The sequence below is a fragment of the Sciurus carolinensis genome, chromosome 6 (genome assembly GCF_902686445.1).
Source record: "Sciurus carolinensis chromosome 6, mSciCar1.2, whole genome shotgun sequence".
In the NCBI taxonomy this organism is placed as follows: Eukaryota; Metazoa; Chordata; class Mammalia; order Rodentia; family Sciuridae; genus Sciurus; species Sciurus carolinensis.
This window is the reverse complement of record NC_062218.1, coordinates 37,106,621-37,178,709: the sequence shown is the minus strand read 5'-3', so window position 1 is coordinate 37,178,709 and position 72,089 is coordinate 37,106,621. Positions and strand designations below refer to the sequence as shown.

The window sequence follows — 72,089 nt, the reverse complement described above, 5'->3', positions numbered from 1 at the left end:
CACAGGGTTGACCTATCCAGGAGGCAGGCAGCTGCCCTGAGAAGTTAGCCTGGGAAATACTCCTGTTGGGTCTCCCTGGCACTTCTTCCCTCTGAGTCTGTCCCATGGGGCCTTGTGTGAGCCTCAAGTTGCTCTAAAGCCTCCAGCATCTCTCCTCCAACCATTGGCTTCTGGAGACCAGCAGCCTCTGGCTCCCTTGGGTGCAGACAGATTCCCTCAACAAAAATTTCCTTTCTATCCACAGTCCCCTGTCTGGGATTCCTGCTCTACCAATCCAGCTCACCTGTGGGAACGGGTCTGGGGTGGATATTTATGGCAGTCTGGCCTGGTTTTGGTCAATTTTTTCACGGCTGTGACCAAAAGGCCTGAGAAGAACAATTAGAGGAGAAAAAGTTTATTTGAGGGCTCACGGTTTCAGATATTTCAGTCAGAAGATGGCCACCTCTCTTGTTCTGTTGCTCCGGGCCCGAGGTGGTGCAGAACATCATGGGGGAAGAGTGTGGTGGAAGGAAAGCAGCTCAGGACATGGAACCAGGAAGGAGGGAGGGAAAGAGTCAGAGACAGAGAGAGAGAGAGAGAGAGAGAGAGAGAGAGAGAGAGAGAGAGAAGCTGGGGTGGGGGGGAGGCAGAGCACAAAGTAGCTCCACTTAACAAGGACAAATTATATACCAAAGGCATCTCCCCGGGACCAGCCTCCTCTGTCCACATCCTACATGCCTGTAGTTAGCACCCAGTCAATACCTACCAGGGGATTCATGTACTGATAAGATTAAGATCTGCATAATCCTATCATTTTGCCTGCAGACGTTCTGGCATCAGTTCACACGTCAGCTTTTGGGGACACCTAATATCTTAAGCTATAACAAGCCTGAAAGCAGGAGAGGAGTGCACCAGCGAGCCAGGGTCACATAGGCTCTCTTGCAAGGAAGAATTTGGAGTACAGTTCAATGACTGTTTATTAGCAATTTCATAAACCCAAAACATTTTTACCTAATGTTTGGAGCATATGTTTGACTGTGAAGCTCATTTGACTGCAAAATCTGAGGGGGTTAAGTTGAGGCTGTTGTTTTTCAAATTCCAGCTTACATGTGTATGCACAGGGATGACTGGCTACTGGACACTGTCCCATTTCATTCAGAAGAAATACACATATACACGTACAGACCCTTCATGATTTGCATCCCATGGAGCTGGAGTGAATCGGCCACTTAAAGCTGAGCAATTATCTATTACTGCCCCATCGCTCTCAACACAGGGACTGTGAAGAAGCTGTGCTAGAGTTCTGGTGGGGGATGTTGTTGAGCTGGAAGGCTGCAGGTTAGTGGTGACAGTCTTGGTGAGGACAGTGGGGTATGGGCCCCTGGGGAGTTGAGCCTGTACTCTCTAAGCCCGGAGTAGTTGAGTCCAAAACTTGGGATTCCCCTGATCTGCTACAACATCCCTAATGGCTGGCTCCTCTCTGTTTGTTAGGGAAACAAAAGAGACTGTCCAAAGAGAAGGAAGACCCATACCAACACATGCTCTGACCCTTGTTCACACAAGACCCAGGAGCCTGAGGTGGCACCCTCAGGTGCTTTGGTCCTCAGGGATGAGTGGGACTCCTGAGACTAGAACTGGCAGTCCCAAGCAAGGCAGGAGGAGGGCTCAGTGACACCCAGCTGGCTACTGTTGTCCCAGCTGTCTGGGAACACCCCTTCACCAGGAAGCTGGAGGCCACTGATTCAAATTCATTATAGTGCAAAATTTTCCACCCAGGAGGGGTTCCCTCTGCCACCCGTGAACAAACATATGAAGAAGTATGATCTGGAACTGAGCATGCCCAGGAGTGTGCCAGCTTGTGCCCCTGTTTTTACATGGGATGACAAGTCTTTCACCCTGAAAAGTACAACTAATGAAACCTCCTGGGCCATCTTGCACCCCGCACAAAGGTATAGAATTCTTGGGGAAATTAGTGCGCCTTAACAAACTTCCTTTAGGTTACATTCCAGTCAAGCAAGAAGGATATTTTTCTGTTGCATTAATATTAACACTTGTGAAATCCAAAAGCACCTTGAAAAATTTCAAAACGGGCATCGAGGCTTCAAACAAATATCCCCGGAAGCACTCGGGAAGAAACGGCTGATTCACCAGATTATTCTTGGCTCCATTAGGGCATTACGTCTTTATTCTCTGGGCTACTTACATGAGGAATGTCCATTTTACTGATCCGATTTGTGATTTATGCCATAATGAAAAGTACTTCAAACTGCTGCAAAGAAACAGTTGCAAAAGGAGTTCAAGTTACGGTGTCCTAGCTTACAGACCGCGATGATCCAAAAACCTACCTTGTTTTAGCACCCACACAAGTCTCACTCGATTTCACACGGTTTCAGGAGAGGAGGGTTCCCTGCGCGTTATCCCCGCCATCTTTGAACCCGCCACGTAGAAAGAACGCGGCATCTCAATTGAGCACGCGCAGAAAGGTGCCCCCCAACACCACCACTTGTCGCAAGTGTTTCCCGCGCGAATAGGCGTGAGGTCTCCCGGTAAGTCTGCCCCCTGCCTTCGCTGTCTGGGGGACACCGGTTTGGGATCATGCCCAGTGCTCCCCTGGCTTACTATTAGTGCTAAACTTTTCCTCAGTCTTGTGCTCGTGCTCAGTGGCTTTGCAGTCACCGAGGGGCGATCTCGTGGGGTTCGGTTGCCTTTCCTCCGAGAAAACTCACCCTCGGCGGTAATCCTACCGGTCACGGAGAACCGAGGCCCGCCCTCTCCGCGAACTCCTACCTCCTCGATGAGAAACAGCTCTGGGAAAATAGCGGTGCTGGGACCCACAAAGTGCCCGCGCCGGGAACCACCGGGTCTGGCGAGGGAGACACACGGTCGGGGGCGCGGGGGACGCTCGGCGTGGAGCGGCGCGGCGACCTGGAAATCCGCTGGGCGCTGCCGCCCTAAGTGCTGGTGGGAAACCCCCGCTCCGCGTAGGGCGTAGGAGCCCGGCGGGCAGCCAGAACCCGCCCCGCGCGCCGCTTCCGGGCTGCTGAAGTCGGCTTTCTCCGAAGCTGTGACTAAAAGAACCCCACCAGCGCAATCGCGGAGGAGGAAGAGTTGATTTAAGGACTCACGGCTTCAGAGGGCTTAGTCCATGTAAGGCAGGCTCCATTCCTTGGGGCTCGAGGTGAGGCAGAACATCAGGGTGGCAGAGGGAAGCAGCTCCCTTTGTGCTCAGGAAGGAGGGAGAGGGAGAGGGAGAGGCAGAGGGACGGGGAGAGGGACAGGGAGAGGGAGATAGCAGGGGCGGGGGCAGAGCAGGGAGTGGGAGGGGGGAAAGGGAGAGGGGGAGAGAGGTGGAGACCACTCTCCCCACACAGATATATGCCCCATAGCCACGGCCCCAGTGAATCACTTCCTCCAGTCACTCCCCACCCGCCTCCAGTCACCACTCAGTAATCCAGTCAGGGATTAATTCACCGGTTAAGTTAAGGCTCTAGCCCAAAAATTTCTCCTCCAACCTGCATTGTCTGACACGTGAGCTTTTGTGGGGACACCACGTCTAAACCTTATCACCAGCTCCCGGAGGAACCAGTCAGGAGGCAGGAAGCTCTGGGGGGGGGGGCGACAGGGGGGGGTCTCCCTAAGAAAATCATAACAAGTAAGTCCAAATAAGTAATAAAATGATTAAAAGCCAACGCGAAAACAGTACAAAACACAGCGCAAAATATACCGAAAGAAAGATTTCTTAAAGAAAACACAGCCCTACAAGGAAAGTGCAAACCATGTTGCACGGTGCGATCTAGGATTGTGATACTCCTGTGGGAGGTAAACGGAGACCCTGTCCGCCTAAATCCAGTTTCCCACGATTAAAAGGAAACGGGTACTGGCGGCGCCTACAAGTCCCAGGCGCCGGTGTTCCCGAGTCCTACGAGAGTGGGACATCCCAGGCGGCCGCACGCCGGGGTTGGCTACGGAGATAACGGAACCCGCGCGACCGAGAGATGGCCTTGGCGGCCACTTCCCTCTTCTCCCGGAGGTGCGAGTTCCGAACGTAGTCAGAGCGGGACTCTCCACGGCGAAACCAACTGGATAGGAAGAAGAAACCGCGGCCAGTGCTAACGTGGCCATTACTGAACTGGTCTTTCAGAAAAACGGCGTTCGCCAGCACCCCGATTTGTACCCGACGTAACTAGCAGCCGCCGAGCTAAACTGGGGTTCGCGCTCAGGAATCCGGAACCCACTTCCACACGGTGGCGGGCGCAGCTAAGCCCGAGTCCTTAGGAGTAAACATCCGACTGAAAACCCGAGGCTGGAATAAACGCTAAGTCATCGCCAAGCCCGTTCGTGCTCCCACGAAGCCATCACCCTCCGGGGTTCCGTTCTAACCGGCCACGGCCAAACAGAGACTCCATGGACCGGCAAACCGGTACGCGATCGGGCTTCTTGGACTCTTCCGGTACTTGGGCGGACAAGGAATGGGACTCATAGGCGCCTCTAAATCCAAGCCTGCTAAAGCCACGAAACGCGCGACGCAGCGAGGCAGGGCATCGGGCGACAGAGGCGCGGCCGCAGCCTCGGGAGACGAAGGACGGGAAGGCGCCTGGAGGACGGCGCTGGGAAAGAGAAAGCACCCGCGCCGCCCTAACCAAAAGGCTCGAGAACAGAGGCGGCGTGGCCCTGCTGGCTCGTCTGCCCCTGAGGAACTCCGGTTCCGCGCAACCGCGGAAGCTGCACGTCAGAACCCGGCAGAAAGGCGGTGCGGCCACCGAGAAAACCCGCGCACGGAACGACGAGCTGAGCTGCAACCAATCGAGAGTGCGTGAGAGAAAATGGTGCGGCTGGGATCGTGCAAAGGACCGCAACTAGCCTAGATGTCCCCGACAAATTTCCGCTATGGCGCCATACACGGTGCTGTCACCGAGAATCTGGAGACACAAAGACAGGAGCGGTACTGCGCCCCAGGCTTGGTGCAAATGTGTGCTGTGACAGAAAAACCGTCGGGGGCGCGCTGCTGGTCAGAGAGCAATTGGGAACGCCGGGAACTTCGACCCGGGAACAGCGGCGCCAGTGGGCCTGGGACAGAGAAAGGGACCGCCGAGAGTGCGGAGAAAGGTCTCCCCGCGCAGCTGACGGAAACGCTAAGAAGAAACAGCAGGCTTCTTCCCTTTTGGGGGCAGCGCTGGACAACCGCGATTCCACCTGCTGGCGGCGCTGGACCCCGCTTCGGTCCCCGCACACAGCGGACGGCTTTGCGGAGGCCAAAGGCAACTATGACCTCTGTCTCCATCAGCGGGGCAGCGGGTAAAACTAGGCCAGCGCTGAGAAGGGAGCGGTTGGTGAGTCATGGTGGCTAGTGAGATTTCCACTCCCACTGACTGTCCCTAACCCCGCCCTTCCGACATAAGAAAACTTTTGGGGTTTTTTTGGCGAAGTCCAGGCCTCCAATATGGGAAGTCGCCAGGAACTGACCCAGAGACCTGGGCGTGGTGAGAGCAGGCTGAGTAGCACCCGAGGCCGGCACGGATTCGTCTGGTCTTGAGGAAAAAGTAAGGCTCCCTGGACACCAACAGCCCCGGTGCCAGGAAGCAGTTCTTCCAGCGGGGCGGTCCTTGCGGGGTCCTCCTTGCATGCCATTCCTCGATCTGGGTCTGGGATCCTTCTCCCTTTTCAGATACCTCAGCGCTCTGATTTAGAGGCTGACGAATGCATCCCTCTGGGGCGGGAATCTGCACTGGAGGGCGAGGGCGCAGTGGAGAATAAAGGCACTGCGCAGCCTGACCTTGGCTCCTTGGCTTTGTGGCTTTGGTTGACCAGGACTGCAGACCTCACGTCCTGCACCCCACCTCCTGCTGGTTGGAGCTCTGTGAGAGCTAGTCCTTTTTACTGATGCTTAACTAAGTCAGGTAAAGCGGGCGAGATGGCGCATGCCAGTAATCCTTGCAAGGCCACTGGCTCAGGCAGGAGGATCTCTAGTTGGAGGCTAGCTTGGGCAACACAGTGAGACCCCCTCATAAACCAACCAAACAGCCAAACAAACCAAAAACTATGTCTGATGTCTTTGATTTCTGAGGGTAATAGTGGAAGTGGGCAGTGGGGTAATGGACTGGGTGACTCCACCATGGGTGATGGTATTGATGGTGGGTTGCCTGCCCCTCTGTGAGCCCATTGTAATCGTCAGATTGAGCCGGCCATGGTTGCCCATGCCCGCAATGCCTGCAACAGGAGAGAAGGACCGCAAATTCCTGGCCCCCCTCAGCTTACCGAGTTCCTAAGCAACTGAGCCAGATCTGGTCTCAAAATCAATAATGATTATTTTAAAAAGGGAATAGAAATGTAAATGTATTTTTTTGTGGTAAAAAGTACCACTGGTGTTCGATCCTCAGTAGTACACCTGCTCCCAAGTCATCAAACTGGGGTTCCCTAATTGCTTTACTGGCCTTCTGCCAAACTAACATTTTAAATGAGTCACTGAAGGCTTCTCTGTCTTGGGGTGTTGCAATGGTGGCAGAATTTCCAGCACTTGAATCCTCCCCTTCCACTCACTTTTCAAGATGCCTCTGAAATACATTCTTCTGGAAAGTATGGAGGTACCACGGCGCAGGAGGGAATTGCGCTGTCCAGTGACTTTCTTGCTCTCCCTCAAAGATCTGCACTGCTGGAAGGGATGCCCCACAGAGACTCCAGACTCCACCACGTGCATCTCCAGCAGCTGTCAACATCTCCCATACCTCTGTGGCTGGTCCAGTCAATCAGTTCCATTTTTTTTTTCCCAGATGAATCTGGGCTGGTTTCAGAATGGGACAGGTGGTCCAGAGAGGTAAGGAGACCCTTTTGGGACTCTTACCTCACTTACTCTCAAACTTGCTACCACAGTCTTCCCCCTCTGTGCTACCATTTCCTCCCCTAACCAAAACCCTCCTTGGTACCTGAAGTGTCTCCACTTGCCTCCTTCTCTGTGGGTCTGGACAATGGAGGAAAAGTGCCTTGTCCCCACAGGAAACCTTACAGTCACTTTACAGAGACCAAGAGGCCAGGGCAGAGAGCTCTTTAAAACAAAATTGGGGACCCATCAGGCTTATCTCCACGCACCAACACACCTTCCCATTGCTTAGTCCATTCATTCATTCATTCATTCATTCATTCATTCATTCATTCATTCGTTTATTCACTTTGTAGTACTGCAGATTGAACCCAGGGCCTTGAGGCATGCTGGGCAAGTGCTACACTACTGAGCTCAACCCCAACCCTTCCCCTCCACCCTAGTCTTGCATTTGAGCAGAAATGTTGGAATTAGCACTCCTGGTGCTAAGGGTGACCAACTCCAGATTGGGATTCTAAAGAGGAGTTTGGTAGGTATTACTCCCCCAAAGGTGTGTGCATCAGAGCTACTTCAAGCCTTCAAATTCAGTGTGCTTCCAGGGTAGTGTGTGCCTGTGAGAATGGCCAGAGACTGGTCTTGGGAGGAGCACATTGCCTAAGAGGAGACCCTAAGCCTTTTGCAGTCTCAAATTGGCCAGAGTCTGAGGAGGCTGGCAATATCAGGTATATGCAGGTGCCAGGTCATGGTATCAACCCCCAGGGTTGAACTGGAGGGCACACAATACACAAAAAAACATGTCATGTGGATTCTTTCATAGTTTCTGACCTTGTTTTTCATTGGAAAGAGGAAACAGTGTTAAAAAAGACATATATGTTTATACAGTTTCATTAAGGGAAGCTTCACCAAACCAAGATGGGCAACACAATAACAAGACTTGTTAGGATACCACTGACCCAAAAAAGGTGACACAAAACAGATGTTTTTCAGACATTTGAACAAAATGCAGAAAGGAAGTCGAGGTACCCCAGCCATGTGCACAGGTGAACCTTCTGGGAAGTGTGGACATGGCACAAAAGCTACGCAGTTATGTCTTAGAGAGATGGTCATAATACATGTCCGTGCTTTCCAGCGAAATGAAGAAAAGCTTTTCCTCTGTCTCTGTGGGTCCCGTGGCTATGGGAGGAACCATGAGTTAATTTGGAAATGGCCAAACAGGATCAAAGGCATACAGATGTATGAATTTTAAATTGTATGTATATGGAAGCATCACAGAAAGAACTGATTACTCCAAAGGAGTGGTGAAATTGGAGAACGTACAAACAACCACCGCAAGAGGGACTGGCAAGGGACAGGGTTATACATATGGAAGGAGAAATGACTTTTGGGGGAGACGAGTGGTTTTCTAGGTGAGTACTGGGCAATTAAGAAGGTTTTGAAAGAATGTCTGATTGAGTGTGGTGGTGAATTTTCTTATCAGAGAGGGGTGATAAGAGAATTGGGGTGAGTATTAATGATGATCACATTACTTGGAGAAGCTCTGCTTTTAGGTGTACATATAGAATTCAGAAACTCAAGTGTCCTCACTTCAAAATAATCCTTTTGCCAAAGTGCCATGTATTGAGCATGGCATAGCCTGATCTCCTTTCACAATCCCCTTCATTAGGAAAATTCCTAATTCTGACAATTTTTTCAGCCCGTTTTCTGTTGCTATCACAGGATCTCAGGAAACAGGCAATTTATGAAGAAAATAAACTTATTTAACTATGGGTTCTGGAGTTGGGGAGGTCAAAGAACATGGCTGAGGCAACTGATGAGTTGGCAAGTTGTGCTCCCTTGTCCAATGGTGGGAAGGCTCGGGAACATGGAACCTACGGGAGAGAGCCCACTACTGCCAGCCCTTTTGTAAGACATTGAATCCTCTCATGGAGGCAGAGCCCTCATGGCCTAATCAGTTTTTAAGGCCCCACTTTCCAATACTGTTGCCTGCGGGATTCAGATTCCGGTGCGTAAACTTTGGGGGATACACTGAAATCAGAGCAAGGATCTCCAGCTCGTTTTTTCAAATGTGGATTTGAGCCTCAATACTGATGGTAACAGTGATCACCCCTGGGCCTGGTAGACCAGGAGAAAACAAAGACCATGGAGATAAATGGGCAGCATGTAAAAGGGAACATACCCCAGGGGTAGTTACACTGAGCTAGCACGTGCACAGTCCTTCCTGTTGCCTCTTGTCTCAACAGAGAACTCCACATTGTCACCCTGTTCACCAGCAAGGAAGAGCATTTTCCAATGGTCTCCTGGATTGAAAATCCACCCCTTCCCCTTTGCCATTTAGTGACAGTTTTGCATCCTTGTTGCAGCTCAAAGGAGTTTGCCTTGAGATGCTCTCTAGGAGAGGTCCATGGATTTTTTTGAGTACACTGATTCTCTCGTCCCGCAGGGTGAAGAGAAGCTCCTGCACACCACTCCCAATGCACTTCATGGAAGAGTTCTTCCTGATCTTTCCCCATAGTGTCCACCCCCTGGTGCTTTTATTTTGGGGACAGTTGTTTCTAATAATCTAGGAGTGTATTCAGTTACTGGTTCCAACAGCTCACCCAGATATGGCTCCTGAAACAACAGTGGGTTAAAACCATGTGTGTGTCTCTCCTGTGAAAGGAAAGCAGTAGTGTGTGGGGACAGCATGAACCTGGACCTAGTTGAGGTCACATTACACAAGGTATCTTGAGTCCCTGCATGTTATGGCGTTAATGTGAACCCTAAGAAACCTACTGAGAGTTTCTTCTTTCCCTAAATGGTGGAGTGAGTCTTAGTGAACTTCCTGAGGACCATGCACTGAGGACAGTGAATGCAGGCATCATTTCCCCTAGAAAGGGGAATGCTTGTATAGAGGGAGATGTTAAGCAATCCTCTTGAAACTGAGGGTTCTCAGAAATCCCTGTTCTCTTTGAGCCATTTGAGATGCTAGCCAGAAAAGGAGTAGGTCCTGAGATAAGTTCCACAACTACCAGCAGCAAGGCTAGTGTGTGGCTGGAAATATGTTCATCAGACCTAAGAGTCAGAAGTTTTCTTGTAATGAAAATATGGGGAAGAAAAGCATATATCATCTTACATTTAGCTTACCTTGACTGTAAATAGGAGAGGCATTACAGTACACAATGGGGAGCTTTGGGGACAAAAGGGACAGGTCACTTGTTGCTTCTACATTGGTGAGTGTTCACAGTCAAGAAAGTTCACACATAAGCTAGATGTGGTAGCCCTGGTAGGCTACCAGATGGGTCTGGAAGTGAAACTTTGAACATATATTCAGGAACGTGGGACAGAGTTCCTAGTTTGGCCCCAAGCAGTAAAATCACTGAAACCCTTTATCTCTCTTCCCCTCCATACTCTAGCCCTTGTGGAATTCAGAATATCTCAGAGTTTTCTTTTCCCAGTGATAAGTAATAATGCATGAAGGGTTCAGTCTCTGGATAGAATTAGAGTTAGGATTGCAGTTAAGGAGGTAGGCAGGTTCAAAGGGAGAGTAGTAAAAAGGATGCCAAAAAAGAGAAAATTTATCTTGGATTTCTAACTTATGTTAACACTCCTGGATGTCTTCAAGGAGAGTAGGCTTCCTTTTGCATTGTGTGAGTACATCCAGTGCTGGTGTTCAGTACAGAAAAAGGAATCCACTTCGGAGTTCAGAGCCTGAGTTGGGGGAATAGATTCGTGTGTTTACTCTCCTGCTTGTTATTTCAGGACAAGGAACTGGATAGGCCCTCAGAAGTGAGTGAATGGCATGAGAAGGATGCAGGTGCATGTCCCCAGTGAACTCAGATTGTTAAAAGCTAAATGTGTTGCTGGATCCAAGTCCATGTAGTCACCCCTGGTAAGCAAACACTCAGGAGTCAAGAGTTTGGAAGCAATCATGTTCACTCAAAGTTGGCACCCTGAGAAGTTGGTGTGCAGCCATCGTTCCCAGAAAGACCACCACAAGGAACTCAGGTGCATGAAAGGGGTTGTCGAGGGAGGGAAATGAGGTGTAGCAGGCAAAGGGTGGGAAGACTGAGTGATGCGGATGATCTTCATCCAGGGCATGTGTCTACTTCATAGTCTTCCCTTGTCAGAACGTTCCAACCAACCTGAACCTCCATGGAAGAATTCCTGTATTTCTTGAGACAAACTGATTACTTTTCTGCGAGTTAGCTCTCACAGCAATTTACATGCTTTTTGTTAACTAATGCAGAGAAGTGAAGACTTAGCAGGTACATTCCACATCCTCATGTAACCTGAAGGTCACCTGATGTTCCAGATTCTGCAACTCTAAAGAAAGAAGACTTAGCAGTGAACATAGTCATAAGTTAGGTGCAGCCTTTCTTTAGAATTTAGAATGTTTGGCAAAGGGAAGGGAAGGAACCTTACCAAGGAACAACTCATATGACAGAGGCTATGTTTATGGACATTGAGAAAAACTGTACTCATATTACTTTATATTTAACTAAGTAGTCCTTTCCTCAGGAAGAATTTTACAGTTTGAGAGAGACAGAATCATACCTATGAAATCTACTGAAAAAATTTCAAACCAAGAAAAGTTTTAGAATATATTCTTGTTTGTTATAACGATTCATTCTCACTTAGTAGGGCAATGTACGCTTTGGTTATATAAGTTGGATGGCAGTTGGTGTAGTGTTTTAAAGGGAAATGTAAGGATGTGACCAAAGTTTGGAATACATATGTACTTCAAACCCAAATGTTAACTTTTACTCAGTGTATATCTGTCTGTCTGGTGTCTGACATGCCGCCCTCCCCAACCCCAGCACACAATAGTACAAGCTGAAGATGGTCCCAATCCAAACATTTAAATTGGGAAATATCTGACAGTAAGACATTAGAAATAAAATACTATGAATCCAAATCACAATATATGAAATTGGTGAACAAAATCTCATTACATGGTTACAATGTATTAAGTGGTGGAATGGTAGTTAAACAATGTTAAGTATCTCATAGTTCCACTTGTTTTATATATGTGCATGTTTTGAAAATATACAGGTCCTCAGTAGCTTCTCTGAATGTGTGGAGAGCAGATGTGAGTTGAAATCAGGTTACAGAAAATGATAAAGTGATAGCAGGTGGCTGTCCTGGTGTATGGTAACCCTGCTTTTATGATGGGGGACAGCGCCCAGTAACCCTTCATATGAATTTGGTGCTACCTTGGGTGGTATCCACTCTAGCTTTCATTCAAGTCTAGCTTTCATTCAAGTCAGATTTTGCTGCCAAGAACATTTGGCACTGAATTTTCACCAAAAGTGCAGGCTTGCAGAAAATGTTGAATTGTAGAGAGGAGAGCACCAAGGGCTAGCTCCTTGCCACACATTTGAGCCTAGTTGACTGGCACCCAGCCCATGGGACTGAGGACTACTTTTCTCCTTCCAAGGTAGTTTGCCATTATGTTTCTTAAGGTGAACCTGAGTGTACACATCAGAGAATGAATTCATTTTGTGTCTGAAATAGCAAAAATAACTTGCTGTATTCAGTGGGATAAAAGAAATGACTTTTCAGTGCACTATGAACGTGTGAGAGCTTTCATACTGAAGATAGGCCCACAACCTCATGGGTAGGGTAGAAAACTGTGAAGTAGAATTGTGAGGCCATGGGAGTGGAGCAGAACTCAAGGCTTCATGTCCCTACAATCAAAATTTGGCAAAATTTTGCTCCAGTGAAATAATTGAAAAATAATATAGTTATTATGTAACCATAAAGTAATTCTAATGACTACATGGCAAATAATTACACTATTCTGGAATGTGCTAAGTTCTTATAATATATAACTCTGGTAAGAAAGTGGTTACAGTTGTAGGATAATTATAGAATTCATTTGACTTACAAGGAAAGTGAGGGAGAACATCAATTTACATTAAAAACATTACATCCTGTGGAGTATAAGAGAATGAAGGTGGTTGGTTTTGAGTCCACACACGAGAGATGGTATTTTCCTGGGCTTTTAATACCAGTTGTAAAAGTTCAGTCGCTTGGATTAACATTTACATTTGTATCTGTACTTGCTATTGGTCTCCTGGTTTGATATTTCACCCTAACCTCTTTCCATGAAGTATCAATTGGGCATTCTTCCTTCATATCAGAGGCCTTTTATTTTTATTTTTTTTCAGACATTGTGCACAGAACTTTAACAGATCAGAAGCTCCAGGGTACCAGTCCTGCAGCATGCAGGGGACCTCAGGTTATGATGCAGCTGAGACTGAAACTTGGGATCTCCTGGGGAGGAATATTTGGAGAGAAGGTAGAGATTAATTCTGCAGTCTTGACTTGGATTCTCAGCTACCTGTTTTGTTTCTCTACAAATGTTTTCTTTCTCTGAATGCCTAAGTAAGAAGGACTAAGTAGAAGAGAGAGAGAGAGAGAGAGAGAGAGAGAGAGAGAGAGAGAGAGAGAGAGAGAGAGAGGAGGCTTTAAACATTAAATATCAAATAACCAAATATGGTTCAGAATCAAATTCTTATCTCAACCTTTAATAGACTTAAGTGTCATTTAAATTTTCTAAGCCACAGGTGGTGGTCATTGTTCAATCTGTGAAGTGAGGAACAAAATTGTTCAAATTTCAAAAAGTAGCTTTTAGGATTTTAAGAAATCATACAGGTGAGTCAGGCATGGTGGCATATGCCTGTAACCCCAGCTGCTGGGAGGCTGAGGTAGAAGGAGTGAATGTTTGGAGCCAGGCTGAGCAACTGAGAGAGACCCTGTCTCCAAAGAATAAAAACCCAGGAGGTGTAGCTTTAGTATAAGTGCTCTGTCTTCCATACCCAGTACTGGAGAAGAAAAAAGGAAGTGAAAGTAAAGGGACAGTTCCTGAGACATAAATACAACTAGTAACCTTTGAAAAGATAGAATCATCCTTATGTGGTCAAACTGTTAACACCAGAAGCAAAACCCCAATGAAGGACCAATGCATGCCTGTGACCCTTTAAAGATCTCCCTAAATGTAAGAGGATTTTTTACATCCTTCTACCAGATCCGCTTTATTTTTCTTTTCTCTTTGAAAAAGGGTGTCCCTAAATTTTCCTGCTCTTCTAGAACTTGAAATTCTCCCACCTCAGCCTCCTGAATAACTGGGATCACAGGCATGGCCCACTGCTGCTTGGCTATCAGGTTCACTTAAAAATTGACAGAAACATACATTATTTAGCATCTCATAGGTCCACAGTCTTCTCTGTTTAATGATCCTCTTACCTTCAATGTCATAAACCTTCCATAAATATTCACTTAAGCATATATAGACTGCTTACTTTTGCCAGGTGTTCTGAAAATAGCTGCAAATTTGGCGTGTTCTCTTTCAAATGTGGAAATTAAAAAAAAAAGTTACTTGGAATGTGGAGTAGTGCTTATTAGTGAGTGGGAAGCGGGTGAGGAGAAGATGGAAGAAGAGTAGATGGAAACGACAATGCACTCTGTATGTATGTGTGGAAATATAACATGAATCCCTTCAATGTGTACGGTTCTTATGTGTCAATAAACAAATTTTAAAATCACCACATACAGAAATGTGAATAAGACCTATTTTTCTCTCCTGTGGTAGCAGGTGCAGAATTCTGCAGTCCAAGAGTTCCACCTGGAAAGGGACCAGGATTGGGGGTAAATTCCCCGCTTTGGGAAACCCTTGAGCAGGCAAGAACCCAATCCATTTACCTTAGGGCTCCTGAGCAGGATTCTTAAAGGCACAGTAATGACCTCTATATTGGTAGTATTGGAGACCTCTGTCTAAGCACCTGTCTGGTCTTGGCAGCACCAAGCTGCTGCAGAGGAGGTCCTAGTCCCAGTGGATCAGTGAACACAAAAGTACAAAGGGAAGAAGAGCCTGCTGGAGGCCATATGTGCTCCCCAATGGCATTCCCTCAGTTTCCTTCTGCATTCTTCTTGCTCTGAAACCCTTTCTTTTTCAGATCTGCTGCCCTGTGCTGTCAGACCCACAGGGGAGCTCTGCAGACTTACACATTTCTTCCTTGGGTTGGAGAGGCAGAGTGTGGAGTGGTGCCCAGATTGTGAAACTGGAATATGCAGTCGTACAGGGCACTTTCCTTTCTGTTCCTTTCATTTTTTAGACCTTTGAGCAGTTTTGCAAATTAAATCAGCCTCAATGATATATAAAAATATAGTGAAATTTGAATTAAGTGGGTATGTACTGTGAGGAAATTTTTCTCAGTGACGTTTTATCCTCTCTTCTAATAAAGAAAAAAAGTAAGTACTCATTTCATTAATTTATTGAGTTAGTTTTAAAGCAGGAGAGCCAAACACTCAATGAATGGCAAAGCAAAAGACCACTTTTGTCCATTTGCCTTAGGTTAGGGTCTGACTTGTCTGTTGCCATTCTCAACTTAATCTGTTACCAGCATCAGCTTCTAACTGGGGTTCTGACTATAACCCTACCCTTATCTCTGAGGATCCCATAAATGAGTTATCATCACACCTGTCATTGAAAGTACATAATTAGTGATGGAAACTTGAGATTTCCCCCTTTACCTATTTCATTTAGAGTGAGAAAACTAGAGGTCAATATGAAATGCTGAGGGTGGAACATGATAATTCTCTCAAGAATGCAGAAACATACTTTAGATTAGTGATTGAAAGTGTTTGGATAAATGAGCTCTACTCTGTCTTGTAAAAAAAAATTAGATGTTGATAAACCTCTATTTTATAAATCTACTTATAAGTGGTACTGAGAATGGAACCAAGTACCTCACACATGCTAGGCAAGTACTCTGCCACTGAGTGACAATCTCAGCCCATGATGTCTACCCTCTTACTGCCATCAGATGTAAAAAGTCAAAGGCTCTTGATCTTCCATTGCTTATTATTGTTGCAAAGTTCATGAAAAGGTGTTTCAGAGAATGCAGAAGAAGATATCTAAAGCCATATCTAAGGTCAGAGATAATGATAACTGAGAAAGTGTACTTATTAATCACTAAAACCACTGAAATTAAAATGATGGTACTGAGATGTAAAAGTAGTTTCACTGCCTAAAATAAAACTCTATTTCCCAACTGCAAGCATCAAAACCCAAGAGTATATTCAAACATTTGAACAGGTGGATGTTGGAGCACCCCTGTGCTAAAGAAAAGTGTTTCTGACAGATCCAAAGCAGAAACCAAGAGCTCAGGTTTCTTTCATACTTCCCTGTCTAAAAGGCACATTCCAATCAGACCTCTTCACACCCCACCAAGCAAAGATCTGCCCTTTCCTTCTTTATACTGGCGGTTGGTGTGCTGCAGCCGCCAACAGCAGGGTGTGGTTTGTCAAGGGAAAACGGAAAATGCTCTTTTCCTTCCCACTTTCTTCCCCATGAGTCCAATGTGGTGTTGCCTGTGGTTTGTAGTCCACAGACTAGTGCTCAGAGTGGTCCCTGCTGAGCGGGCTTCACCTGAGGGCTGGGTACACCTGCACTCTCAGGCCCCACACACACCTACTGAATCACAATCTCCTGTGGAAGCGTGATCAGGGGATTGCTCCTCAGAGTTTGAGGAGCACCCTGTAAATCGAGTCCTGGGACTTAGGGAAGAATTTTACAAGGGTGAGAGTCCTGAGGACCCTTGCTCTCTACCTCACAAGCAGGTGGCATCCTTGCTGCTCAGCTCAGAATGATGATTCTGCAAGCCTAAGTGCAGCCCCCTGCTCAGCAGCTGCCCAACTGCACTGAGGATTGGAGCCAGCTGAAGCCATGGAGGCCTCGTGCAGATACTGTCCTCTCAGGTGACAGTGCCTGAGGTTACAGGAGATGACCACGTTCGCAGTTCACAGGGCAGTGGGAGACCAGGACCATGTCTAAGACCCAGGGAAGCTGTGCTCCTTATGCCCAAGCCCAAAGGCAGTCAGGGAAATCTGGGTCTCACCTCAGGAATGATCATGAGGTTTATTGCAGAGTTGCAACCATTCAGCACACTGCCTGCCTGCCTTCCTTTGACCTGGGGGCTCTGCAGCCCACCTGAGGTTTCCCGTGGGACCCTCTTCCTTCTCTGTCTCTCTGCCTTGTATCTCCTTTCTCAGCATCAGGGCAGTTACCTTTTTCTTACCGGGAATGATTATGGGACCACTTGTCCCTTACATATATATGTTTGTAGTACTGGGAATTGGACCCAGTGGTGCTATACCACTGAGTCACCCATCCAGCCCCTGCCCCATTCAATTTTGAGACAAGTCCTAAGTTTCCCAGATCAGTCTGGAACTGCCATGCTTCTGTCTCTTCCTTTCCAGCAGCTGGAATTGCAGGCCTGTGTGCCACTGAGCCCATCCATAGAATTTTCTTTTACATAATATACCTCTTGTATATTTTCACTCCAGACTAAGCAATACTTCCAACTCTCCTCTTTATTTGTATCTGCAAACTTGTGACACAAACAAGTCAAAACCAAAATGTTCAGCATGGCCTGTCTACCACGTGCTTTTCAAATAGCTGAGGGTCAGAAATGAGACTGTCCGTTCTCTTATCAGGATCATCTCACTCTTCATTCACACACACTAACAAGTCCTATAACGACACTGAGCTAACTACTAGGAAAAAATGGAGAACACCACACAGAGTTCTGCTCTCAGGCTGCTTACTCCTTCACCCTCCATCATCCCTGGGAATTCATTTAACTCTTGGAAGGGATCAGGATGCTTTTTCAGTCTTTTTTTCTTGTAGCTCCATTGGGATCAGAGGATGATGTTCCAAGGCTTCTTGTTATATATTCCAGTACCTGGCTCCCCATTCATTATCTCACTTCTAGCACCAAATCAAGGCTTGGAAGGGAGCTGGGAGTGAGGTGAGGCACTGGAGTTAAATGACATCATTAAGCCTGTGGTTCTAGGGATGGGAACTCAGCTGCAGCAGCTTTGCCAAGGAGCAGGGAGGGGAGTGAGCTGAGATGCAAGAGCAAGTTGGGAGGTGGGATCAGCCCTGCCCTCCCAGTCCTTGGTCATCCTGACAGGTGTGTGTGGAGTGGGAGGGACCTACTTAAGGCCACGGAGGATGGGTGGGGCTGGGGTGGGGGAGGCAGTCAGGGACTGGTATTGTCTTGGCTTCAGGTCCCTCTCCCACCTGGATGTTTTGAGAACACAGGGAGAAGCTCACCTTGTAGGAGAATTGCAGGAGCTTCTAGGAAAAGGAACATACGAAACAATGAAAGAAAAAGAGAAACTTGGTAAGCATGGTGGGAGTAAGGACACTCCCTAATCTCTACATTTTCCTGGAGTGGTGTTCTCAGCCCTTCCTGGCATGAGAATCATTTGGGGAGCTTCAAACGAAAGTCCAGAAACCACATCAACAATTAAGACATTGTTTGGGGTGAGTGTTGTAGTATTTGGAGTTAATTTTAACTAACTCCTGTGAACACATTTTCTGAGTTGATACACTAGGATAAAGAATTCTTCCCAATGAGGATTAAATGACAGCACAGGCAAGGACGTCCTCACATTCAGTTGTGATTCCGTTTTTCCCATGCTAGCGCAGCAGCCTGCGTCCAACTCTTACTACAGGAATTTGTTATATAGGGTTAACACTCGCTCATACACTAAGGATTACCTTCTGCTCCGTTGCGCTCTGCCACATTCCTGCACAAGCTTGAGAGAAGCAGGCCCTGTACCCAGGCATCTGCTTCCTGCCAGCAGTGGCGATGGTGCTGTCACCTTGTTTTAGTCATGGGATGCCTTTTCGCCCCTGGCTTCAGATGACTTAGTACAATAATTCCGCAGACTGCATGAGTTCTGCGCGGATTCCGAGGAGAGACTGTGATTTGCATCTGAGAACCGGGTGAAGCACTCCACTCCCCTGGACCCGCTTGAGGCAAGTGGGCTGGCAAGGCTGCACCCTTGACCGGAAATGCAGGTGTTGGGTACACAGGTGGGCGGCCCTAGCAGGGCAGCTGGAAGCCTTGTGGGTGTGTGGGGTGTCGGAAAACACCAACAGGAGTACCTACCGTTCAAGAGTAGCTGGAATCCGCTTTTCGGATGCAGCGAGCCCAGGAGGGGCTTGGAGTATGCTCAGGTTGGGCGCCTGAGCTCAAGGCCTGTGGATCTTCAGCTGTAAGCCTGCGCAGAAGCGTGGTCTTTGCCATGCCACCCGCCTCTGCTGCCTGACCCAAGCGCAGCTCTTTCAGCTGCGTTCTGCAGCTTCTCTTGCCTCCGTTTACCGGTAGTCCACTCCGACGCCTGGTGCAGCCGGCTTTTTCCCCCACCCGGGCCCAATTCGGTTTTGGCAGCGTCTTGGAGTCGCTAAAGGAAGAGAGTGAGCATTCCTTTAAGGAGTGGTGGGGTGCCTTTTGCAGTCCGGAGGCTTTCGACCTTCTGATGCCACCTAGTGGGCGGCGAGCGTCAGAGCACAAAGAGGCCAGAGGCAGCGTGAAGAGTGGGAAGCCTGCGGGGGACAAGGCTTCAGGAAGCAGGGAGCGGGGTCCATCTCGCTCTGGCTTAAGGCAGTTTCCAACTGAAACGAAGTTCTGGGCGATCCTAAAAGATTTGCGGTCTTCGCCTCCATCCTTTCCTTTATCCCCCCACACAAACCTGTTTCTCAGATCCCTCAGCTGTGCCTTGTCTGCCACCCCCCACCTCCCGCCCCAGTGCCACCGCGAACTCGGGCCTTTAAAAAGGCAAGGGCTCTAACCATACCTGAGTAATGAGCATTCACATGGTTTAACATTCACAGGAAGGAGTGGGAGGAAGTTTCACCATAAAATCAAGGAATCTAATAAAGCTAATGAGCCCTGGAGCTTCTGAGAAGACCCCTAGCCTTGGGTCTTGTAAGTTGCATACTTAAGGTTTTTCAGTCTTAGAGTCCTTTCCGCAGCCCCCAATTAAATAAGCCTCCTCTTCCACAAAATCTGAATCTGCCCTAGTGGACTGGTGAGTGTCAGAAGTGTACCTGGGAATTTCAAAGGATATGCTGCCAAAGAGATGCTAGGGAGATGGCGAGGAGAAAGAAGACACTAGAAGGAACTGATGGGGAAGGGAGGGAGTGGAACTGGATTGTCTTTGTGCTAAAACTCCCTGCTGAGGAGAACCTGAGAAACTGCCCTGTGACTCCAGCCTTCCTGTCTCTTCTGCTTCCTGACCTGCCCACTTGATCTCTGTGTGCCCATCCAGGGTCACCCAAGATGGTCCTGCAGGGGAATGTTGAGTCCCAAGAGGTTTGACTGGTGGCCCTGAGTGGTAAGGCTGGTGATGAGGTGAAGAGGCGCCTTTTCCTGACACTCTCAAGCTTCTCTTTCTACTGCCCCGGGTATAGAAATGGTACTATTTTACTTTCTCACATTCCAAGGGGTAGTTCTGATTATATTTTTCTAGTTGCATTAAATCATGGAATGAATAGTTACAGTCCTTGGGAAATTTAAGAAGTTGTCATATAATAAATGTTTATCAAAATGTTGTTTACAAATTTCTTGTTTATTTATTTACTAAATTTCTTATTTTTTTTTTACTAAAAATGTTTTAAATATTTATTAACCTTTAATAAATTAATCATGACAAAGCCAAATCTTTTTCCTTATATTTAGCAACTTTAAAACTTAAAAATATACATGTTTCTTTTATTCTGTATCCTCTATATTTTTCCTCTTTTATACACACTTAGTATATTTTCTCCAAGTTGGATGTCAGTTTTTTTTTTGTGTGTGTGTGTGTGTGTTTTCTTTTTTTTTTAATTGTAAACAAATGGGATACATGTTGTTTCTGTTTGTACATAGAGTAAAGGCATACCATTTGTGTAATCATAAATTTACATAGGGTAATGTTGGTTGATTCATTCTGTTATTTTTGCCCTTCCCCCCACCCCTGCCATCCCTCTTTTCCCTCTATACAGTCCTTCCTTCCCCCATTCTTGCCCCCCCAACCCTAACTCTAACCCTAAAACTAACCCCTCCCATGCCCCATTACGTATCATCATCCACTTATCAGCGAGATCATTCTTCCTTTGGTTTTTTGAGATTGCCTTTCTCACATAGCATGATATTCTCCAATTTCACCCATTTGCCTGCAAATGCCATAATTTTATCATTCTTTATGGCTGAGTAATATTCCATTGTATATATATGTGACAGTTTCTTTATCCATTCATCAACTGAAGGGCATCTAGGTTGGTTCCACAATCTGGCTATGGTGAATTGAGCAGCAGTGAACATTGATGTGGTTGTATCTCTGTAGTATGCTGATTGTAAGTCCTTTGGGTATAGGCCAAGGAGTGGGATAACTGGGTCAAATGGTAGTTCCATTCCAAGCTTTCTGAGGAATCTCCATACTGCTTTCCAGAGTGGCTGCACTAATTTGCAACCCCACCAGCAATGTATGAGTGTACCTTTTTCCCCACATCCTCGCCAACACCTGTTGTTGCTTGTATTCTTGATAATCGCCATTCTGATTGGGGTGAGATGGAATCTTAGGGTGGTTTTGATTTGCATTTCTCTTATTACTAGAGATGTTGAACATTTTTCCATATGTTTGTTGATTGCTTGTAGGTCTTCTTCTGTGAAGTGTCTGTTCATTTCCTTAGACCATTTGTCGATTGGGTTATTTGTAGTCTTGGTGTTGAGTTTTTTGAGTTCTTTATAGATTCTGGAGATTAGTGCTCTATCTGAAGTATGATTGGCAAAGATATTCTCCCACTCTGTAGGCTCTTTCTTCGCATTGCTGATAGTTTCCTTTGCTGAGAGAAAGCTTTTTAGTTTGAATCTATCCCAGTTGTTGATTCTTGCTTTTATTTCTTGTGCTATGGGAGTCCTGTTGAGGAAGTCTGGTCCTAAGCCAACATGTTGAAGATCTGGACCTACTTTTTCTTCTATAATCTGCAGGGTCTCTGGTCTGATTCCGAGGCCCTTAATCCATTTTGAGTTTAGTTTCGTGGACGGTGAGAGATATGGGTTTAGTTTCATTCTGTTGCATATGGATTTCCAATTCTCCCAGCACCATTTGTTGAAGAGGCTATCTTTTCTCCATTGCATATTTTTGGCCCCTTTGTCTAGTATGAGAAAATTGTATTTATTTGGGTTTGTGTCCGTGTCCTCTATTCTGTACCATTGATCTACCTGTCTATTTTGGTACCAATACCATGCCGTTTTTGTTACTATTGCTTTGTAGTATAGTTGAAGTTCTGGTATTGCAATACCCCCTGCTTCATTTTTCCTGTGAAGGATTGCTTTAGCTATTCTGGGTTTCTTATTCTTCCAGATTTCTTATTCTTCATGATTGCTTGTTCTATTTCTGTAAGGTACGTCGTTGGGATTTTAATTGGAATTGCATTGAATCTGTATAGCACTTTTGGTAGTATGGCCATTTTGACAATATTAATTCTGCCTATCCAGGAACATGGGAGATCTTTCCATCTTCTAAGGTGTTCTTTAATTTCTTTCTTTAGTGTTCTGTAGTTCTCATTGTAGAGGTCTTTCACCTCTTTTGTGAGATTGATTCCCAAGTATTTTATTTTTTTTGAGGCTATTGTGAATGGGGTAGTTTTCCTAACTTCTCTTTCTGAAGATTCATCACTTATGTATAAAAATGCATTAGATTTATGAGCATTGATCTTATATCCCACTACTTTACTAAATTCACTTATGAGTTCTAAGAGTTTTCTGGTGGAATTTCCTGGTTCCTCTAAGTATATAATCATATCATCAGCAAATAGGGATAGTTTGAGTTCTTCTTTTCCTATTCGTATCCCTTTAATTTCTTTGGTCTGTCTAATTGCTCTGGCAAGAGTTTCAAGGATGATATTGAATAGGAGTGGTGAAAGAGAGCATCCCTGCCTTGTTCCAGATTTTAGGGGGAATGCTTTCAGTTTTTCACCATTTAGAATGATATTAGCCATGGGCTTAGCGTAGATGGCCTTTACAATGTTAAGGAACGTTCCCACTATCCCTATTTTTTCTAGTGTTTTGAGCATGAAGGGGTGCTGTATTTTATCAAATGCTTTTTCTGCATCTATTGAAATAATCATGTGATTCTTGACTTTAAGTCTGTTGATATGGGGAATTACATTTATTGATTTCCTGATGTTGAACCAACCTTGCATCCCTGGGATGAAACCCACTTGATCATGGTGCACTATCTTTTTAATGTGTTTTTGTATGCGATTTGCTAAAATTTTGTTGAGAATTTTTGCGTCGATGTTCATTAAGGATATTGGTCTAAAATTTTCTTTCCTCGATGTGTCTCTGTCTGGTTTAGGTATCAGGGTGATATTGGCTTCATAGAATGAGTTTGGGAGAGTTCCCTCCTCTTCTATTTCATGGAATACTTTGAAAAGTATTGGAATGAGCTCTTCTTTAAAGGTTTTGTAGAACTCGGCTGAGAACCCATCAGGTCCTGGACTTTTCTTTGTTGGTAGGCTTTTGATGACTTCTTCTATTTCATTACTTGAAATTGGTCTATTTAAATTGTGTATGTCCTCCTCGTTTAGTTTAGGCAATTCATATGTCTCTAGAAACCTGTTGATATCTTCGAAATTTTCTATTTTGTTGGAGTATAGATTTTCAAAATAGCTTTTAATTATGTTTTGTATTTCAATCGTGTCTGTTTTGATATTTCCTTGTTCATTCCGAATTTTGGTGATTTGGGTTTTCTCTCGTCTTCTCTTTGTTAGTGTGGCTAAAGGTTTATCAATTTTGTTTATTTTTTCAAAGAACTAACTATTTATTTTGTCAATTTTTTGTATTGTTTCTTTTGTTTCAATTTCATTGATTTGAGCTCTGAGTTTAACTATTTCCTGTCTTCTACTACTTTTGGTTTTGGTCTGTTCTTCTTTTTCTAGGGCTTTGAGCTGTAGTGTTAGGTCATTTATTTTTTGAGTTTTACTTCTTTTATTAAATGCGCTCCATGAAATAAATTTTCCTCTAAGTACTGCTTTCATAGTGTCCCAGAGATTTTGATATGATGTTTCTTTCTTCTCATTTACCTCTAAGAATTTTTTAATTTCCTTCCTAATATCTTCTGTTATCCATTTATCATATAATAGCATATTGTTTAATCTCCAGGTGTTGGAGTAATTTCTGTTTTTTACTCTTTCATTTATTTCTAATTTCAGTCCATTATGATCTGATAGAATACAAGGAAGTGTCTCTATCTTCTTGTATTTGCTAACATTAGCTTTGTGGCATAATATATGGTCTATTTTAGAGAAGGATCCATGTGCTGCTGAGAAGAAAGTGTATTCACTCTTCGTTGGATGGTATATTCTATAAATGTCTGTTAAGTCTAAATTATTGATTGTGTCATTGAGTTCTGTGGTTTCTTTGTTTAATTTTTCTTTGGAAGATCTGTCCAGTGGTGAGAGAGGCATGTTAAAATCACCTAGTATTATTGTATTATGGTCTATTTGGTTTCTGAGATTGAGAAGGATTTGTTTGACATACATGAGTGAGCCACTGTTTGGTGCATAGATATTTATGATTGTAATGTCTTGCTGATTTATGGTTCCCTTAAGCAGTATGAAATATCCTTCTTTATCCCTTCTGACTAACTTTGGCTTGAAGTCCACATTATCTGAAATGAGGATGGATACCCCAGCTTTTTTGCTGGGTCCATGTGCATGGTATGTTTTTTCCCATCCTTTCACCTTTAGTCTATGGGTATCTCTTTCTATGAGGTGAGTCTCTTGCAGGCAACATATTGTTGGATCTTTCTTTTTTATCCAATCTGCCCAGTCTATGTCTTTTGATTGATGAATTCAGGCCATTAATATTCAAGGTTATTATTGAGATATGATTCGTATTCCCAGTCATTTGACTCATTTTATTCATTTATTTGTTTATTTTTGACATGACTTGGTTCCTCTTTATTTGAGAGGTCCTTTAGGATAGCTCCTCCCTTTGCTGATTTGCTTCTTTGTTTTTCATCTCTTCCTCATGGAATATTTTGCTGAGAATGTTCTGTAATGCTGGCTTCCTTTTTGTATATTCTTTTAGCTTTTGTTTATCATGGAAGGATTTTATTTCATCGTCAAATCTGAAGGTAAGTTTTGCTGGGTATAAGATTCTTGGTTGGCATCCATTTTCTTTTAGGACTTGAAAAATGTTATTCCAGGCCCTTCTAGCTTTTAAGGTCTGGATTGAAAAATCTGCTGATATCCGTATTCGTTTCCCCCTGAATGTAATTTGGTTCTTTTCTCTCACAGCCTTTAAAATTCTGTCTTTATTTTGTATGTTAGGTATTTTCATTATAATGTGCCTTGGTGTGGGTCTGTTGTAATTTTGTGTATTTGGAATCGTATAAGCCTCTTGAACTTGATTCTCCATTTCATTCTTCAGATTTGGGAAATTTTCTGATATTATTTCTTCAAATAGATTGTTCATTCCTTTGGTTTGTTTCTCTACGCCTTCCTTAATCCCAATAATTCTCAAATTTGGCCTTTTCATGATATCCCATAGTTCTTGGAGATTCTGTTCATGATTTCTTACCATCTTCTCTGTTTGTTCGACTTTGTTTTCAAGGTTACATATTTTTTCTTCAATATCTGAGGTTCTGTCTTCCAGGTGTTCTATCCTATTGGTTGTGCTTTCTATGGAGTTCTTAATTTGATTTATTGTTTCCGTCATTTCAAGGATTTCTGTTTGTTTTTTTTTCAATATCTCTAACTCTTTATTGAAATGGTCTTTTACTTCCTGTATTTGCTCTTTTAACTGTTGATTGGTGCGTTCATTCAATGCCTGCATTTGCTCTTTCATTTCATCGTTTGCTTCCCTTATCATGTTAATTATGTACATTCTGAACTCCCTTTCTGACATTTCTTCTGCCACGCTGTCATTGGATTTTATTGATGTAACATCCAGATTTGTTTGAGGCATTTTCTTCCCTTGTTTTCTTATGTCGTTCAGGTAGCAGTGGACTGCTGAGATGTTGCAGATTTCCTCTATTGACTTATAATGTCCCTGAAGATTGCTAGTGTATCCCCTCTTATCCTTCAGTAACCTGAAGTCTTGGAGGAAGTTGATAATGCGGTGCTCCCCAAGGAAGCTGCCTCTCCAGGGGTGGTGGTCTTCAGGTGGAGTATATTCCCTGCTAGTGGGCAGAGGTGCCTCCACTTGTTGACCAATGGTCATCCAATGGGGAACTAGGCTGCAGGCTGAGGCAATGCCTGTTTGTGCCTGTGTCTCTGGTTTTACCATCCTTGTGGGAAAACCTCACCCAGCAGGGAAGACTCACCCGGTGGGGAGGTCTCGCTGGTCAGTTCCCCTCCTAGAGGTTCCCCTCAGTCCACAACTACCGCCTGGGCAGGGCAGCCTTCCCAGGCAACGTTCCCAGGGTCCCAGACCTACCTCCTGGGCCTGGGAGCCTCACCCTTCGCAGACGAGTCTCCTTAGGTTGCCCCTCCTCAGAGAAGCTGCCCACAGTCCTGGAACCTTCGCTCCGCCCCTCAGCTTGTCTCTGTGTAGCTCTTTCACCAAAAGGCGCCTAGGTCCCCGGACCGTGCTTTGCACCTAATCGCCTGGCTATGCGACCCTTCCTCTGAGCAGCCACCTGGAGCCTCGTAAATATGCTCCGAGTCCCAGTGACCCGCCAGTTGCCTCTTCCTCCAGGCAGCCACCCGGTGTTCTGTGTGGGCGCTCGGAGACCAAACAACTCACTGCGCACCTCTTCCTCCTCAGGACAGCCGCCGCCCCCCCCCCACCCCCGTTGTTCAGGAGGTTGCTCTGAGTCCAAACAGCTCGCCGCCCAGCTCTTCCTCTGGCAGCCACCGGAGCCCCGGCGGGTTGCTCCTAAACCAAACATTGTGCTGCGTGGCCTCCTCTGCAAAGTTCCCCGCTGTCCATGTTCACTGCTCCAGCGGGGAGAAGGGTATCTTGCTGCCTGGGCAGGGCAGCCTTCCCAGGCAACATTCCCAGGGGCCCGGACCTACCTCCCGGGCCTGGGAGCCTCACCCTTTGCAGACAAGTCTCCTTAGGCTGCCTCTCCTCAGAGAATCTGCCCGCAGTCCTGGAACCTTCGCTCCGCCCCTCAGCTTGACTCTGCAGCTCTTCCACCGAAAAGCCGCATAGGACCTGGGACCCTGTTCTGCAACTAATCGCCTGCCCATGCAGGCTGTCCTCTGGGCAGCTGCCGAAGCCCGGAGGTTTACTCTGAAACCAAGCGCTGTGCTGAGCAGCTTCCTCTGCAAAGTTCCCAGTGGTCTGTGTTTACTGCTCCAGGGTGGGGAGTGGTGTCTCGCCGGGCAACTCTACTTCACAAAGTTCCCTGCGTTCCGGGGCTACCGCCCCATCCGGGACGCCTCCCCAACGGGAGAGACTCACCCGGCGGCTTTGAGTTGGTCCCAAGTCACTCACTATCTCCTCTTTTGAATCCTGCATCCTGGAGCAACATGAAATGCAGCCACCCTCTAGTCCACCATCTTGAAAAAACCCCCTGGATGTTGGTTTTAACTTATGTCTTCTACTTCATAAACAGATGTAGGCAGTTCAGTATATCAATAAATCATTTTCCATTGACATTCACTTCATGATATCTAATTTGTATATTTTGTTTATGAAATTATATCTGATTGTAATGTCATAGACATTCTAAATTTTTGTATAGTTATAACTTTATGGCATATATTTCTATTGAATTTGAGGTAGATATGTTCACAGTTTTATCTCTATATGAAAATCAAAATCCCAATAACTTTTTATTTATTGACATGAAATATCTCCATTTTACATAAAACTAATATCTATTCTCATGTCTGTTTCAGCCCATATAATATACATTTTAATTAATTGTCTCTCCAGAAGGAATTGAAATACTAAGGAAAGGGGAATGGATTTCAGGTGGCCGTATTTACTACTCATTCTCCTAAAGTGGGCACATCATGTGTCAGGTGTCACTTATGATGTCATAGTTTGTCTCTACACCTGCCACCCTGACCTGACAAAAGGACAGTGATATCTTTCTTCACCTCCACATTGCCAGCCTCTCACAAAATGCCTGGCACTTCAGCATCGTGCACAGTTTGTTGAAGAACAGAGCAGTTGACATGGTGACAATGGAGATGACTCCTAAGCTGGTGTCTACTGATCATCAATAGAGCTGGACACCGACTCCCACTGTACTCTCCTCCTGTGCCTCCCACAACCAGCCTTTGTGTTTTTAAAGTCTTAACTCTGAGACCTTCCCTGCCTCAGCTGCAAGTCTAGAGCCAAACCCAGTCCTGAGGTCTTAACTGTAGCTTAAATATCCTGATTCCTGTTTCAGCCCTTCTTTGGTGAATTGGCTCAATATCACTTTCATAACCTGTTTCTTGTAAACAACATTGGATCGGCTAACAGGAAAAGTCAGAGTTCTCATTTTGAAGAAGGTCTCTTTTGTGTAGGTTCCTCCGTGCCTCCTGAGGGGCACATTAACACATATCTAAGACCTTATTATAGTAACAAATGTATACAGTGATTGCTTACATAGGATGGTGACTCAGTGACCCAAGATGGGCCTCCTTTGCTCTGGAGAAAAGAATTCTCAGGAAGAGCTTGCTAGGACCCCAGATGAACTAGTGTAATTCTTGGATCTAGTGAACAAGGGGTGCAGTATGTCCTCTCTGCCTATCATTCTGGGCAGCAGAGAGGCCTCACCCATCTCAAAGCTGCAGATTCCTTTCAAAATAGGAAAATACAGGAACTGGAAGGGGAGGGAGTGAGAATGGAAAGACAGGATGTTCTCAGCTCACAACTTCCTCCTTGTTGTGTTTTTCCATAATGGAAAGTGGATACTGGTCCTTTTTTGCCATCTTCTTCGTAAAACTCGATGTGCCAACCTTTCACTCTTTCCCAGCACCTAGACATTTGGGGCCATAGGTCTCTGTGCACATCCCTCCTTCCTTTCTTATCCTCCTATGAATGACTGAAGACATTTCAGTGAGATGTAACTCTTCATTCAATCAATCTGATTCTGTTCTTTCTGATCTACTTAGAATTGTGATTTCCTCTTATTTAAATTGTGCAACATGATTAAAGCTTTTCCCCTTATTCTCCACCTTTGGAATGAATTTTGTGTGGTCCAAGTCCAGAGAGGAAACAATAGAGGTTGACCTGTGGCCTGAAGAATAGCACAGGCCATGTGTGAGATCATTAAAATCATAGAAATTCAAACTTGAAGTGAGATGTCATGTTCATTAGTGTCATGGCACATATTAAACATCTGCCTGCTGTCTAATGCTGGCGGGTAGGTAGGCAGCTGTATCTTAGTAATTCTTAAACACTGTTGGCATTAGTGAATCAGATAAGATCATTTGAAAGCAGATATGGGAGCTGAGGGTGTGGCTCAGTGGTTGAGCATTTGCCTGGTGGTTTGTGGGCTCTGGTTTTGATCCCCAGAGCCCACAAAATAGAAGATGTTGATGTGAAGGGCTGATAGATCTGGCTCCATGAGAATGTTACAGGTCAGATTATGAAGGAATTGACTAAACAGACTCCATTTTGCTCTGAGACTCCATGTTATGTAGGAAATAAGTTTCTCCCATGGGAACACCCCACCTGTACCCATCATCAGTTACTTGGTATGACATGTTTAACAATATAAAATGAGAATTCTTATGTAATGAAAAATGCTCTGTTTTGATCTCTATTGCTCCTAACCAATGTACCATGTAAATGTAATTGTGTGGTTATTAGTAATCATTCTTTAGTTTGTACCTAGGTGACCTACTCCCCACTCCCCTCTCTGTTGATGATCTTATGATGTTAATGTGTAATTCTGAATCATAGCAACAGACATTTATGATTAATGTGGTTTGTGGTATATGAACCCCTACAACCCTGTGGTCAGGGCTGTTCTCCCAATAGCCATTTTTGAGGCCTTGTGAGAGACAGTCATCCAGCTGGCTTAATAAAGACTCTCAAATTTGAACTTCTCAGTGGCGATCGGTCTGTTCTTAAGTTGTGCCCCAGAATATTTGGAGGCCCCAGCCAGATCCTCGCTGCCTGGTGGGCAATCACCGCTCACTACTGACCTGGAAACTCCTGTGTAGGGGAGAGGCCACAACGTTGCTCCTAGGGGAATGCCTCTGAGAGACTTTCTCAACCCCAGGCTGCATAGTCTGTGGAGCCGTGTCCCAGGACTGAACTAAATTCTCGAGAGTGACCTGTTTCTGCAAGGGGGGGGGGGGGGCGGGGACAGGTCAGTCTGTTTCTGGCGGATCCCGTATCTGGGGACTCTGAGGAAGGCTGGATGCAGCATTACTTCCCTAGTCCAGGATGGAAAGACGTTGCCCAGGCCTTCAGGTCAGGAATCAGGAGTGGCCATTTGTCAGTGTCTTTGGTGTCTTACCTGTTCTGTTTGCTCGTCCTTTTCTGTTGTTTGTCGCCCTTAAGCGTAAGGATGGGTCAGTCTCCCTCACATCAGTCAAGTACTCCCCTCCAGTGCATGTTAACTAATTTCCAGGAATTCCAGAAGACAGCCAGTGACTAGGGAACCATTTGGATGTCTTCTCTCTCTCTAAATTCTGTGAGAGAGAATGACCAACTTTCGAGGTCGGATGACCTCCTCAGGGGACCACTGACCTCACTACCACCTATAAAATTCAATGAATTGTCTTTGGGCAGCCTGGACTGATCAAATGTCTTACATTCAAATTTGGATTGATATTTGGTCTGATAACCCGAAGTGGCTCAAATCTTGTTATAGGACTCCAAGAAAAAAAATAAGGAATCAGGAGCTATTTTGCTGATGAAATCTGCTCTCCAGGCTGTCAGGAACCCAAATCACCAACCAGTCCTTCCGGAGATACCAGAGGAGTCTGACGTCCCCCACCCCCCATCTTCCCCTCCCGCTCCACCCGTCCCTTCTCCCTCCTCCCCACCTGTCCCTTCCCCTTCCGACAGGTCTCCCATGGCCCCTTCTTCCCCAAAGAGTCCATCCCACACTCGGAGCGGTTCTCATTATTATCCCCATCCCCCCTCCCTCGACACCCCTTCCCCAGACTCCTCTGTGTCACCAGTTCCTCAACCGCGCCTCAGGCAAGCCAACCTTTCATGGTTTATGTTCCCTTCTCTACTAGCGATCTTTATAACTGGAAAAATCAAAACCCTCCCTTTTCCGAAAAGCCTCAGGGATTACTGTCTCTCCTAGAATCTGCCTTTTACACTCGCCAGCCTACCTGGGACGATGGCCAACAGCTACTTCAGACTCTCTTCGCCTCGGAGGAAAGGGAGCGCATTCGGAGGGAGGCTCTCAAAACCGTGCTGGCACCAGAAGGCCAACCCTCCGATGAGCCTGTGCGATTGGAAACTGTTTTCCTGTCCTCTCGACCCGCCTGGGATCCTAATTCAGACAGAGGTAAGGAGGCTCTCCATGGGTGTCGCCAGACTCTGCTCAATGGGGTGAGAGCTGCGGCCGGAAACCTACTAATTTGCCTAAGGTACTCGAGACTGTTCAGCAGCCAAATGAATCCCCGGCGCCTTCCTAGAGCGCCTCCTAGAGGCTTTTCGCTTGTACGCCCCAATTGATCCAGAAGCTCCAGAGAACAGACGAGCAGTAAATACTGCCTTTATTACCCAGTCGGCCCCAGACATTAGAAAAATATTACAAAGACAGGAAGGATTTGAGGGAAAAATGCTGTCAGAGTTGGTGGAGGTAGCCCAGAAGACTCACAACAACCGGGACCCACCCGAGGACAGACAAGCAAAACGCATGGCAAAAATTATGGGAACAGCCGTGGCAGGACCCCAGGGTCCAATTTTAAAAACCGCTCTATTAGGAGACCAATGCGCATATTGCAAGGAAAAAGGACATTGGAAAAATGAATGTGCAAATAAAAGACAAAGGTCAACTACAGTCCTCCAGATGGAAGGACCTGAAGACTGACGGGGGCGGGCTTCCATTCAGATGAGCCCCCAGGAGCCCGGGGTCACACTAGAGATAGGGGGCAAACCGGTCAGCTTTTTGGTAGATACTGGAGCTACTTTCTCGGTTTTGACTGAGACAGAAGAAGAACCTTTATCTAAGGAAAAGACCCCCATATAGGGGGCAACGGGCAAGTCCAAATCTTACCCTTGGACTAAAGCTTGCATCGCCAATTTAGGAAAGGAACAATTACTCATTCCTTTCTTGTGAGGCCTGACTGTCCTTATCCCTTACTGGGAAGAGACCTTTTACAAAAATTATAGGATACCCTCTCTTTTCAAGGGAACTCTGCCAAACTGACCCTTAATGAATCTCCAACAGCTATTATGTTAACTTGCCCCCTCAGTGAGGAATACCTTTTAATGACAGAAGAGACACCCATCCCATCTACCACATATCTCTCTGAGCTCCAAAAACAAATTCCAGGGGTCTGGGCAGAAACCAACTCACCAGGTCTAGCCTCACACTGACCACCAATTGTTGTCCAATTGACTAGTACAGCAACTCCAGAGAGAGTAAAACAAAACCCTATCCAGTCTGGAAACCAAAAAGGGAATTGACATTCATTTTCAGAGACTAAGAGAAGCAAATATTCTAGTACCTTGCCAATCAGCCTGGAATACTCCTCTCCTCCCTGTTCAAAAACCGGGGACCAGAGATTCTCGGCCAGTACAGGACCTTAGAGAAGTCAACAAGCAGGTGGAAACAATTCACCCAACAGTGCCTAACCCTTATACTCTCTTGAGCCTGCTGCTTCCATCTCAACAAGTCTACACTGTGCTGGATCTAAAGCATGCATTCTTCAGGCTCCTGCTTGCAGAGGTAAGCCAATCTCTATTTGCTTTTGAATGGGCCCACCCAGAGGAAGGTTATTCGGGCAATTGAAATGGACACAGTTACCACAGGTTTAAAAACTCCCCAACCCTCTTTGATGAGGCCTTAAGTCAAGATCTCTATGCTTTGGCAACAACATCCAGAGGTTACTCTCCTTCAGTATGTAGATGACCTCCTGATAGCTGCTAAAGATGTACCTGATTGTAAAAGGGCTACTGAGAACTTATTAAGAGAATTAGCTTCCCTGGGATACTGAGTCTCTGCTAAGAAAGCCAAATTATGTACCCAGACAGCCACATATTTAGGTTATGAGCTAAAGCAAGGGAAAAGAACACTCTCAACTGGGTGTAATTCTTAAAACTGGTGCAATTCTTAAAATCCTGTGCCCTAAAACCAAGAGACAAGTGAGGGAATTTCTGGGTGCAGTAGACTATTGCCAACTTCAGATACCAGGATTTGCAGAAATAGCAAAGCCCTTATATACAAGCATGGGAGGAAAAGAAAGCTCCCTAATCTGGACAGAATCAGAACAGAAGGCATTTGAAACTTTAAAGAAGGCACTGACCACTGCTCCTGCCTTAGCACTGCCTGATGTGACCAAGCTCTTCCAACGATTTGTGACTGAGACATGGGGAATAGCAAAGGGAGTTCTCACTCAGACTTTAGAACCCTGGAGATGCCCTATAGCCTATTTATCTAAAAGGCTGGATTATGTAGCAGCAGGATGGCCAAATTGTCTACGTGCAGTTGCTGCCACAGCCATTCTAGAAAAGGAAGCATCTAAACTGACTTTGGGACAAGATTTACAATTGGTAGCCCCCCACTCAGTAGAGGCCCTATTATGGAGTCTGCCTGACTGATGGTTATCAAATGCTCACCTCACCCAGTATCAAGCCTTGCTCCTAGATCCTCCTCGGATTAAATTTCTCAAGATAGCCTTGAACCCAGCTACACTCCTCCCAGGTGAGGACCCATCTGAACCCTTACATAACTGCCTGGAGGTATTGGAATCCCTCCAAAACCTATGCCAGATTTGACTGACGCCCCATGGCCAAACCTGAATGAGGTACTCTACACAGACGGCAGCAGTTATATCTGCAGGGGAGTCAGGTATGCTGGGGCAGCTGTGGTCACACAAGATCAGGTAGTATGGGCCCAAGCTTTCGGCCATGGAACATCAGCCCAGAAGGCAGAACTCATTGCCATTACTCAGGCATTACGGCACAGAAAAGGGAAAACAGTTAATATCTACACTGATAGTCAGTATGCTTTTGCAACAGCACATGTACATGGGACCTTAAACCAAGAAAGGGGACTACTCGTGTCAGGAGGAAAAGAAATAAAGAATGTGACAGAAATTCTGACCCTATTGGAAGCCCTCTGGTACCCTACAAGGTGGCAATCATACATTGTAAAGGACATCAGACTAACAGTACCCCAGAGGCCCAAGGGAACTCCTTTGCAGATCAAACAGCCCAGAGATCACCCTAAAACCAGTGGGGCCTATACAAATCTTACCTGTCTTGCCACAGGCTTATTGCCCAGTACCCCGACATATACAAAGGATGAAGAACATCTGGGAGGGATTTTAAAGACTGACTGACTCTGGGGGATAAAAAAACACTCCCAGATGGGAGAATATTCTTACCAGAGGTACTGGGGCAAACTCTGGTTAAACCGCTACACCAGAGCATCAATCTTGGTGGTACCAAATTGACTGAATTATTACAAAAAGATTATAACATGCCAAAATTGAGCCAACATGCCAAACAAGCCTCCTCCAGGTGTCAAATATGTGCACAAGTCAACCCAAGTAACCAGGCAGGTCTTTCACAAGGAACTCGGCTTCGTGGACTAGCCCCCGGTGAACACTGGGAAGTGGACTTCACTGAGGTAAAACCAGGACTATGTGGGTAACATTACCTTTTGGTTTTTCTAGATACTTCTGCAGGATGGGTTGAAGCGTTCCCCACCAAAACTGAGACAGCTCAGGTTATGGTCAAAAAGTTAATCTTAGAAATGATTCCCCAATTTGGCCTCCCAGTAACTATAGGGTCTGACAATGGCCCAGCTTCCTTAGCTCAAACAACTCAATTGCTATCGCATTCCCTCTGGACGCAGAGAGAGACACAACAAACGTCTGAAGCTTTGGAAGTTTATTATGCACAGTCCCTCTCCTACACTTCTCTTACTCCCAGCTTCCGTGCACTCCCAGCTTCTCTTCTCTCAGCTTCTTCTTACTCCCAGCTTCCTCTCACAGCTTCCGCGCACTCCCAGCTTCTTCCGCCCTCCTTCTTCTCTCAGCTTCTTCTTACTCCCAGCTACAGCGCACTCCCAGCTTCCCGCTTCTGCTTCCTTCTACTCCCCCACCCACCAAGCTTATATACACTTCAACCAATCAGGGGAGAGCACACGAGGTAAACGCGCGGACAGCTGCAGGCATAGAATAGGTACACGAGGGGGGCATGCTCTAATCACATCGTTAACTAGCCAATCATTGGAATTCGCTGGTTGTTTACTGTATAGCTGGCCGCTTTTGGCTCAGCGTCAGGCGCCATCTTGACCGTGCCCAAGGCTGGGGGTCCTGGAAACCCCGACAGATCCCCCTTCTTTATTATTAAACTAAGACTCGGGACCGTGTCTGTCTTAGGCTGAGTGGTCAGCATATGTCCTTACCCGTCATCAGAGCCTGCAGAGCATGCTGCAGCTCCTGTCTTAGGTTGGTACACAGCCACCTCCTTCATTACCCGTCTTTGACTACCGGTCCAGCATCAAGAGCCATACTAATGGGGCGCTGTCGGCCTTTAGGGCGGTCATGGCCTGATGAAAGATAATTTGATCTCTCTATTGGCTAGCTTGTAGATGCATGCCAAAACGAATGAAGAGAAGGAGGCCAAGGCAGAGGAGTACCACCATAGCTCCTAAGTCTGCCCGCTGTTTGACAAATCTATAAACAGAAGAAAAACCATGTAGCCATATTAAATACAGAAACAACATACATCCCAGTAGAGTTACAATACAGGCAACACAAACAGCTCTCAGGGAATAAACGCATCCCAGTCCCAAAAGTTCTTGCAAGGTATCCACTTATTCTTATAGTAAGTCCACTCTCTGATAGAGTCTCTATGGTCTGTAAGGCTGCAGCTGCACTTTCGGCCGAATGATCGTTGTTATGGTTGTGTCAATGCTGCTACTGCAAGGACTGTGATGGCAATGATCACGGCTGTTGCAATGTCAAGGCCTCTCCTGTTTCTTGATAATAGCACTGGCAATTCCATATCTGCAACAGAAACTAGGACTGGTAGGAAGAAATAAATGTGCATCAAATTGCACGGTGGCAAAAGAACCATTCCAGCATTGTGAGAGATAGCACACGGTTAGTGAACAGTTAAGAGGTGTTATTAGAAATGTTAGTTGGTAGAAACATAAAAGGGAGGAAATACACAAGCTGACGTGGGAGGAAAAGCAATATTACAGCTAGGGTCAGCAGAACGAGTTGCTCTACTCTGGGTCTGATTTGTAGTATGATTCCAACGGCAAAGTGCAGAAATTCCTCCTGTTAAAGCAAAGAAAGGCTAGAGATATCCTTGTCACCAAAAACAGCACGACCTGAAAAATCATCAGTAGAATTGACAGGCTTGTAGAGGAATTGGTGAAAAACAAGAAAAGGAAGGATAAAAAATGTGTTAGTTAGAAGTAAAAAATATGGCCAGGCTAACAATGGCCCATAGGTTCCGGGTTTGCCTTTCCGTCTGAGTTTTTGTTATTGGAGGAAGGCTCAGGCTCGCCATTGCGAGGAGGAGCAGCATCACTTGCATGCTGTAAAACTCTGATTAGCCTTTCTGGAATCCAGACTGGAGTCTGTTGATCCTGTGGGAAAATACAAACAGACCCTCGGACCCAACGAAGGACTGGATCCGGTCCTTTCCAACAACCTGTCAGGATATCTTTCCATTTTGCCCATACTTGAGGAGTATCATGGGGATTATAATGTTGATCAGCTGCAGAATGGCCGTCCCTATCCAGAGTTAAGAAATTTAGAATGAAAAGAACTAAATTAAGTTTATCTTTAGGAGACTTGTAGGAGGCTCCTATTCCCCCTTTTTGTTTATTTAGACAATTTTTTAAAGTAAGATGTGCTCTTCCCACAATGCCCTGTCCCTGAGGATTATAGGGGATGCCAGTGACTGATTGGATGTTAAATGTTTGTAAAAACAACCAGAAGCTTTTGGAAGTATAAGCAGGACCATTATCTGTTTTAATAACTTTAGGTATGCCCCAGCCAGCAAATGCTTGTAGGCAGTGTTGAATGACATCTTTTACCTTTTCTCCAGAATGAGCGAAAGCCATAATAACCCCTGAAGCAGTGTCTACTGACACATGTACATACTTAACAGTACCAAATTCAGAAATATGGGTTACATCCATCTGCCAAATATGACCAGGCAGCAGTCCCCTGGGGTTAACTCCAAAGGATTGTACTGGGATTAAAGGAGCACAATGTTGACAATTTTTTACTATTTGTCGAGCCATACATTTAGGTATAGGAAATTTTCTGCTCAAAGTAGTGGAATTTACATGAAATTTTTCATGAAAGAGTTTTGCCTGTTCCTCTATGGAAAAAACAAAAATTGATTTGGTGGCCATATCTACCAAGTCATTAGCATTGGCCAAAGGTCCTGGTAAATTAGAATGAGCTCTAATATGTCCTACATAGAATAGATGTTTACGCTGTAGGATAAGGTTTTGTAGTGTAGTAAAATAAGAAGCTACCATGGGCATGGAAGAAATATGGGGTACCGTTTCAAGAACCTGTAAAGCGTTAACGATATATAAGCTATCAGATAGAAGATTGAATGGCTGATTATCTGCTAATTTAAAGGCTAATATTACAGCTGCAAGTTCAGTAACCTGTGTGGAGTTGGGTGGAACTATTATGGTGTGAAGTTGTTTACTGATAAGTACTGCACCTACTCCATTTTTGGAGCCATCAGTAAAAATGGTTACACAGTCTTTAAGAGGCTGGACACTAGTCACTTTTGGAAAAACTATGGGAGTATTTTTACAGAATTGAATCCAGGGATGTTGGGGATAATGGTTATCGAACTGAGCTGAAGTGGAACAATATAATACTGACCAATCATCATCATTATTAATTAGCCATTTAATTTGCTGAGTGGAATAAGGAGTTATAATAATAGATGGATGGATTCCAAAAACAGTAATGCAAGATTCTATTCCCTTAAATATTACCTGAGCAATAGCTTGGGGATATGATTGTAATGTTTTAGCTGGAGAGCTAGGGAGATTTATACTTTGCAGAGGTCCTCCTTGCCAAACTATGCCAAAAGGGGTATGCTTCTCTGAGATTATGATTAAACTTAATGGTTGAGTAGGATCACAACGATCAACGTAACACTGCTGAAGTCTATTCTCTACTAGCTGTAAAGATATCCGTGCTTCGGGAGTAAGTTTCCTAGGGGAATTCAAGTCAGGATTACCTTTTAATATATCGAATAAAGGTTTTAATTCCCCTGTGGATAATTTTAAATAGGATCTGATCCAGTTAATGTCACCTAAGAGTTTCTGAAAATCGTTCAAGGTATTCAATTGATCTGTCCTGATGGTCAACCTTGTTGGTCTGACTGTAATAGCAGTGAGCCTTGTACCCAGATATTCTTGGATCTCCTCTAATTATAATTTTTCAGGGGCTATCGTTAGTCCTCTCTTTTCTAATGCTTGAGTTATAAATTGTAATGCTTCTAACAAAACTTCTTTTTCTGGATGGCAAATAAGTATGTCGTCCATATAGTGATAAATCAACAATCTCTTAAACTTTTGTCTAGTAGTTGTTAACGCTTTATCTACGAATATTTGACATATAGTAGGACTGTTAGCCATACCTTGAGGCAACACGGTCCATTCGAATCTCTGGTCAGGCTGAGTGTGATTAAGAGAGGGCAAAGTAAAGGCAAATCTCCAACAATCATTTTTGTGTAAGGGTATAGAGAAAAAGCAATCTTTTAAATCCAGAATAATAGTAGGCCAATTTTTTGGTAGCGCAGTGACAAGAGGGAGTCCACATTGGATGGGTCCCATAGGGTACATTTGTTCGTTTATGGCTCTTAAATCATGTAATAACCTCCATTTTCCTGATTTTTTCTTTGTTAAGAATATTGGAGTATTCCAAGGAGAGGTAGAATGTTGTAAATGACCTGCTTGTACCTGCTCTTGTACTAACTTATGAGCTGCCTCTAGCTTCTCTTTTGTTAGGGGCCACTGTGGAATCCAGCGAGGCTTATCATCTTTCCATATTATAGGGATTGATGGTTTATCAGTCGCCCCTAGGAAAAACCCAATCCATGAGAATCATTTTTTGGTGGAAGTAAAGGCAGTGATTGGGTAGATCCTTGACTATGTCTTCCTAATCCTTTTTTATCATCATAGTTCATATTTTGTAACATATTTCTTACAGGAGTCCCTTGGTAAGTCTGATCAGTGGTGAGTTTCATATCCATTTGCTGCAGGACGTCTCGTCCCCATAGGCTAATAGGAACATTACAGACATATGGGTGAAATATTCCTGTGTGTCCCTCTGTATCTTTCCACGATAATGAGGAAGCACTTTGATTGGGGCTCTCTGCTACTCCTAAGCCTCTCAAGCTCTGAGCTGCTGTGATCAATGGCCAGTGCTTTGGCCAGACCATTGCGCTAATAATACTTTTGTCTGCTCCCGTATCTAATAAACCTGTAAATTCCATATTTCCCACTTTTAATTTTAGGAGGGGCCTCTGTCCCATATCCATAGTAAGGTTTATTAAAGTGGTTCCTGTTGATCCAAAACCTCCTTGTCTTTTATTTGTATTTTTACTGGGCCACAAAGAATGTTGACTGGGCAACATAAGCATTTGTGCAATGCGATCCCCTGGAGAGATGACCGTAATTCCTTTTGGTGAAGAGACCAAGGCTTTTATTTGTCCAGTGAAATCAGGATCAATAACCCCTGGGTGTACTATAAGTCCTTTTAGTGTTGAGGAACCTCTACCTAGTAATAGTCCTACACTGTTCTGTGGGATTTTTTCATGCCAATCAGTATCAATCATCTGCACCCCCATATCTGGGGTTAGTATGAGTCTGGAGGTGGCACAGATGTCCAATCCGGCACTTCCTGAGGTGGCTCTGCGCTCCCCTTCTCTGTGGGAGGATACCACCGTCGGGGAACTTGTTGAATTACCCCGTATATTTGTTGCGGGCCCCGGGGAGGGCCCTGTCTCCCGTTTTTTTGAAGTTTAGGATTCAACCCTAGGAAATTGTCCTCCCTATCTCTAATAGACTGACAGGCACTATTCCAATGACTTCCTCTTCTGCATCTTGGACATAGCCCAGGTCCGGTTCCCAGGTTATTCTTTGTATAGATGTTCCCACCTTGGGCAAAGGGTGGCCTTTTGTTTGGACAAGTGGCTTTTAGATGTCCCTTCTGTCCGCACACAAAACATGATCCTAAAGACTCTTTATTAGTTCTTGAAGGGAACCTCCCCTGGGCTTGTGCAAGTGCGGCAGACAACAAGGTGGTTTGTCTGTCTATGGCTGCTACAAAGGCACTGCTCTGCGCCGAAGTATCATTTACATCTCTACACACTTTTAAGTAGGTGGACAAGTCTTTGTTTCTCCATGGTCTTATGGCCTCCCTACACCATTTGTTAGCTTGTTCGTAAGCCAATTGTTTTACTAGGGGCATGGCTTGCTCTGCATCTCCGAAGATGCGTGATGCTGTCTGAATTAGCCTATCGACGAAGTCTGCGTAGGGCTCACTACTCCCTTGAGTTACCTTTGACAACTGGCCCTGCAAATCTCCTGCTCCTTGTAATGTTTTCCAGGCCTTGGTTGCAGCCACGGCAATTTGCGCATAGACTGCTGGATGATAATTAAGCTGTGCCTGAAGGGTTTCATAAGGTCCTACGCCCATAAGCATGTCCCTATCGACTTGGGGATTCCCCGCTGCTGCATTTCGGCGGGCGGTATCCGTAGATATTTCTTGCTATGATGTTTTCCACATAAGGTACTGTCCCCCAGACAGAGCGGCCCTAGCAAGATTGGTCCAGTCCTGAGGTACTAAGTTTAATGATGTCAAGGTATCTACTAAGGCTATAGTAAAAGCTGACTGAGGACCATATGTGCTAACTGCTTCTTTTAACTGTTTCACTATTTTGAAGTCTAAGGGTTGATGGAATCTTTGATTTTGAATATCCTCAAAAACAGGATACGCTACAGATCCAAGATGACTCCATTCTGAGCGTACCCCGAAACCGGACGCTTCATGAGGGGGTTCCCTATTTATGGGAGGTGCACTAGGCAACACGGGCACTAGAGGGGGCTTTTCATCTAGTCTTAATCTTTGTACTCTTTTTTCCAGTTCCTCTCCTGATAATTCCCCTTCTGATAGTTCCTCATCTGAATTAGTTCCTTTTTCTGAATTTTGAGAAAGATATGAGTGTTCCTCTTTTATTTCTTCCAAAACCTGTCTTCCCTCAGCTAAAGGCTCGGTGAGTGAAGGTTTTTTGTTTTTATCTTGCAGACAGGATTTAATAAGAGACCAAATAGCCATAGTGCCTACTGGCAAAGGGTTTTGCCTATCCGCTATACGAAGGTCCTTCCCCAGCTGTTCCCACTGTAGGGTATTCAAAAGGCCCTCATCCAAAAACCAAGGGGAAACCCTTTCCACAGTATCGAGAAATACTTTAGCTGTTTTTTCCTTTAATGGCGTCCCATGGTTTTTTAATAACTCCCTGAGGGGTTGCTGCATTCTGAATTTAGACGTTTCAGACCCCATTGTTACTAATTTGAATAGCTTCAGTTATGGCAGTTACAATAACAAACAGTGGCCTAGCTGCCAGGAGCAACGAGATTACTGAAAGGAAAACTATCAAGTGTGCATTAGAATTTTTATAGCGGCTTTTCACGTACTCCCTACACCCTAATTGAACCGCTTCAAGCATGTTTCTACTTTCACTTTAATTGGACCGCGTTCCACGCGTCAGGACCGCTGATGGCGTATCCCGATACCTTTTAACCTGCGTTCCACGCGTCAGGACCGCTGATGGCGTATCCCGATACCTTTTAACTTTTTTATAACCGGTTTAACTTATTAAAAAAATTTTTTTAGATATCTTACCTTGTTTTCTTTATAAGGTTTTCATCTTCCCGGGTTTCGGCACCAGTTATCGCGTTCCCTCTGGACGCAGAGAGAGACACAACAAACGTCTGAAGCTTTGGAAGTTTATTATGCACAGTCCCTCTCCTACACTTCTCTTACTCCCAGCTTCCATGCACTCCCAGCTTCTCTTCTCTCAGCTTCTTCTTACTCCCAGCTTCCTCTCACAGCTTCCGTGCACTCCCAGCTTCTTCCGCCCTCCTTCTTCTCTCAGCTTCTTCTTACTCCCAGCTACAGCGCACTCCCAGCTTCCCGCTTCTGCTTCCTTCTACTCCCCCACCCACCAAGCTTATATACACTTCAACCAATCAGGGGAGAGCACACGAGGTAAACGCGCGGACAGCTGCAGGCATAGAATAGGTACACGAGGGGGGCATGCTCTAATCACATCGTTAACTAGCCAATCATTGGAATTCGCTGGTTGTTTACTGTATAGCTGGCTGCTTTTGGCTCAGCGTCAGGCGCCATCTTGACCGTGCCCAAGGCTGGGGGTCCTGGAAACCCCGACAAATTGCTAGTTGAAACTTTAAATATATAAAGGGATGTTACATTGTATTTATCGACCTCAGAGTTCAGGACAAATAGAAAGGATGAATAGGACCCTAAAAGGCACACTTACAAAACTAAAGCTTGAGGCTGTGAGAACTGGGTGAGTCTCCTTCCCTTTGCCCTTCTTGGGGCCAGATGCACTCCCTGTGTGATCGGCATCATTCCCTTTGAAATCGTGATTGGCTGACCACCTCTGTTAATTCCTAAACTTGGGGAAGAAAAACTTGCTGAAATAGATAACCATTATCTCTTTAAGTCCCTCCAGGCACTTCAACAAGCCTCTAAGCGAATCCTTGGTTTGGTCAAAGCAGCCCATCTTGCTTATTGCCCAGTAGAAACTCTGACTCACCCCTTCTACCCCAGTGACTTAGAGTGGATTAAAAAACTTCAGGCATCTACTTTGGAACCCTACTAGATGGGACCCCTGCCAGTTATCCTAACAACTCCAACTGCAGTCAAAGTAGCAGGAAAACATCACTGGATCCACCGCTCCCAGATCAAGAAGGCCATGCCAGAAGAAGAAGCATCAATGGCTGAAAGATGGACTGTTCAACCCACAGACAATCCACTAAAGATAAGACTTTCTCAGGTCCCTTCTGGTCCCTCTTAATTATACTTCCTATTGTAAATTGCACACCTCACCAGCCTAAAAATTACACATGGGAACTAAGGAAAACTGTAGAAGGGACAATTGTTAAGACGTTAGATACCTCAACTCAACCCATTTTTTCATTAAATTTGTGTGACCTCACTGATGACCTAAGAGTAAGAATAATAGGCGGGAAAAGTGCCCTGCATGGTCATAGTGCAAATATACATACCTGTGGAGATTTATTATATGAAAGAAATCTAAAACATACCCAACATTATATTTGCCCAGCAAATGGGGAACCCAATTGTCAAGGGGAATTTCAATACCACTTTGCTTCCTGGGGATGTGGAACCATAGCCTGGTGGACCAACAAAGACACATATATTGACTTCAGAAGGGGACCTCACAACCCTGTAGGAAGGAACCCTGAAGGAAGTTGTAACCCTGTAACAATAACTGTAATAAAATGGCATCTGCTAGCTAGGGGAGGATGGGAATGAGGGAAAACTTGGGGGTTACGATTCTATGTATGGGGACCAGACCCAGGCACAGAATTTACTATTCAGAGATATGACCCTCTCTGAGAAGTAAATCCAATAGGCCCTAACAGACCATTCCTGGATTGCTCCTGGTGCCCCCAGGTCAACCTCTGACTCTTAAGCCAAAGAATACAACAGCCCCCTTATTAACCATTCCCTCCCTAACCACCTCAAATCTTGGGCCACAGAAGCCTTTATTAGATCTATTGGACTCTGTCTTTTACTTTATTAATGCTACTGAGCCTAACATAACTCAAGATTGCTGACTGTGTCTCAAGCCAGAACCCCCATATTTTATACGGATAGGAGCTAATATCTCCCTAGGCCTCTCCTCGTACCAAATTAGAAATCTTTCCCACAAGGATGTAAAGACTAATCCTACTCTATGCAAGTGGGGACAAAAGCCCAAATTAACCTTTGGAGATTTACAAGGACAGGGAACTTGTTTCCAGGCTCCAAATTTTAATGTAAACCACTCCCCTTACAAGGATTCTTATACATCTACTATAATACTTAGGACCCTGTCACGTACATATGAGAACCATCTTGTGGCCGCTGAGGGAACATGGTTTGCTTGTACATTGGGAGTAACTCCAAGCCTGGCATTTCAAACTTTGTAAAATTGCCAAATGGAATGAATTCTGTGTTACTGTTCACACCATTCCCAGGGTGTACTGTGATGATGGGGAGGGAGAGAGAGAACATATGGGACTAATATCTAAATGAGCAGCCCCTGTCCTACTTCCCCTCCTAGTGGGAATAGGTTAGCCCACTCCACAGCTGTAGGAACTACTGCCCCGATTACTGGGAATTAAAATTTCAAAACTTGAAGTAGACAAATAGATTTAGACTCAAGGGAGTTAGAAAACTCTGTAAGATGCTTAGAAAATTCCCTTGATTCACTTGCTGAAGTAGTTCTACAAAATAGAAGAGAATTAGATTTGCTGTTTTTAAAACAAGGAAGATTATGTATGGCCTTGTGTAAAACCTGTTTCCCCATGCTATATTAACCACTCAGGTGTCATCCGTGATAGTTTATCTTTAATCAGAAAAAGACTCAAAGAGCAGGAGGAAAACTGAAAACCTGAGGGAAATTGGTAGCAAAATTTGTTCTCTTGGTCTCCCTGGTTAACTACTTTAATAACCGCAATGGCAGGACCTTTCATCCTAATTATGTTAGGGCTGTTAATCGGACCAGGCATAATAAACTATTTAACTAAATATATTAGGGATAGAATCCAGTCTGTTAAACTAATGGTGTTACACACTCACTACAATCAAACACACACTACTAATGGATCAATGAATTGATTATGTATAAAAAAACAGTGGGAAATGTGATGGGCAGATAGATCTGGCTCCATGAGAATGTTACAAGCCAGACTATGAGGGAATTGACTAAACAGACTCCATTTTGCTCTGAGACTCAATGTTATGTAGGAAATAAGTTTCTCCCATGGGAACACCTGAAAACACCCAGCTCTGTGCCCATAATCAGTTACTTGGTGTGACATGTTTAATAATATAAAATGACAATTCCTATGTAATGAAGAATTGCTCTCTTTTGATCTCTATTGCTCCTAACCAGTGTACTATGTAAGCAGTAATTTGTGGGGGTTCCCAGGACCCCCAGCCTTGGGCGTGGTCAAGATGGCGCCTGATGCTGAGCCAAAAGCGGCCAGCTATACAGTAAACAACCAGCGAATTCCAATGATTGGCTAGTTAACGATGTGACTAGAGCATGCCCCCTCGTGTACCCATCCTGTGCCTGCAGCTGTCTGCGTTTATCTCGTGTACTCTCCCCTGATTGATTGAAGTGTATATAAGCCTGGTGGGTGGGAGAGCGAGGGGGAACGGAACGAACGGGGAATGGAACGGACGGAGCGGAAGCGGCGGCGGCGGCGGCGACGGCGGCAGCAGCAGCAGCGGCTGGAGCTGAGCTGGAAGGAGGGAGTACGCGGGAGTGGAAGAAGCTGGGAAAAGGGAAGCTGGGAGTGTGCAGAAGCTAGGGGTAAGAGAAGCGTAGGAAAGGAACTGTGCACAATAAACTTCCAAAGCTTCAGACATTTGTCGTGTCTCTCTCTGCGGCCAGAGGGGACCCGATAACTGGTGCCGAAACCCGGGAAGATGAAGGCCTTATAAAAGAAAACAAGGTAAGATATTTGAAAGAATTTTTTTTTTTTGTATACAAGTTGAACCGGTTATAAAAAAGTTAAAGGGTGTCAGGATGCGCCATTGGCGGTCCTGGGGACACGCGGAGTGCGGTCCGGTTGAAAGGTATCAGGAGTCCTGACGCGTGGAACACGGGTTGAAAGGTATTGGGGTCCTGACGCGTGGAACGCGGGTATCGGGACGCGCCATTAGCGGTCCTGACGCGTGGAACGCGGGTTGAGGGGTACCGGGATCCTAACGTGTAGAATGCGGGTCGGGGGGGTATCGGGACACGCCATCAGCGGTCCTGGCGCGTGGAACGCGGTCTAATTAAAGTGAAAGTAGAAACACGTTTGAAGCGGTCCAATTAGGTAGTACGTGAAAAGCCGCTATAAAAATTTTAATGCGCACTTGATAGTTTTCCCTTCAGTAATCTCGTTGCTCCTGGCAGCTAGGCCACTGTTTGTTATTGTAATTGCCAAAACTAAAGCTATTCAAATTAGTAACAATGGGGTCTGAATGCAGCAACCCCTCAGGGAACCATTAAAAAAAACAATGGGACACCATTGAGGGAAAAAACAGCTAAAGTAAAGAAAAGCCGCTTAGTGTGCCACAAGGGGGATCTTCATGAACAGGGTCTAATAGTAACAGAAAAGAACGCTTAAAGAGAATAAAGTGAGGAAAAATTGAGTGGTGGTGACCTAGAAAATAATTGCTCAAAAAATCTAAGAACAAGGGAAAAAAGGGAATTAAGTCTAACACAAAGAACCCCCAAAAAGAAATAACCAAGTGGTAGTGAAAACTTAAGAACAAGGGAAAAAGGTAGGAGAAACCTAAGCCTAATAGAAAGAGCTTCAAAATCTGTAGAACCTGCCCGTATTTGAGGAGCAAATGGAGATACCATCAACCATTAGAAAAAACTTTAAAGAGGCAGTTAAGACTATGCAGAGCAGTGTTATTTGGAGAACAATGGCTAATTGGAGAGTTCAGCTGTTGAAACTGCTTGCAGAAACATAGTGGCAAGGTTTCCCGATAGAAATGTTAATAGGAGAAGACCAATACGTTTCAATAGATGCACAAAATCAGCAGCAAGGAGATAATGCCCTAACAAAAGATAAGAGATAACTATAGTAAAATCTGTTACACCTTATGCCCCAGGGCTATGTCCAAGATGCAGAAGAGGAAGTCATCGGAATAGTGCCTGTCAGCCTATTAGAGATAGGGAGGATAATTTCCTAGGGTCCAATCCTGAACTTCAAAAAAACGGGAGACAGGGCCCTCCCCGGGGCCCGCAACAAATATACGGGGTAATTCAACAAGTTCCCCGACGGTGGTATCCTCCCACAGAGAAGGGGAGCGCAGAGCCACCTCAGGAAGTGCCGGATTGGACATCTGTGCCACCTCCAGACTCATACTAACCCCAGATATGGGGGTGCAGATGATTGATACTGATTGGCATGAAAAAATCCCACAGAATAGTGTAGGACTATTACTAGGTAGAGGTTCCTCAACACTAAAAGGACTTATAGTACACCCAGGGGTTATTGATCCTGATTTCACTGGACAAATAAAAGCCTTGGTCTCTTCACCAAAAGGAATTACGGTCATCTCTCCAGGGGATCGCATTGCACAAATGCTTATATTGCCCAGTCAACATTCCTTGTGGCCCAGTGAAAATACAAATAAAAGACAAGGAGGTTTTGGATCAACAGGAACCACTTTAATAAACCTTACTATGGATATGGAACAGAGGCCCCTCCTAAAATTAAAAGTGGGAAATATGGAATTTACAGGTTTATTAGATACGGGAGCAGACAAAAGTATTATCAGTGCAATGGTCTGGCCAAAGCACTGGCCATTGATCACAGCAGCTCAGAGCTTGAGAGGCTTAGGAGTAGCAGAGAGCCCCAATCAAAGTGCTTCCTCATTATCGTGGAAAGATACAGAGGGACACACAGGAATATTTCAGCCATATGTCTTTAATGTTCCTATTAGCCTATGGGGACGAGACGTCCTGCAGCAAATGGATATGAAACTCACCACTGACCAGATTTACCAAGGGACTCCTGTAAGAAATATGTTACAAAATATGAATTATGATGATAAAAAAGGATTAGGAAGACATAGCCAAGGATCTACCCAACCACTGCCTTTACTTCCACCAAAAAATGATTCTCATGGATTGGGTTTTTCCTAGGGGCGACTGATAAACCATCAATCCCTATAATATGGAAAGATGATAAGCCTCGCTGGATTCCACAGTGGCCCCTAACAAAAGAAAAGCTAGAGGCAGCTCATAAGTTAGTACAAGAGCAGGTACAAGCAGGTCATTTACAACATTCTACCTCTCCTTGGAATACTCCAATATTCTTAACAAAGAAAAAATCAGGAAAATGGAGGTTATTACATGATTTAAGAGCCATAAACGAACAAATGTACCCTATGGGACCCGTCCAATGTGGACTCCCTCTTGTTACTGCACTACCAAAAAATTGGCCTACTATTATTCTGGATTTAAAAGATTGCTTTTTCTCTATACCCTTACACAAAAATGATTGTTGGAGATTTGCCTTTACTTTGCCCTCTCTTAATCACACTCAGCCTGACCAGAGATTCGAATGGACTGTGTTGCCTCAAGGTATGGCTAACAGTCCTACTATATGTCAAATATACGTAGATAAAGTGTTAACAACTACTAGACAAAAGTTTAAGAGATTGTTGATTTATCACTATATGGACGACATACTTATTTGCCATCCAGAAAAAGAAGTTTTGTTAGAAGCATTACAATTTATAACTCAAGTATTAGAAAAAAGAGGACTAACGATAGCCCCTGAAAAATTATAATTAGAGGAGATCCAAGAATATCTGGGTACAAGGCTCACTGCTACTACAGTCAGACCAACAAGGTTGACCATCAGGACAGATCAATTGAATACCTTGAACGATTTTCAGAAACTCTTAGGTGACATTAACTGGATCAGATCCTATTTAAAATTGTCCACAGGGGAATTAAAACCTTTATTCGATATATTAAAAGGTAATTCTGACTTGAATTCCCCTAGGAAACTTACTCCTGAAGCACGGATATCCTTACAGCTAGTAGAGAATAGACTTCAGCAGTGTTACGTTGATCGTTGTGATCCTACTCAACCATTAAGTTTAATCATAATCTCAGAGAAGCATACCCCTTTTGGCATAGTTTGGCAAGGAGGACCTCTGCAAAGTGTAAATCTCTCTAGCTCTCCAGCTAAAACATTGCAATCATATCCCCAAGCTATTGCTCAGGTAATATTCAAGGGAATAGAATCTTGCATTACTGTTTTTGGAATCCATCCATCTATTATTATAACTCCTTATTCCACTCAGCAAATTAAATGGCTAATTAATAATGATGATGATTGGTCAGTATTATATTGTTCCACTTCAGCTCAGTTCGATAACCATTATCCCCAACATCCCTGGATTCAATTCTGTAAAAATACTCCCATAGTTTTTCCAAAAGTGACTAGTGTCCAGCCTCTTAAAGACTGTGTAACCATTTTTACTGATGGCTCCAAAAATGGAGTAGGTGCAGTACTTATCAGTAAACAACTTCACACCATAATAGTTCCACCCAACTCCACACAGGTTACTGAACTTGCAGCTGTAATATTAGCCTTTAAATTAGCAGATAATCAGCCATTCAATCTTCTATCTGATAGCTTATATATCGTTAACGCTTTACAGGTTCTTGAAACGGTACCCCATATTTCTTCCATGTCCACGGTAGCTTCTTACTTTACTACACTACAAAACCTTATCCTACAGCGTAAACATCTATTCTATGTAGGACATATTAGAGCTCATTCTAATTTACCAGGACCTTTGGCCAATGCTAATGACTTGGTAGATATGGCCACCAAATCAATTTTTGTTTTTTCCATAGAGGAACAGGCAAAACTCTTTCATGAAAAATTTCATGTAAATTCCACTACTTTGAGCAGAAAATTTCCTATACCTAAATGTATGGCTCGACAAATAGTAAAAAATTGTCAACATTGTGCTCCTTTAATCCCAGTACAATCCTTTGGAGTTAACCCTAGGGGACTGCTGCCTGGTCATATTTGGCAGATGGATGTAACCCATATTTCTGAATTTGGTACTGTTAAGTATGTACATGTGTCAGTAGACACTGCTTCAGGGGTCATTATGGCTTCCACTCATTCTGGAGAAAAGGTGAAAGATGTCATTCAACACTGCCTACAAGCATTTGCTGGCTGGGGCATACCTAAAGTTATTAAAACAGATAATGGTCCTGCTTATACTTCCAAAAGCTTCCGGTTGTTTTTACAAACATTTAACATCCAATCAGTCACTGGCATCCCCTATAATCCTCAGGGACAGGGCATTGTGGAAAGAGCACATCTTACTTTAAAAAATTGTCTAAATAAACAAAAAGGGGGAATAGGAGCCTCCTACAAGTCTCCTAAAGATAAACTTAATTTAGTTCTTTTCATTCTAAATTTCTTAACTCTGGATAGGGACGGCCATTCTGCAGCTGATCAACATTATAATCCCCATAATATTCCTCAAGTATGGGCAAAATGGAAAGATATCCTGACAGGTTGTTGGACAGGACCGGATCCAGTCCTTCGTTGGGTCCGAGGGTCTGTTTGTATTTTCCCACAGGATCAACAGACTCCAGTCTGGATTCCAGAAAGGCTAATCAGAGTTTTATAGCATGCAAATGATGCTGCTCCTCCTCACAATGGCGAGTCTGAGCCTTCCTCCAATAACGAAAACTCAAACGGAAAGGCAAACCCGGAACCTATGGGCCATTGTTAGCCTGGCCATATTTTTCATTTCTGACTAACATATTTTTTGTCCTTCCTTTTCTTGCTTTTCACCAATTTCTCTACAAGTCTGTCAATTCTACTGATGATTTTTCAGATCGTGCTGTTTTTGGTGACAAGGATATTTCTAGCCTTTCTTTGCTTTAACAGGAGGAATTTCTGTACTTTGCCGTTGGAATCATACTATAGATCAGACCCAGAGTAGAGCAACTGGCTCTGCTGACCCTAGCTATGATATTGCTTTTCCTCCTACGTCAGCTTGTGTATTTCCTCCCTTTTATGTTTCTACCAACTAACATTTCTAATAATACCTCTTAACTGTTCACTAACTGTGTGCTATCTCTCACAATACTGGAACGGTTCTTTTGTCATCCGTGCAATTTGCACATTTCTATCTTCCTACCAGTCCTAGTTTCTGTTGCAGATATAGAATTGCCAGTGTTATTATCAAGAAACAGAAGAGGCTTTGACATTGCAACAGCCGTGATCACTGCCACCACAGTCCTTGCAGTAGCAGCATTGACACAACCATAACAACGATCATTCGGCCGAGAATGCAGCTGCAGCCTTACAGACCATAGAGACTCTATCAGAGAATGGACTTATTATAAGAACAAGTGGATACCTTGCAAGAACTTTTGGGACTGGGATGCGTTTATTCCCTGAGAGCTGCTTTGTGTTACCCGTATTGTAACTCCATTGGGACGTATATTGTTTCTGTATTTAATATGGCTATAAGGTTCCTCTTCTGTTTATAGATTTGTCAAACAGTGGGCAAGCTTAGGAGCTATGGTGGTACCCCTCTGCCTTGGCCTTCTTCTCTTCATTCGTTTTGGCATGCATCTGCAAGCTAGCCAATAGAGATCAAATTATTTTTCATCAGGCCATGACCGCCCTAAAGGCCGACAGCCCCCCATTAGTATGGCTCTTGATGCTGGATCGGTAGTCAAAGACGGGTAATGAAGGAGGTGGCTGTGTACCGACCTAAGACAGGAGCTGCAGCATGCTCTGCAGGCTCTGATGACGGGTAAGGACATATGCTGACCACTCAGCCTAAGACAGACACGGTCCCGAGCCTTAGTTTAATATTAAAGAAGGGGGATCTGTGGGGGTTCCCGGGACCCCCAGCCTTGGGTGTGGTCAAGATGGCGCCTGACGCTGAGCCAAAAGCGGCCAGCTATACAGTAAACAACCAGCAAATTCCAATGATTGGCTAGTTAACGATGTGACTAGAGCATGCCCCCTCGTGTACCCATCCTGTGCCTGCAGCTGTCTGCGTTTATCTCGTGTACTCTCCCCTGATTGATTGAAGTGTATATAAGCCTGGTGGGTGGGAGAGCGAGGGGGAACAGAACAAACAGGGAACGGAACGGACGGAGCGGAAGCGGCGGTGGCGACGGCGGCGGCAGCAGCAGCGGCTGGAGCTGAGCTGGAAGGAGGGAGTACGCGGGAGTGGAAGAAGCTGGGAAAAGGGAAGCTGGGAGTGCACAGAAGCTAGGGGTAAGAGAAGCGTAGGAAAGGAACTGTGCACAATAAACTTCCAAAGCTTCAGACATTTGTCGTGTCTCTCTCTGCGGCCAGAGGGGACCCGATAGTAATTGTGTGGTTATTAGTAATCATTCCTAACCAATGTACCATGTAAATGTAATTGTGTGGTTATTAGTAATCATTCTATAGTTTGTACCTAGGTGACCCACTCCCCACTCCCTCCTTTATTTATGATCTCATGATGTTAATGTGTAATTTCGAATCATAGCAACAGACACTTATGATTAATGTAATTTTTGGTATAAGAACCCCTACAACCCTGTGGTCGGGGCTGTATTCCCAATAGCCATTTTTGGGGCCTTGTGTGAGATAGTCATCCGGCTGGCTTAAGAAAGACTCTCAAATTTGAACTTCTCAGTTGGTATCGGTCTGATCTTAAGTTGTGCCCCATAACACTTTGAAGTTGTTAGAAGCATACATTATTTAGCATCTTATAGGACCACAGCGCACTCTGTTTAATGATCCTTTTACCTTCAATGTCAAAAACTCTGCATTATCATTAAGTTCAGCATATACAGAGTGCTTATCTTTGCCAGGTATTATGAAAATAGTACCAAGTATGGCATGTTCTCTCTCAAATGTGGAAATTTTTAGAAACATTTATTGAATATAGAATATTCATTATCACAGACTGTGAAGAGGTGAGGAGAAGGTGGAAGAGGAGTGGATGTGACAATGCACTCTGTACATATGAAGACATAACATGAATCCCTTCAATATATACAGTTAATATGTATCAAAATTAAATTAAGTATAAAAGCATTACATATATAAATATGTATTAAACTGATTTTTTCTCTCCTATGGGAGCAGGTGCAGAATTCTGCAGTCCAAGAGCTTCACCTGGACCAGGGTTGGGGGTAAATTCCCCACCTTGGGAAAGCCTTGAGCAGGCAAGAACCCAATCCATTTACCTGAGGGCTGCTGAGCAGGAGTTTAAAAGGCACAGAAATGACTTTCATTACGGATGGGATTGGAGACCTCTGTCTAAGCACCTGTCTGGTCTTGGCAGTCCCAAGGCCTGTGGTCCTGGTCCCTGTTGATCAGTGGATACAAAGGTACAGAAGGGAAGAAGAGCCTGCTGGAGGCAAGTGTGCCCCACCCCCACCCCAGGGGCATTCCCACAGTCTCCTCCTGCTTTCTTGGTCTCTGAAACCCATTTCTGTTTCAGATGCACTGCCCCATGCTGCCAGCCCCACACAGGAGCCCTGCAGATTGGCACCTTCCTTCCTTGGGTTGGAGAGGCAGAGTGTGGAGTGGTGGCCAGATTGTGAACCTGGAACATGCAGCTCCAGCAGCGCCTTGGTACAGGGACATGTTCCTTTCTGTGTCCTTCATTTTCTAGAACTTCAAGAAGTTTTGCAAATTAAAGCAGCCTCATTTGGTCTATAATGACAATGAGATAAGTCTTATGGGTGTTATGGATTGTGAGGGAATATTTCTCAGTGACATTTATCCTCTCTTCAAATAAAGAAAAAGATAGTCATTTCATGAATTTATTTAGTTGTAAAGCAGGAGAGCAAAATAGTCAGTGAATGGTAAAACGAAAGCCCCCTTTTGTCCATTTGCCTTAGATTAAGCTCTGACCTTTCCCTTGCCATTCTCAACTTAACCTGTTACCAGCACCAGCTTCTACCAGGGGCCCGGGCTACAATCCTGTCCTTATCTTTCAGGATCACCATACCTATCCTGGAAAGTACATTATATGTGATGGAACATTGAGATTTCCCCCTTCATCTGGTTTTATTTAGAGTGAGAAAACTGGAGGGAAAAGTGAAAGGCAGGTGATGGAACATGAGAAAAGCTCTTCTCTTAAGAAGGAAGGAACTTAATTTTGATTGTCAGTTGAAATGTTCAAATAAGTGGACTCATTTTCCTGCCATAGAGATGTGAAAAGACAAAGACTCTTGATCTCTCATTATTTAGTATTGTTTTGAGGATTATGAAAAGATATTTTAGAAAATAGAAATTTCTAACGCCATAAAGTAGGAGATAGTAATCACTAATAAAGTGTATTTATTAATCACTAAAGGCCACTGAAATTAAAATGATGTTACTGAGATGTAAAAGTATTTTTCTCTGCCTAAAATAAAGTTTTATTTCCCAACATCATCAAAACCACAGTGTATATTCAAACATTGAAAGGGCAGATGCTGGAGATCCTTGCTGCTGAAGACAAGTATATCTGACTGATCCAAAGCAGAAATCCAGGAGCTTAGAGCTTTGTTTATACTTCCCTGTCTAATGGCACATTCAAATTACACGTCTTCATACCTCACCATGCAAAGTTCTTCTCTTCCCCTCTTTTCACTGGCCAACAGCAGGGTCTGGTTTGTGAAAGGAAAATAGAAAAGGCTTTCTTTGCCTTCCCTCTACCCTCCCTTTTGGCCTGGGATGATGTGGGCTAAGATTTTTAATCTACTGGCTACCGGGCAGTGTTTGCTGCTTCGTGGGTTTCACCTGAGGGCTGGTTAGAACTGCGCTCTCAGGCTCCACCCAGACCTGTTGAATCACAATCTCCTGTTAACGTATGAGCAGGTGATTCCTTTTTACATTAGAGTTTGAGGAGCACTCTACAAATCGGCTCCTGGGAGTTCGGAAACAATTTTACAAAGGTGTGGCATCCTGGCTGCACCGCCCAGAAGGAGGATTCTGCCAGGCACAGAGCATTCCCTGCTCAGCAGCTGCCCAACTGCACTAAGGATTGGGGCCAGCTGAAGCCCCTGCCACCTGCTGGAGAGACTGTCTTCTCAGGTTACTGTAACTGAGATTACAAGAGACTCCGGAGGCGGTGGGAGACCAGGACCACATCTAAGGCCCAGGAAAGCTGTGTTTCTCATGCCCAAGCACAAAGGCAGTTGAGGAAATATCTCCTCCCAGTTCAGCCACCACAACCACGTGGTACAGAAGAACTTCAGGGCCAACTCCTACAAATGCTCAGCATAGTGTTGGGAGGGCGGGCTTCCTCCCCACCTTCAGAGTGTGCAGCCTACTGCAGGTTTCTACCTGGGACCCTCTTCCTTCTCTCCCTGTCGCCTTGTCTCTCAATTCTGAGTGTCAGAGCAGTTACTCATTTGTTATTGGGGATTATTATGGGAACAAATGTCCATGATATTTTATACACAAATTGGAATCGTTTGTTTCTTCTGGTCAGATATATTGAAAATTTGAATCTGGAGGCAGAGAGATGTTTGTGAAAAAATAGAAAATTTTAGTATGAACAAATGTCAGTTGTTTGTTTTTGGTGGTACTTGTCCTCATTGGGAATATCAAAAATTTTTTGTAGTTTTTCTACTTTTATGATGCTAATATATTTTATTCTTTTAAAGCTTGCCAGTACAAAGCTAACAAAATTGGTTGACATATCATCTTTAATCTTTGATAAATGCTGAAGTAAAATATTCCAGTATAAAGGAAAAGAGAAAATAGTTAGCTGGTAGATATTTGGCCAAGTCTCATGCCCAGTTTTGTAGGATGAATCTGCTCCATGCTGGCACACAGAGCAAGCTGAACTCTGCTCATATTAATGTTTGAAAGTGTTGTTTAGTGATGAAGCATGTTAAAAGAGGTGGGAGCTATTAGCTTACATCTCTTTCTCTTCTCCAGAAATAAAGTAGTTGAGAGCTTTGATTTATTAAAGACATTTAAAGACAACAGGTATATGCAAGGAGATACTGCTTAATCTAGGTGATCCTGTACCTTTGGTGATTGAGAGTTACTTGCAATTGAAGTTCTTCATTGGTTTTCCCTGCACTGACATCTTAACAATGCACTTAGAACACAGGCTAACTGCCTCTAACTCCTGTGGAAGCAATCAGCTGCCACACGGATTAAATTTTTCCAGGAAACAGTCTAACTACCAGAAATGATCTGATATGCAGGACCTCAAAACAGTACTGTTATTGACCCTGTGCCTGTCTCATCCTTAGGAGATAATCTCGAGAGCTCTGTTTCATGTCTCAGCTATAAAGAGTCCATGGTATTCCACTGAGTCCTGTAACTTGCCATTTATGTCTGCCTTGTCCACAATTTAAAATCCTCTATCTCTTCTGATGTCCATGGTTTGTTTCCTTCCTTACTTCCTCCCTCCTTTCCTTCCTTTTTTCATTTTTTCTTTCTTCTTCTTTCCCTTTTAATTTTTGTCATGACTATCTTTCCTCTTTATTCCCTTATTTCTCATTATTATCCCTACCCTTGTCACCCCTCCCCCGACTCATACAAAAGCCTGGTTCTGATCAGATAGATGATCAGTCATCATGAACATTAGGTTACTTTACACTTAACCAGCTACCATGGGGAACAAGAGTTGGATGTGTCCTGCATTGTCTTTTGACTTTAACTTGGTTTTCCCTCACAAACATAAGCTCTGCAAAAGGGGGAACAACTCTTCAATTCTCTTTATGATACATCTATCTTACAATTTCACACTGGGTAGGTTACCACTCACATTTCCTAAATATTTGAATTAAACTGACTTGGTTACATCGAAAACTGTCTGGTCAAGGAAAGCTATGCTTGCCTGCACTCCCATTTTTGTGAAGAGAATGCCTGAAACACAGGAGGAAGAATCCACTAGAATGCAGTTTCTCCAAGCACATGACATGAGCAAAAGCAATCAGCTTTCAGCAGAAACACACATTAAATTAAAATTTATTAGTCATTTAGGTCATATTTATGATTATATAAATAATGATAATACAATGATCACAGTTTATTTTCTGCTTTGAACTGCTTATCACTTATGAGTGAATTTTCTCAGGGAAGTTTTCATACTTTACGTTGTTGCTTTCTTTCCAGTTCACAGATGAAATGTGAAGACTATAGATGTTGGATCACCTGCTGAACGTCACACATGTAGTGTTGATAGAATGGAACTTAAAATTGTGAAATTTTGGACCCTTGACACTGATCTCTCTTTATCAGAGGTGTTCACCAAAATTCCCAAACTATTTTAATGTCAATATTTATTAAACACAGAAAAACAAAAATAAAAATCAAATAAAAATTGGAGTTTAGGAAAAAATTCAGGAATTACAACTGAACCCATCACATATGAAAGCTCCATTATACTCTCTCTCTCTCTTTCATCTTGGAGACCAGGGTAGTCACAAGCAAACAGGGGGAAGACATATACAGATGACCAACCTCTCAGTCTCAAGCAGAGTTGCCATGAGAATCAAGGAATGGAGGCCTACACAAGTCATGAAGGATATGAGTCATTTTTCTGTGGTGGCAGGGAGTTCTGGGGATTTGCTTAACCACTGAGCTATATTCCCAGTCCTTTCTATGTTAATTTTGGAGACAGGGTCTTACTAAGTTGTTTAGGGCCTCCCTAATTTGCTGAGACTGGCTTTGAACTTGAGATCATCCTGTCTCAGCCTCCTGAGTCCCTGGCATAACAGGCATACACTACCACACCAGGCATAGATATTTTTGTAAAGGAACAAACTTCTAAATCTCTCCTAGAGTCCAAGCCCCTTTATGTACAGATTGCCACATTTTCTTTGGTTACTTTTTTTTTTTTTTTTTTTGGTTACTTTTAATTTCTTTGGTTACTTTTTTGACCATGGTCTTGATGACCCAAACCATGGCCTCCCACAAAGCTCTTCCCCTGAACTATCCAGTCCTCCTTTCTTCTTACCTTCTCTCTCATTTTGTGTGTGTGTCCATGCGTGTCTGCGAAGGGAACCCGGGATATTTATTTATTGTACCTGGAATGGAATCGAAACTGCTTAACCTCTGAGCCACATCCTCAGTTTTTCTTTCTTTCTTTCTTTTTTTTTTTTCAGACCCTGTCTCCAAAATTGCTTAGAGCCAAACTAGGTTGCTGAGAATGGCTTAACTTGCAATCCTATGTCCTCAACCTCCCCCTGGAAAAATCTCTCTCTCTCTGTTTGTCTCTCTCTGGCTCTCTTTCTCTCTCTCTCTCTGTTTTTTTTTTTTTTTTTTTTTTTTGTTTGTTTTGTTTTGTTTTCTCTCTCTCCCTCTCTCTTCTTGGAGACCAGATTAGTCATGTGTGAGTTATTGCAACTGGGGTGGGGGTCCTGGGATTTTAAAAATCCTTTAAACCTATGAATAAACAAATCAATTTAACTGAATATGCACAGCCAATGATTGGATTTGCCCTTAATATCACCAGATTCTGTCTTCTGCAGAAATGTGCCCCTGAGGTCATATCTCCATTCCATTCCACACCCTACACTTGAGGTGAGGAGGAGCCCAGGAGAGTATAAATTCTCGGGGAAGGGGTCTCTGAAGACTTTTCCTTCTCTGAGAGGCTGCAGCTATGGAGAAGCATTTGCCCTGCTGTGTGCGGGAGGCCTGGGATGGTGGAGAAGAGGCTTCAGGGGCCCAGGCGCTGCCAGCCCTGAAGGAAGCAGATTCTGGGCCCTGGCCGCTGCCTTTTTATCCCAGGCTGGGCCTTCTTTCTTGGGATCGCCAGGACTCAAACCCTGAAATTCTCCTTAGACCCTGCGGGTTTCTCAGCGGGGCCTGCCCGCTCCACGGTCCCAGATTGAACCGGAAATTGAGAAAAGGCACAGAGCCTCCTGCCTGCCCAGGAGCCACGCACCAGACCCAGGAGGAGCCCCGGGCACCACCAGCAAAGGCGCATGCCTCTGAGAAACCCGGCCGACCAGCGCCCAGGCTTCCCCCTTGGACCCAGGCACCCCGAGATTGCCCACGCTCTTTCGTGCGACGCCCTCCGCGGGGGCCAAGAGCCACCACCCGAGCTCCACAGGATGCAGCCTGAGCTTACCACCAACTCGCACTGACTTTAGACCTCAGGGTTCTGGACTCTTCGCCGCACGTCTTTGACTTGAGAGCCCCGAAGTCTGTGCCAACACCCTGCAGTGGACGATCCTCTGTAAAGAAAGGATGTTACAAAAACGCCTCTAAATTTAGTAATCCTCTGAGAAGTTCATGCCTTCTTAGATATTTGTGATTTTTATTGTTCCTTGTAAAATAAAATTGTAGAAAAAATTGTTTTTCACTCGTGTGTGTGTTTTGGAGACTGGGAAAGGAAGGGCAGGTTGGCTGGATGGCAGGGTTGGTTCTGCTCGGGTGACTTTCCTTGGCTGGAGATGGGCGGGCTGGTGGGATCCCCTTTGCACAGCGGGCATATGTGGCTCTCCCTTGCCTGCTAACCCTGCTGGGTAGAAATATTGGTAAATATTAATTACAAGTATTCTCAAACATATTCCACTTCTGTCATTTTTCTGGGACCATTCACAGATGAATCCCAGAGCTGTCTCAACCTTTGGACCCTTCCCTCCAATTCCTACAGTGAATTCCCAAAGTCTGATTTTTACACCTTTCATAGACCACAGGGAGATAATTTACTTTCTCACAGTCAGAAAGAATTTTTCCAGGAAAGGCAAAACATGCAAACGACGTGTACTCCCAGAGGAACTGATGACCCAGGTGTGTGTTAGAGATGTTGATGTGCCTTTATGGAAGTACTTCAATTTTCTGTTTTCTTTTCATTTTTATTATTTTTTTTAAGTTGAACAGTAGAAATGAAATCAGTAAGAACTGGTAATGAAGGACAGGTCCTAATTTAATACTTCAGTTCACACTCAACTTTTTCCAGCATCAATTGCAAAATACTGAATCTATTTACAGAAACATGAAATATTGGTAGAATTTAAATATTCCCTGACTTCACACACTGACAGTTCTCTATAAAGCCATTTCAAATATTCACTAGTAGAATTAGCAGAAGAGTTCTACAATTCTTTATCCCCCTTCCTCTTCATTTTTGAACGAGATTGACAGTAATTGGCATTGCTTCTCTAAATGTTTCATAGAATTCACTGATGAAGCCATTATGCCAGGAGCTTGCAATTAGCAGGATTCCCCCAATCCCAGTGGTGGACACTGAACCCAGGGAGGGCCTCCTACAAGTGCTCTGTACCACTGAGTTACATCCCCACTCTCGACTTCTTTTTGTTTACTGATTTAATCTCGTGGTTGTTGGTGTGCCCTAGTTTTCTTGTTGATTCAGTCTTGGTAGTCCTTGTTAATTGTAGAATTCACAGGTATAAACGGGTCCCTGTAAGATTAGTTTGAATTGTCAACTTAATTGGATTAAGAGAATCAATGATGAAGAGGCTTCTGGGTGTGGCAATGAGGGTGTGTCTAGGATTGATTGGTTGTGGGATGGACAACCGAAGTGGAGCCCCTCCCTAAGCTAGAGAGCACCGTCCAATGAGATGGTGGCTTGGATGGAATAAAGTTTGGACGAAGGAGGAAGAAGCAGAGGGAAGCCTAATTCTTCTTGAGTGAATTCATGAGAGCTGCTGTGATCCCCTGAGGATACAAGACTCTAGCTTCTTTCCTCTTCCCAGGTGGACTCTACCAGTGATTCTCCAGGCAGTTTCCAGCAGCCTTTGATCCCTCGAGTTGTCTGGGTCTTCAGTCTCTTGGACTGTGCAGGCTCTGGTTCCTCCAGCTCTCCAGTCTGTAGACCGCCATTGTGGACTATCCACCTTCTGGTAGGGTAAGTCAATCTAATAAATCCCTTTTTTATCATCATACTTCCTGTTGATTCTGTTTCTCTACAGAACCCTGACTAATACACCTCTCTTGTTACTGTTCCTGCTTCATCCCATACATTTTAGTACAGTGTGTTTTCACTGTTATCTATGTATTTTCTACTTTTCATTGTACTATTTTCATTAGAAAAATTGTTTGAAATGTTTTTTGCTTTCTACAAATTTGTGAATTTCACTTTTCTTTTTCATTATTTTCTAACATCATCCCATTTTGTGTAGGAGACACTGAGCTATATTTAAAAAAATTTTTTTTTAAATCTCCACTATGGGGATGATACATTTCATGAAGGATTATGGCCTAGTCTACTCCCAAGAGCCCTGAGTCCTCTTCTTATCACATTGGGAATTAGTTTGTCAAGATATGAATTGGAAGGAGGAGGGTATGAGGTGATACATCAGATTATAGCTCCAGCTCTGAAACCCAAAACTCATTTCCATTTTTAAATTGCTTTTTGGAAGTATTCCTAGTCCTAAGTACACTACCAGTCAGGCAGAGTTCAAGGAGGAAAAGAGTAACAACCAAACCGTGCTGTGAGTATCTAGGAATTTTGCTGCCTTCCCCTGCTAAAGTCAGAAGAAAAATATCTCTTTTTCAGCGGCTTGTATGGAGCAAGAGTGCCTCCCAACTACAGAGACTAAGGGATGATTGGGTTTGTTGTTGTCTTCATTGATGTTAATCTCATTCATTGAAATTGTGATGCAATTTCCTTTTAGGATTAAAGTCAACACCACCCAGGTTCCCAGCCTGTGGTTAGAAACTCCCAGGAGGCAAGAGGAATATAAAAACACAAAGACAGGGGCCCTTTAAGTCCTACACAGGTACTTGGTGGTACCTGGTGTGAGTCTGAAGACACCATGGGGGAGCCCTTTCCCTGCTATGTGTCAGGGTCCTGGGATTCCGCAGACCAGGGGCCAGCGACCTCTAGGCCTCCAGCCCTGAGCTCCATATATCCTGGGCCCTGGCCGCTGCCCTTCTTTATCCACCCGGATGATATCGCCTATGACAGCCAAGACTTCAACTGCGACCTGCTTGGCACACTCCGGGTGCGTCTTCGTTGGGATTGGTCGGGAAAAGGTGACTTTCCCAGAGCACACAGCACCTTACACCAGGACACAGTGCCGCCAGTTCTCGACCGCGCGTCCGTGATCCAGAAGAAGCCCCAGGCGCGCCCAGGAATGTCAGGGGTCTCGAAGGTGCCCCGCCATCGCCCACCTGCCCGGGCTCCCTTGGCCTGTTCCCCGCGCATCAGTGACGGATATCTGGAGCCCAAGACCTCTGATGGTAGTGCAGCTTGTAAAACTTGTCTTCCTCCTGCCCCCGCCCGCCGCCCAGGCACCAGTCAAGGCTGCTGGGAGTGGATTCGGAGCCTTGTGCGCAGGAGTCCCTGAGGCTACGTGAGTCTGCAACCTCAGGAGCGCTGAGATTTCCGCTGCAACCCTTGGTTGGACCAGCCTTTTGGAAGAGATCACGTAACAGTAATGCTTGTGCCTTTGCTAGTACACCAGGAAAGTTTCCCTGCAGAACTTTTGTTCATTTATCTTTTGTCACTCAATAAAATTGTGCCCATATGAGAACTTCTTGGGTGTAGTGCACTCCAGTGGGGGATGTTGTGGAAAGAGGAGACTCAGGCCTGGGGGCGGGGATGACAGATCAATTGGTCAGGATCTAAGAGGGCCTAGTGTGGATCTAAAAGGGCCCTCCCTCATTGCTCTTGCTTTGCTTATTGGCAGGGTGGGGTGGTGGCGTCTGCTGGGTACAGGTGAGTAGCCAGGGCACCGGTGTAGTGGGTGTTTTCATGTGTAGTGGGAGACACACGGCAGCCTTGAGAAACCAGCTGTAGAAATGCTCTTACTGGTCCATGATGTCATCTGTTAACTCCTATGTTATTTCAGGGGTGCTCCTGTCACATATCCATGCACTAACTGCCACCTCTGCCTGTCCTTTCAAACTCACCTAAGATCTTCTGTTTCTTGGGACTCAGAGTCTGCCCAGGCAGTTAGGATTCAAAGGAGTCAAAAGACCAGAGTAGAAGATCAAGTCCAGCCAGCAGAAGCCAGGGAAGCCTCCCAGTCTGGGTCACAGCTGCTAGTACACCCTTGACTGCACTCACAGTGAGGCCTTTCCACCCACCCCTGCAGCTGAATCTCCACACTCTGGGCCTAGGTATTGACCCATTGGGATAGATCCTTCAGAAACCTCCACCCATGAGCATCCTGCCACCAGGGGCCCTCCAAGGAAGTTGCCCTAGGGTGGCCATCCTGGACCTTCATTTCCTAGTGTCTTTAAAAGTTTTGACTAGAAATCATCATACTTTGGTTTTTGACAACCTTACAAGATCCATCCCAGTACTTTCAGATTATAAACTACATCTCCAGTACATTTGAGTGCTTGCTTTGGGACATGATCTAATGAAATTGCCAAAACTTGCCTGGATTTGTAATCTTCTTGTCTCAGCTTCCTGGGTTGCTGGGATTACAAGCCTCTGCTTCCATGACCTGTATTGTGTGATTTATCTTTACAATTAATTGCCATGCAGGGATTTGCATAACTGTTTCTCAGTGATATGTTACAAAATATCAAACTTCAAAATAAATCACTTTTCCAAAGGCAAATGGACATTTGTTCTTCTAAGTAGATGCAAGGCCTCTCCTCTTGCAAAGGGAGAAAGATTGGGAGGAATTCACCTCCAAGATGGGGAAGAAGAAGGGAAGGCTTGGACAGAAGGCATGACAGTCAAAAACTAGTCATCAGACATAAGATATCCCAACTTCAAATGAGCTCCTGCATTGGAGGAAGAACCTAAGGTCAGAAAAATGAACATTGAAGCAAAGGAATGTATAATTCTGTCTCAGAAATTACAAAGATCTTTCCAATTGATTATGCCCACCAATAGCAAAGGTATAACATTGCAGCTGAATACACTGGGGTTATCACTCATCATACAACAGTTAGAAAGAACATACTATAGGTTTGGCTTATGCTTATGCTTGTGCTTGTTGATTTTAGGGAGAATGTAAGGAAGAAGGGCTGTTTGCTCTGCACTGACTGCTGTGAGGATTTTTGGGTGATTCTATAATTAATACTTTGGGCCTTGGTGGGGGCAGCACATTGTAAGAGCACTTCCGTGGGTGAGTATCTGTGTTCAATCCACTGCACTGCAAGAAACAAAAAAGAGAATGCATTCTGTGATTGGTTTCTGGAAGACTGAAAGGCTCAGTTTCTGGAAAGATGAAATATTTTCTGGAAATATTAAAGATTAGGCCAAGGTTGTGCTGCCACTGGTAAAGATTATTAAGAAGCAGCAGCAATCACTGATAATAGGGAATATTTGGTCATTTTTGTGGTTAGGACAATACTCAGAATATTGTCTGTGTTCACAAGTGATCATACAGTTGTCTTATATTCATGTCGACTCATCATAGGCACCAAGGGGTCTTTGTGATGTTGATGTTCTGTGAAATTATTTATATTCAAGAGAGAGCACCAAGGGCTAGCTCCTTGAGCATAGCTGGTTAGAGCCCAACTCATGGATCTCATGGATGCTTTTCTCCTTCTCAGTTGGTCTGCTATTAAGTTTTCGAAGTTAAGCCTTTGTGTACACATTAGAGAATGAAATCATTTTGTGTCTGAAGTAGTAAAAATAACATGTTGTGGTTGGTGGGACAAATGTAGTATCTTTTCAATGTACCAGGAGCCTGTGAGAACTTTCAAACTAAAGAAAGACTCACAGCTTCATGGGTAGGGAAGAAAATTGAAAGTAAAAAGGTGAGGTCAGGGAAGTGTGGTCATAAAAGCAACAAAAGTGGAATGGAGCTCAATGCTTCATGTCCCTAGAGTGAAAATGGAACAAAATTTTTGCTCCAGTTAAATGATTGAAAAAGAACAATTACATAAAGTAATTGTAATGAATATATGGCAAACTATTCTGCTATGCTAGACTGTGATAAGGTCTTCTAATATATAACTCTGGGAAGAAAGTGGATTCAATCAGTTGTAAAATTATAGCATCAGTTTGACTAAGAAGGAAAGTGAGGCATGACTTTCATTTCCATTAGAAATTTTACACCCTGAGAATGAAGGAGCTTAGTTTTGAGTTAACACATGATATAGTAGTTTCCTAGGTTTTTAATTCCAGGTATAAATGTTTAGTTCCTTGGATTACCATTTATGTTTGTATTTGTACTTTCTATTGGTCACCCTAATTTCTTTGCATGTAGTCTCAACCTGGCATTCTTGCTTCATATTAAAGGGTTTTCTTCTTTCCTTCCTTTCCTTTTTTTTTTTTTTTTTTTTCAGATACTGCATACACCTTTGAGAGATTCCAAGCTCCAGGATTAGTTCTGTGACTTCTATTGCAATGCAGCTCCAATACTTGTGTCCTCCTGGGTCTTTAGGTAGATTTTTCTTCCTGAATCTTTTCTTCTGCTACATTTGCTCCTCTTTGTATGCAGTGATTTCCTCCCCAACCAAGCTTTCATCCAATTCTAACTTCTGATATCTTCTTAAAACTATAAGAGTATTTTTCCTAGAGTAGGAAAGTAATGATGCTTGGGGACAGTGTGAATCTGGAATCTGGAAAGGAGAATTCAGATTACACTGGGTATCCAGAGTTCTTAACTGCTATGGTCCAAGTAGAACCCTAAAGAGATGTTATGAGGTCAAAAATTTGAAATCATAATTGAAGATTCAGCAAGTGAACAGATTGGCATGAGTAGTAGGGGAGAAAAACTTGGATGTGAACAAAGTAAAAAGTAAACACAAATCCTGGAAACTTACTGCATTTGAAAGTACTAATTATCAATAATTAGATATTAACAAAGTCATTTACCCAAAATGAATGAGAGAAGTGCTGAAAATTATAAAATTTTTTTCAAATTCCCGAATACACACACATAATACTAAGAGCTTCTTCAGTAGGAAAGAGAAGCCTAGGCTTACTAACATTAGACACAAGGAAATTAAAGGAAAGAGATACATGTTTAAATGTCTTCTTAGAAAGTGTTAAGAACTTTCATTACAGGGTCCAGTGATGTAGGTCAGCAGAAGAGCACATACCTAGCATGTATGAGTCCCTGGATTTGATTCCTACTATATAAAAAGGAAGAAGGAATTTTTGTTATAACTCGTGTTTTCAAAATGTTGGCAGAACAGAGATTCCTCAATACTGGTGGTTTGAATCAGTTTGGTGGGACCCCTGAACATGCAACGTAGCTATGTGTACTAACAACTTTAAATATACTGTTTAGATAAAGAAATTTCACTTTCAGGAATTTATTCCACAGATTCATTCTCAGAAACAAGAAATTCTATTAAGGAAAAAATAGTGTTCTTTCACAGTACAAGATAAAACTGATCTACTCAGAAATAAGGCGACCCTTAGAAACCAAAATGGAATAGATTGTATTGAGGTTCTAGGACATAAGATATATCCTTATAATTCCACTTCTAAGAGGCAGAGAGCATGAAGGATATTACATATATGTACATGCTTATGGTAGTAAAATGTGGCTCCCTGTTGAAGTAGAATCATGTAGATTATAATTCTCTAAACAAAGTTAATGATACTACACAATTTTTAGGTTTAGGGTAGGAGATTTAACCAGAGAAATATTTTATAAAATCAATTCTCTTTTAATCTCATTTTCCACTTTCATTTCTTTTATCTGTCCTGGAAATTATTCTAGTGAAATGAAATTTAAGTAAGGAATTTTTAAGCAAGATATTTGTGGAGTCACAAAAACTACAAAAGTAGAATGAGATTTTAGTTTGCAACATGGATTCAAATAATATCAAAGATAAGTAAAGTAAGAAATTTATTAAATTATGAAATGGATGCAAAATATTGTAGATTATTAAAAATCAAGCTTTTAAATAATACATAGATTAGTTAAGACAAGTAAAGGTGTCATAGTATAGTTCAGTGTAGGTGAAGTAGGAGATACCTCCTTCTCTTCCTGGCACATTTGCCAGCTCAGACCACAGCACTTGGCCTCCCCCTGGGCTACTTGTCACAGGCTGAACTTTCCTCAGCTCAGGGAATTGGAATAGAACCTGAGGCCATCTGCACCTTGCAGGCACCCACCATGACTCTTGGCCCTTAGACACACTTGTGCCTTTAGGACTCGCTCCTGTACTAAAACCCCAATCAATACACTAAATTTCAATATTATATACTTCCACTATAGTTTCAAGATAATGTTATCATTATATATCAGATGTTATATTACGCATGAGAGTTAAGTTTTCTCTTCCAGCTTTAAAAGAAATTAAAACAATTTTGTAGGTCCCTAAATTATATTATAACCCTAGGCACTTTGCCTAATTGATGGGTCACCTGCCTTGCCTGGTATCCTAGTGATTTCTGGTAGCAGCAGCTGGGGCTCCATCTCTTGAGGAGCCAAATTATGAACCCACTCCAAAGCAGAATTCACTTGACTTGGCTGCATAGCTAAGATTCAACTTTTTTTTCCAGTCTCTACATCATCATTTATTGATTTATAGAGCACCCACCACATGAGTAAGGTACTTTACAATACAGCAAACATCACAACCCAACTAACATAGTTATATACAATCAACAAATTACAGAACTAAAAAAACAAACATAAAACCCTGGAATGAAGCAATATTATGTCAAATTTCAAAAATGCTGAGAAGTGGCTGTACAAAAAAGTTCCACTAACTAGAAACCTGATGTGCAAAGATAAACAGGCATCACAATCTGAGAGAGGCAGATTTGTAAAGGGTGAGTGAGCATATAAAATAAAATTCACAACTGGGAATGAAGGCCATTAAGGATACTGTGACATCCAAGTGATCACAGAAACAATGGAATGACCTCACAAACATATTACCTTATTGTGACCAGAAAATCAACTGCATATGAATTTTAAACTCAAAGAATCCAGAAAGCCACTGAGATCATCCTTTCCATTATGAACACAGGCTAAAATCTACATGCTTCTCAAAAACTTGGGATAAATTTAGTAAAGAGCCAACAATTTTACACCCCAAGAACTTTTCAGATATTGATGATTGGCACAAGGATGGGGATGGGGCAGATCCTTTTCCTAAAGCAGAGAAGAATCACACTAGTGATAAGGCACTGGTGGGACAAAAGCCACCTATTTCAGTGTCACCCAAGTAATTTAGATATCAAACGTAGAGGCATTTAAATTCACCTTGTCAGATGAACAGTGGGAAAGGCACAGAGGACATCTCTGACAGAGGAAAAGGAGTCCTCCATCTATCAAGACCTGTGTTTCAGTGTGTAGCATGGTGAGGGCACATAGTGGGACCAAATGTGAGGAAGACAGGTACTCACTCCTGCCTCTCCCACTCTCTACCTCTAGCCCAAAGAACCACCCAGTTATACCAAAGTAACTGCATTAAAGTGGCACTTAAAGTTTTGTTCAGAAATAGTTGTCCCTGAGTTACTAAGTCATGCACTGCTTACTGAGCATACAAATCCCAGGATTTAACTCACCAGATTGCTAGTGGGAATTCTTGCAATTTAAGAGCAAAATTCCAAATCTGCAAGCAGCTCCATGTAGGTAATTTCTGATTTAAGTGTAAAGAAGATTGCATTCCATGTCTTTGGTAGGAGTGTAGACTAGCTAGCACTTTGGGGCAATAATTTTTACAGAGTTGCTGGGAAAGAAATGAAGTCACAAAAATCTTGAAGAAAATTGGGCTCCAATGAATCAATTCAATTTTCACAGTCACTGAACATTTATGGGTTTTTAATAATGTTTGTGGGTTTCTACAATGCTTGAGTGGAGAACAGACTGGGATTTATAAAAATCACTCTTCACTGGGACTATATCTTCAACCATTTTACCTCTACTTTTTAAAAAAATGACAAATTTGGTAGAGGTCTGGGTTTTTGACAGGAATCCTTTCTCTCTACTGCCAAAGCATTTCTCCAAATCCCACAGACCAGGGATGCACTAATTCTCACTGATTCTCACAATCATACACCAGGCCCCAACTGGTACTGTCTCAAGTTCTGTTCCTTACATTCCAAAGACTACTCACTCCTGACCACACAATAAACAGAGAGGAGCCTAGGACCATCTAACAGTGCACATAATCATTTCACCAGTTACTGAAGTTTAGAAAATTATATGATATGACATATACTTATGCTCAAACATTAATCAAATCCACGTGTCCTATGTCACTGACAGAATCTGTATGTCAAGGAGCAAAGCATTTACCTCTGAAATGCTTGTACATTCACCTAAGAATCCAGATAGAACCCAATACTTACACTGCCACGGCCACGTGATTTTCAAGCATGAAGTTGGTTTGTGTAAGGAATCAACCTGAGATTTTTCTGAACTACACTTCTCTGGCATTCAGTATCATAACCTTCATTCAATACAACAAAAGCCAACAACTTGACAATTATTGGAAAAATTATATTTTGGAAGAACTCACTACATAAGGTGACAGAATTCCAAAATGAAATTACTTGAAAATATACATAACAATTTCTTTGTACAATAGGTGAGAAAAATCTCTAGTATTGAAGAATAGAGACAAAGAAATATGAAGGACTAAGGAGAAGGGTATGAAGGCAAATAGCACACTTAATAGCAAACCAAGAAGTAGAAAGCTTGTAGTTGTGCATGTTTGTGTAACCAAACTTAACATTAGTCAACTGAAGGGCAAAAATAAAATCAGAATTTTGTATTATTTTGGGCAAATTTCAGAAAGTTGAATTTAGAACCAACTTTTCTTTTTTTCTTTCAAATTCTTGGGGGTAATGTCTAGGTTCAAGAGCTCTCAACAACTAGAAAATTTTATTGCTACATCCAATCCAAGAGATGGGTGCAACTAGAATACAAAAAGGACAAAGCATCTCGTGATGACCACTCCTCTGAAGTCATCATTAAAAATCAATAATTGCTTATTAAGTATTTTCATATTTGAACTAAATTATCTGAGGACTTTCTGGCAAAAGAGATAGAAGTAAAGGGGAGTGTCAAAGCAAAGAAGATACAAAAGTTTAGTAAGTGAAAAAGGTTTAATGAAGTCTGAATGGTTCAGAGGAAATTAAATGGAAACTTTTAATCCTAATTGCTTTTCATCTGACAGGCTTTAAGGAGTCTTTTTAAACTGAGAAGAAACAATGAATAGAGAAAGAAAACCTGCTAAAATCTTTTAGAATTTACACGATTCTTATTCTACAAGAAAGTGTTACTTGGTACAAGAGGTATTTGTGGGTGTATGTGAACAGTGTATACATTATCTGGATCGTGTTGTGCTATGTACACATCTTACGATTCTTCCTGAAGGTTAGAACAGTTCATTAGACTTCAAAATGGGTAATCATCTGTAAGTTGGCACTTGTTAGGCTCTTGTCGGCATTGATAACTGGCATGTTTTACTGCAGCCACTGTCCAGGCAGTGTTCTGCAACTCGCTGCAACAGAAGTCCAGCAATAGGTGGGTAGAGTGCAGGAAAAATAGTGCCACGTTTCTCAACTGAAGACCCTGAAGTAAGTGAATCTACTAGCTGCTGGGTAAATGTCACCCAAACAGTCCCTTGGCTTTATCTTACACAGCGGGCAACTTTCCTTGTAATTCTCCATTTCCGCCTTCCCTGCATTCTTTCGCGAAGCAACATTAGCAGGTGAATCTCCGTTAGGGTCTGCCGCACAGAAATGCCACTAATCATGATGGTTTCCACTTGTGGATAGGAAGCCAGCGTTCCTGTTTTTTCTGAATCATACTTATCCTCTCCGGGCTTATGAGGCATAGATGTGCAAACATCACCATTTTTATCACCATTTGGGTGCCAGATTTCTGTATCGAATTTCATTTTAGGAGGCCGGAGGGGATCATCTTTAGCCTTAAAAACACCACTAAGTGTGTCTGGAGGACCAATAATAAGGACTTCCCATCACAGAGATCATTGTCCTCTATTAAACCTGCCGAAAAGCCTTCCGCTGGAGTTTGTTGAGTTCTGCCACCTGTCTTCGCAGTAGCAGCGCTGACCGCAGCTCCGTCGTCCTCCCGGCCAAGGGCCCGTGCTGGCGCCGGGGCTTCCGACAGGCTGGGGACAGGCTCTGGGGGCGGCTGGAGCTGGGTGTACTGGGGAACACGGACGCGGCGACGGGATCGCGGAAGCCAAGGGAGGCCGGGCTGGGGCAGCGAGAGCGGCGGGTCAGCTCAGCTCTGCTCCTTTCCCAAAGCATCACGCCCACAAGGTTGGGGTACCCCGGCAGCCGCGGCGCGCACTGCGACATTGCTCGCTGGCTTCCCTCCTTCAACGTGTCGGTCGTCCCCGCCCGCTAAGATTCAACTTTGTGAAGGAGTCTATATACACTTTTGTGTACGTTCTTAGGCTACAGTGATAATAAGTACCCCTCCCTGGATCATTCTGAGAAAACCGTGCCAATGCAATCCAAGCTGGCTTCTCTGTCCAACATGTCACACAGAGATTTCTTCATGAATCAGTTTCAATTCAAGATCATGAGACACTTGATTGTACCATATAGAAAACGAATGTGAATATAATCTCCGAGGAGAGTCATGTCCTAAAATTAAAAAAAAGTGCAATTCATCTCAATGTAAGATTCGGAAAGAGTTAAGATTGTGAAAGTCAGCCAGCTCTGTGTACTACCTGTGTGCAATTGTCCATAGTCATTCCCTATAATGTCTGTAATCCCAGCTACTCAGGACGCTGAGGCAGGAGGATCACAAGTTCCAACCTAGCCTCAGTAATTTAATGAGAACACAAGCAATTTAGACTCTCAAAATGTAACAACAGCTGAGACTGTAGCTCATTGCTGAAGTGATCCAGGTTCAATCCCCAGTATAAAGAAAAAAACAAAAAGAAAAGCAAAACACACACACACACATTTAAATGTAAGTTTTTCTTTCCTTTCTTTTTTCATTTTCTATAATTTTATATTGCCAGCATTACTTTTTATCATGTACTATGCTATGTATTTCTTCCCATCATTTTCAATAGTGAAAGCACAAGTTGTATAAAGACTTTCCGAGATTTCTAATTTTGTCCTATGCATTTTTTTGCAAATGTAACCAAAGGAAAGTACATTGTTACAAAGTTCATTATTTTGGTAGGCATTGCATGTGCATGTGAAAACAGTGGAACTTCCTCCATAAGTGAAAAGATGTCTTTTTCTGCAAGGATATTTGTGAAAATAAAATTTCTCAACGTCTAGAATGTTTGAGTAACTGCATACGTGGTCATGATTCATTGTGGGTTTTTTTTTTTTTTTTCTCTTGTTTGTGCTGGGGATTTAATCCAGGGTCCCATGATGGTAAACAAGGCCTCTATAACTTAGCTACATCTACGTTTTTAATTTTTTAATTGTTAATATTATTTATTTTATTTTTTTAGACAGGAACTCACTAATTTGCTGTGACTGGCCGAGAACTTATTATCCTCCTCCCTCAGACTCCCAAATTCCTGGAACCTGTGCCACTATACTAGCCTCCTGCCTTTCTTTATTGTGAGGACTAATCCTGTAGTTGTCCCCAAAGTTGAAGAAAATCAGTGGGGAAAGGGAGAGGAAGAAAAGTTGACTTAGTCTTTAGGTCTTTAGAAGTAAGGATGATCACATCAGATTCCTTTCTCCATATTTGAAGTACAAAAACATGTCAACTCCTCTTTAGCCCTCTATTGCCAT

General features: G+C 43.8%; 1 protein-coding gene, 1 long non-coding RNA gene and 1 pseudogene across 2 annotated transcripts; 2 read left to right on the top strand and 1 right to left on the bottom strand.

Moving 5' to 3' along the window:
* Positions 1–42,657: 42,657 nt before the first annotated feature.
* LOC124986492 (uncharacterized) lies at positions 42,658–53,854 on the top strand. The gene is made up of 3 exons (XR_007109013.1): positions 42,658–42,792; positions 52,682–52,926; positions 53,040–53,854. It is a non-coding gene; the product is annotated as an uncharacterized LOC124986492 (long non-coding RNA).
* Positions 53,855–61,278: 7,424 nt separating this feature from the next.
* On the top strand, positions 61,279–61,812 carry LOC124986302 (annexin-2 receptor-like). The gene has a single exon (XM_047554731.1). It carries the CDS (start codon positions 61,279–61,281, stop codon positions 61,810–61,812), a length of 534 nt encoding a protein of 177 aa, XP_047410687.1.
* A 7,969-nt stretch (positions 61,813–69,781) lies between these two features.
* On the bottom strand, positions 69,782–70,679 carry LOC124986301 (ubiquitin-conjugating enzyme E2 G1-like; annotated as a pseudogene).
* Positions 70,680–72,089: the final 1,410 nt, after the last annotated feature.

Coding starts and splice junctions, on each gene's coding strand:
- LOC124986302 (XM_047554731.1), top strand. CDS start 61,279: ATGGGGGAGCCCTTTCCCTGCTATGTGTCAGGGTCCTGGGATTCCGCA.